General features: G+C 48.7%; 1 protein-coding gene across 1 annotated transcript; it reads right to left on the minus strand.

Moving 5' to 3' along the window:
- Positions 1–12,058: 12,058 nt before the first annotated feature.
- TMIE (transmembrane inner ear) lies at positions 12,059–58,609 on the minus strand. The gene is made up of 4 exons (XM_039527857.1): positions 58,517–58,609; positions 47,657–47,774; positions 19,221–19,370; positions 12,059–12,415 (listed from the first exon to the last, which is right to left on the minus strand). The coding sequence occupies exons 1-4, from the start codon at positions 58,607–58,609 to the stop codon at positions 12,096–12,098; spliced, it is 681 nt and encodes a 226-aa protein (XP_039383791.1). The 3' UTR covers positions 12,059–12,095.
- Between the last annotated feature and the right edge of the window lie 2,339 nt (positions 58,610–60,948).

Below are 60,948 nucleotides of genomic sequence, written 5' to 3' on the forward strand. Positions count from 1 at the left end.
GATGGGCCTTTCTTGTCAGGCAGGAGGTAACACCTTCTGCTGGAGGCCAGCATTTCGCACTAGTCAATGTCTCTTTCCTGGCTGGTGATTTACACCATTGACAGAAGCTTACAATGGAAAGGCTCAAATATGACCGGCGATATAAGCGAGATTAACGTAGGCAGCAGCGCACAAGCATTCCAGGAAGGCTAAACTCTTTCTTCTAATCCAAATATTGATTTTAACAATGCTCTGTGTTTGTCAGTGTCCAGTTGGGGCACCTTGTCTGCCGGCCTCATGGCGCTGCTCTACAAACCACGCGCGGCCAGCGTGGTGAGCTGTCACCTGAAGGTGAGCGTGGGGCCGGTGCTGCTGCTGGTTCCCCACTGAGCTGTGCTAGACGTGAAGTCTGTTATCTGATCACTGGTCCACGCGACGGCGTCCGGAGCACCCCTCACCTTTGCGGTCAGCCAGGGAATGCTGCGCTGCAATTCTCACAGCAGCACACTGATCTGACACAACCTTTTGTTGTTGTTGTTGTTTTGCAAGGAATGGCTGGGAACCTGCCACCTGGGCGCAGCCGCCGCCAGGAGGTGTCTGGAGCCCTCAGCCTCCATCAAGGAGCAAAGGCACGTGTCCCTGGCACATACAGGGGTCAGTGACACAGCCCGAGGAGGGCTGTGGTTATATATTTGCTCCCTCTCCAAACACTCTGCTATGGCCTGCATGAGGCCGGTGGGCTTATTGGACAAAATCATGCAACCTCTGCTCCCTAGTAGACCCAGTGCCCGTTTGCTTTTCTTCGGAGCTCACCCGTCGCTGCAGGTGTGCCGTGATGATGTCCCCAGCCTCCTGAGGGCATGGCCAAGATGGATCCTGCATCTGTACGCTTGGCAAACCCTGGAGCTGAGCGTTCAATGCATGTGGCAGGAGGAGGCCGGGGGATTATGGCTGGCCACGGTTGCTGCTAGAGCAATGCAATGCGGAGCACTGCCTTCCCCTGCGAGCGTCCCCACCGAAACCAGAGGGAAGCCGTGACCCCAACTCGGCAGTCGGAACAACCCACATCCATTGCACAACTGAAGGAACGGGGCAAAGTTCCAGCAACACAAGGCTGCAGCTTGTGGTTTGCTAACCCCACTCAGGGGGTCGCGCAAGAGGGGGCAGAGCGAAGATGCAGGAATACTTTGCACCAAGTACAGCTGGGGTGTACTTCCATGGCTCATCAATGCCAGGAATGTAGGATTCCAAACGAGATATGGGAAGGTACAGGGTGGAACCCAGGCACAAACTGGCGGGTTAAACTTAAACTTTAAGTGACAAACAGGAGGCTTTTAGCATGTAAAAAAACCAAAATGTAACTAGAAGTGTGTTTGAGGGTTTACCTTTGAAGCAGACCTTTTGCACAAGGTGAACATGCTGCAAGATCAGAATGGTTTCTTGGAAGGAGGGCCTGGATGCTGCCTTGAATTTATTATGATTTTGTGGGGAAAAAAAACCAGCACCACAGTCAGAAGAATTCATTGCACCAAGCCGCCAAAAGCATCAAAGCTGTCTCTACAGAGCTGCTAAAAGTGTGAAGTAATTTATTCCGGTGTCGTGGGAAATCAATGTGCATTTAGTACTACAAGTGGGACTTGTCTGGTTAGCTACAGTAACCCCAGCGAGGCAGGTGAAATGGTTTGTAAATCAGTTTTAAAGGGGGGAAGAATCATTCTGCATGTACTGTTATGTCTTTAGGCCATACATTTGGCTAAGCATGGTTAGCTGGTCTCTCGGATATTCTTAACCACGAGCCACAAGTGTAGTCAAACAACTGGCTATGCTTTTGCGTCAATATATGGGGACCTCCTTCCCAAACCAGAAAATAACCAACCGAGACCGGAAACCAAGCCCCACTACCCCAGCCCACCAGCTGTCAGCAAGCCCTAAAGGTCACCCCACTAGCACTACTTTAGCCTGATCCAACACCCATTAAAGTCAATGGGAGCCTTGAGTCTGTCCCTCTAACATCCCTTTGAATGCTAAAGCTGAGGATCCCTCTTGTGAAAATTGTCCTGCCAGCAGCCCCCAGGTTCCGGCTCACGGATCTGCATTGATCCCAGCTGGCGGCATTGCACTGGGAGAAAGAAACAGTCTCTCAGGCAGGCCCCAGGCCTCTAGAGCCATGTTTAAAAACTAGGCCTCCACAACAGGTGCAGCTAAGCCGGCGCTGGGCATTGTTTCACTTCACCTGTAAGGCAAACTGTTCAGCAGAAACCAGGGCTAAACCTTGCTCAGAGCAGATAGGACTGAGGAAGAACAAGAAACCCTCTAGTGGGCAATTATGGAATAACACGCTGATGGGAGAAGGTTCTTCCAAATTCCCATCAATTAAGGGAGGCTAGTGCTCTGAAGCATTGGAGTTTATATTCCTTCCAGGGTTGTTGTTGTTTTTCAACCCCGTCTAATGTAGCTATAGATTTTTCCACTAGCCACACAGGTGTCTGATCCTTTTTGGATTAAATCCCACTAAACTCTTATTGGGACAATTAAAGCTTTAATTTTCATCGAATTAAACCGGTCTGTGATTTTTTTAAAATTAATGATCAATTTTACAAAGCTTTGTTTGTGCATTTTTGCACAATCTCGTGTAGATGCTCAGGGGCAGATCCTAAGCTATTGTAAATGAGCAGTGCCATAGAGTATAACTAAATGCCTGTGATGTCAGGAAGATAGCTAGATGGGCCGCTCCTTTGATTTCATGTCCCTTTCCAATCTTTTAAGACGAGAGTTTTTAAAGTGAATGAAAAGTTTCATTAAGAGCAATGTTCTTTCTGATTTGAGAACTGTGCGGCTACATATACATCAACCCGCCCACATGCTCTCGCTCCCACTAACAAGACGCAAGCTGATTGATAGAATGAAGCATTCTGGGATTTATCCCCAGGTGGTCCATGTTTGGTTCGTCTCAAAGGAGAGACATCACTTTGAAATTAACATCACAGCTTGTTTGTGTTGCACCAGACAGGAAACAAAATGAATATGCCTTAACAAGTTGTGTTCTGAAAGTGTGTTCCTGCTAAGCTTGGCCTAAATTAATGAATATTTATTTCAAAATCACAGGCGTATGCAAAAGCCCCGTAGTCCCAGATTTTGTTTTGGTTTTTTTGAAGGGAAGAAAATATATTCAGAGGGATGCTTTGTGACCCACATACTTAACACTTAGCTCACGGCCAGATCTTCAGTAGGTGTATATTGAACCTAGATTCATCGGTGGTGTTTTGCCAGTTTTCACCCAGTTCCCATGAATCTTTAGCCAACTAGGAGCACAGTTGAAGACTAGAATGAGCAGCCACATCCTGCAGCACTTATGCCCGTGGGGTGAAATTCACAGCACCGCTGCCCATCACTTAAACCCTCAAAAGGCACCCTGGGCTGGATACTCATTGGTGTAAATTGGTGAAGAGCCAATGGAGCTACACCTATTCACACCAGCTGAGGATCTGGCTCTGGGTGAGTAAGGTCTGCAGAATCAGGCTTTAATAATAATAGGAGATACACCAATCTCCTAGAACTGGAAGGGACCTTGAAAGGTCATTGAGTCCAGCCCCCTGTCTTCACTAGCAGGACCAATTTTTGCCCCAGACCCCTAAGTGGCCCCCTCAAGGATTGAGCTCACAAGCCTGGGTTTAGCAGGCCAACGCTCAAACCACTGAGCTATCCCTCCCCCTTTAAAACTTTTGCTCACCTTTGTAATTGTATTTTTCCCGCTCCTTGAAAATGAAGTCAGTTAAATGAAAGTCTTTGGGGTAGAATATAGCTACTGCTACTTCATATTCACAATCAGGGCATCCCTGGGCAGTAACATCAATCACCGCTGACTGCTACAGGAGCTAGGAATTTGGGTAAGCTTGGCGGAATTTGATGTTAATTTGATTATAATTTCAACAGATAAAATGTTTATTTTTAAGCCTTTTTTCTGGATGTATCTATTTAATTGTGCACAGTAGTGCAAAAGCATGGCATTTAAGCTGCTTTTAAAATTATTTTCATAGATCAACATTTTCACCGTTGGGGGAAATTAAAAGGGGGGGGGTCAGGCAACAATTATTGAACAACAGGAGATGTTGAGATTCAAAAAGTTAAAGCTTTATCATTGTTAAAACACAAATTGTCAACACCACTTGTCAAAATATACAAAGCAAAGATCCTCGAATCGAATGCCAGTAAGTTCTCAAGCAGCGTGTTTCTGACTTTGCCTGTCTGTAAAATTCTTTTATTATCGAGGGAAATATTTTTTCCATGTGCATACAGTGAAATCGATGTTTACTGACATTTACTGATTAAAAATGTCATCCTTCCAAATATAGGTTGCTTCCCAAACCGAGCTGCTGTCCCTGCCGATGGAACATGAGATTAGCACTGAGTGCTTTATGTTATTTCCTCTGGGTGTGATCCTCTTCCCAGGGGCACTGGAATAGTAGTATGGATTGTGATATGAAGGTAGAAATCTACATTCAGTTCCAGGCTTTGCTCTCAGACTTCCTGTGTGATGTAAACAAGCCACTTAATCTCTCTGTGCCTCAGTTGGTCAGCTGTAAAACAGAGATAATAGGCCAGAACCCCAGCTGGTGTGGGTCAGCGTAACCCAGGCCTGCTTGGTGTGGCATTTATCCCCCTCTAGTAGTATCTAGACCATCTGGAGATTAATGAGTCTGCTACAGCCTTGGCTAAGAGCCATGTGGCTTTTAGCTCCTGCATTTGTTCCAGAGACCCCAGATTCAATCCTGCCTGCTGACAACTGGTGTCTCTCAGCATAGCTCAAATGACTCACAGCGATTTGCACTACAATGAGGATCTGGCCCGTCAGTACTTACTGGCCTCACAAGGTGTAAGGCCCCACGGATCTAGAACCCAAGCCTATAGAGCTAGTGAACAGCTCCCATCTATCACTCTGCAGCACATATAGTCTCCCTCCGCTCCGTTTCCCATGAGCTCCCGTGGACACAGACCCTGGGAAGTTCCACCTCAAGAGTTGGACAAGCAGCAGCCCCGTGGCTTCTGATTGGCTCCCTGTCCTATATAAACCCAACAGGTGTTCCAGGAAGTGTCTAGGCAATAGTGTAGCCTGGCAGCTGTGGCACAACGCCGTCCGGGACCGCCTAGCGAAGGCCATCGCCCCGCAACTGGGAGAGTTCGCCATCAATTACGCCATCCCCAACACCGACAGCCCGCTGCACCCGGACATCGTTGTCACGGATGAGGATCGGAAAAAAGATCATCCTCGTCAACGTGACGATCTCGTTCGAGAATAGGACCCCGGCCTTCCGCGAAGCCCGAGCCCACAAACTCAAAAAGTACGCCCCCTTGGCTGACACTCTGCGGACAAAGGGCTACGAGGTCTACACCGACACTCTGATCGTTGGGGCCCTGGGCGCCTGGGACCCCTGTAATGAACGCGTACTGCGGACCTGTGGGGTGGGCCGTCGCTACGCGCGGCTCATGAGACGCCTAATGGTCTCGGACACTAATCGATGGTCTAGAGACATTTACACAGAGCTCATCACCGGCCACCACCAATACCAAGAGTGAGCCGGCGTGACTTCGTGCACCCACAAAGGGGAAGAGACCTGTAAACCTCCCCTGTTGGACTTTATCCCCTGAGCCCTGAACCCATTGAACCGAACTGAACTCCACCATGTGAGGGTCATCCTATCCCCATTACCCGGCCCGCTTATTTATACCCTTGACTGTCTGTAACTGCTTGCTGACTGTATCTTGATCTCACCCACCGTATACACCCCCATCGGGGACATTGCAGACTGTATATGTTATGTGCTGTCCAATACCAAAATCCTAGCATCCCCCTATACTCTGTATGTTACCCCCGATGACCAATAACTGACGTTTCAAACTCTCTGTATCATCTATTTTTAAACATTTTCTAATAAACTTTTAAATCTTCTGTAGCTGTCATGACTGGCCCTGTTCTGTGCTCCTGAACTCCTGGCTTGACCTCGGCTTGTTTTGGACTGTGCCTCTTGACTAAGATCCTGAAACCTCACTTGGACTCTCACTCTCGGGATTGACCTTGGCCTGGAACTGACTATGAACTCCTTGGCTACTCCTAGCCTCAGGTTTTCCCCTGCTTTGACCCTTGGCTCTGACTGCCCTTGTTGTGATCCTGACACAGGGTGGTGGTGAGACTTTATACACTGATGTTTGTGAGGCATTCAGTTGTGGTCGTGAGGGAGAGGGGGGATCTAGGTAGCCAGCGAGAGACGTGGGGTGTTTTATACAAGCCGGCAGAAAGCCCAGTGCTGAAGCTCTAATTGCAGAGCGAAAGCCAAATCTTTTTTCCAGCCGATATCTTGCACAAGATGCAGATTGACAAGAAGGCTGAATGGGAATGGTACCTACTTGTGAGTTCCTGGGACATCTCCCTAACAATGCTACTTTCAGGCCCTACACAAGCTTAATCAGAGGGCAGTCAAGCAGTGACAACTGGGAAATACGCTGGCTGCATATTTTGAAGCGGTGGTTGGATTTCCAGCATGATTTCTCTCTGACAGAGAGAGAGAGAAAGAGAGAGAGAGAGAGAGTGTGTGTGTGTGTGTTTCCTAGAGAGGGTGTTAGCTTTAGGCCCTTTTTATCTCATGTTAACTACGTGCCAATTGACTCCAATTAGCTCATGTGTTTGTAAATGCCAGTCCAGATGCTCCGCAAACACCTGTTTCGGGACACAAACGTTTGCGGAGCGTCTAGCCTGGTGTTTACAAATGTGTCTGCTAACAGGCGGAAATTGGTAATCAGCCAAGTTAAAACTGGCGCAAAAAGACTAGCCGAGCCCCAGAGAGAGCGAGCGAGCAAGTGTACGCTTTGTCCACACATAGCACGCTACCCTGAAAGGCTGATCGACCACAACCACCTCTGACTTCAGTGGGAATTGGGAGCACTTGTCACCGGCAGGCCTCACAGGACTGGGCCCGCTTGTCTCACGACTGTGAGCGCCGGCCTCAGGGCAGACTGTCAGAATACAGGCAGCGACCCCAAACCGGAGGTGTGTTCTATCATTCGATTTCAAGAAGCCCGTGACAAAAGTGAACGCCTGCCTCACTACACCTGTCTTACTGGGAAGTCTCCTTAGACGCTCCAGTTTTGTCACCCAGACAATCTGGGCTTTGGGATTAAAGGGCACCAATACCAATAATCGCATCATATTTAGGTTGCTTCCAGTCCCAAGAGACCAGTCCCTTGCCCCCAGATCAAGTGGTACTATACATCTTATGTAACCCATGGACCTAATAGGGAGATATCTCTTTAAGAGACCCATGGGGAGGAGGCAGGAGTGAGTTGTGTCTGGGTCATTGTTGCTAGGCAGATTTAGCACTCCACGTCTTCTCGAATTGGGGGTGGTGGTTTTGGGGCTGCTCCAACAGGTTTCCTGTTGCTGGGGTCAGACTCCCTGGGGGCGAGGAGTCAGGCCATGTGCCCTGTGTGAGTTGGGAGAAGCTGAGCCCAGGAGCAGGAAGCAGGCTGGCATCCCTAACGCGGCAGCATTTTGCAGCAGGGTTTTCTTTAAATCTAGACACGTAACCAGAGGTGAAAGTAAGCTGGTATGGTATGGTGCAGCGTACTGGCAAGAGCTGGTATGTCGTGCCCGACCGGACCAGCTTCCCCAGACTGGGGATTTAAAGGGCCTGGGGCTCCCTGCAGTGGTCAGAGCCTCAGGCCCTTTAATTCGCCTCCCGAGCCCCGCTGCCAGAGCCCCGGGGTAGCGACTACAGGGCTCTGGCCACTGCAAGGAGCCCGGGCCCTTTAAAGTGACACCCTAGCCCGGCTACTGGAGCAGCAGCAGGGATCTGTTGGTGATTTAAAGGGCCCAGAGTTCTGCTGTGGTAGCGACGGCTGGAACCCCAGACCCTTTAAATCACCCCGGAGCTCCAGAGCTCCCAGCCGCCTCTGCGGCTGATAGCTGCAGGGGTAATTTAAAGGCCCCCCTCTTCCAGTTGAGGCCAAGCCTCTTCCGGTTGAGGACAAGCCCCTGCTCAGGACTAGGGTGACCAGACAGCAAGTGTGAAAAATCAGGACAGGGGGTGGGGGGTAATAGGAACCTATCTAAGAAAAGGACCCAAAAATCGGGACTGTCCCTATAAAATCGGGACATCTGGTCACCCTACTCAGGACTCCGGCGTACCGGTAAGTCCTTTAAGTTACTTTCACCCCTGCACGTAACTGAGTGGTTGGTTAATCAGTCTGCTGACTGGCTAGCAGTGATTTCCACAGAGGAAGAGCCTGCATGGATTCCAACTGAAGATTCCTGCAAGCAAGTGGAGGGAAGGTGTTGTTTTAGACTCAGCAGACTGTTTAGATTTGGTGATCAAAGTCTCTGAGACTAAGGTGAACAAAACCTAAGCTTTGGGGAACTTTCAATTTGTTCTCACTGAATTTCTGTGGGGACTGAACTGTTCAGATTTTAATTTGTTTTCTTTCTTTACATTTATGTGTAAGCAGAGTTAGGATGAGCTCTACCCTGACATCTGGTGGTGAAGTATGGAGAGTGTGGAAAGGAATTTCAGGTATTTGCATGGACACACCCACTCCACCTAGCATAGTAGACGGCAGCCTGGGATGGTCATTTTGACAGCTCTGGGATCCCCAATTTCTTTGATTATTGGGGCAAGAGGAATAAAGTATTGTCACCCTGATTATGTGAATGAGGAACTATGAGACTGCATTATGACAGAGATGGCTCACTATCCATTAAGTAGCACTTGCTAGACAAGGGACATGGGTGCCAAAACCCAGTGAATTGAGAGAGGTTGGGGGCTGATGTGTACACTTGTATGGGTGCTTTTTGAGGGCCTGGAACACCAATTGCACATTGGTCTCTCTCCACTGTTGAAGAGCAGAGCTAATTTTGAATCCTTTAGGAGTCCATCTAGAGACTGCTGAGCTGAATTCACATTGGGCCACTGGGGCTCCCCTACTACAAGCTGAACTCACTAAAAGAGCTAAGCTTACTGAGCTGAGATCACTGAGTGCTGTGTTAACTAGTGGGGGAGCCTGAAGATCTATTGCCAAGCAGCTGGCAGAGCGGAGCAGTCTGCAGCACGTTGGAGCAGCCCATGGAACAGTGAGCAGAGTGGAGCGGTTTGCGAGGACGGCTGGAGCGGCTCACGGGTCGGCTGGAGGAGCGGCACAGCTGGTGGAGTGGAGCTGGTCGTGGAGAAAGCTGCAGCAGAACTCCACGGAGAGGCGGAGCAGTTGGCCCTGGCTCACGTAAGGTGCCCCTTAACACCCTGTGTGCGCCCCCCCGCCCATTTCCACCCAGGCTGGGGGCGGGGAAACTCTGCAGATAAACTTTTGAACTCTGGGGTGGCACTGACCAGAGACAGAGACTTTTGGGTTGTTGGACTTTGGGGTGATTGGACTTAAGATCCTAAGGGGGAAAGGACATTGCCAAACGTACTTGGAGGTGGGTTTTTTGCTTATGGTTTGTGTTATAATTCTGTTTGTGGTGTCTCTCCAACGTGATGCCGCATTGTTTCCCTCCTTTATTAAAAGGATTTTGCTACACTCGGACTCTGTGCTTGCGAGTGGGGAAGTATTGCCTCCTAGAGGCGCCCGGGGGAGTGGTATGTAATTGTCCCAGGTCACTGGGTGGGGGCTCAAGCCGGTTTTGCATTGTGTTATTGAAACAGAACCCCTGGATACTGAACTCGGCCCTTGTTGCTGCCAACTCAGAGGGGCAGAAGGGTTACATATGTATAACTGTGACGGTAATGTCTGTGGATTATAAAATAGCCACATGCTGTAAAAATTAGCTTATTATTTGTTTCTTTATCATAAGATTTTATAAAGTTATTTAATTAAATTCATTTCTTTAGTTCCTTCTGGGACTTGAATGTGGGGAGGTTGACTCTGTGCAATCCTTGCTGAAAATCCTTAAGAAACTAATCTCTGGGTCTCCAGCTACTTTCTATGGGAGTTGGGGTTTTTTTAAGGCACTGGAGATGGGAAATGAAGTGAACTCTAGCCCACACAAAGGTTACACTTACACCAAAGACAATGCTGGCAGCCAATTCTATAGTAAACTAACTAAAGATTTGTTAGCTAAGAAAAGGAAGTGAGAGTTACTGAGAGGTTAAAGCAGGTAAAATATATGCACGGGTGAGTCACAGTTTGTAATTCCAAATGGTGGCAGTGATATAATAAACTTCCAGTTTCCCAAAAGCCTTTTCAGGGTACGCAGATTGTCTCTGGGGATCTCCGCTTTGCATCTGATACGCTTTCCTTGTAAGAGTCCAAACAGCCCAGAGATGCATGCGCCTTCCTGGAATCCATATTTATAACTTCTTCTGAGGGTGCCACTACGATGGCAGAGAGTGAGGAATGCATTTGGAGTCTCTGACCTCCAGTCGTCACCCACAATGACCGCTTGCTCTGAAATGAGCACTTTTCCGTCAGAGTTCCTCATTTGCATTCCACAAGGCTTTTTTCTCGTTCGGTGGGTTATTTAGTTACAGGGGTAGACACAATGTAAATGTTTGCTAGTACGTTAGCACAGGATCCAGATAAGTGAAAACATTGCAAATAAGATCCCACTAGTTTTCAGGAAGTTCAAACACCAAATATACTCTTATACATTTAACAATCACTTTGATCTATACTAATACACCAGCGAATTGGCCTGGGGCTCTGGAATGGCTGGCTGGTCTGCCAGTATCACACCCAGGATGAGTACGACTTGAAGAACTGAAGACAGCATCATCTGCATCCAAAGGATATCTGGTTCTTTATTCTATATTTGGCATACAGCTTCATTTATATGACACTTTTTGTAAAAAACTGAGGATAAGGCTTTTGGAAAGTGTGTTTAGTTCATGTCAGGAAAGTGCTTCTGTCAGCATCTCTGAGACAGAGCAAAACACCAAACAGTTAAGAAGAGATTCACAGGGAAGAAAAGCCTTCTCCCAAGGTATCTCTAATATAACCATAGATTAGAGAGCTCCAGCCTATGGGTTGTGCCTTCCAGCAATTATTTGATGGGGCCTGAGTTTAGCCCTCTACCCTGGGCAGCGTGTGAACCGCCCACTCGGGGAGGCTAACCTGAAGCCCAGCCCCTTCTGTCTGAGGCCCCTCCTCCCCCCCGTACCGGAGCCCAAAGCTGCCCAAATGCCCCCAGTCCTGGAGCATTGGGTGGCACAGCCCCCAGCCCCGCGTGGCGCCAGCACTGACCCCAGCTGCCATGAGTCCCGGGCACAGCCTGGGCCACGGGGGAAGAGCCGGAAGCAGGAGGAGGCTTAGGGGCGGAGCGTGGGTGGGGCCACGCCTGGCTGTTTGGGGAGGCTTAGCCTCCCCTGGCCTGTGATACCCGCTGCCCAAGCCCTCTCTGGAATGCCACATACCCCAAAAGACTGGTGTGAGGCCTAGCTAATGCTTGTCGAGTATTTTGATCTCAGCTGGAATGGGCCAAGTGCTCTCCAGGGCACATCTATGCTGCAGTCAGAGATGTACTGCAGCACATGGAGCCACACCAGAGCCCGCTTTGATCCAGTTCGGACACCAAAAGCAGTGAAGCCGCAGCAGCGTGGGCAGCAGCGTGGGCTTGCCGCTCGAGTATATACCCAGGCTCCCAGGCAGGGTTGTACAGCCGCATGCTGCTGCAGTTTTGCTGCGACTGGTTCTCGAGCCAGCTGAATAGAAGCTAACTCGGGTGTGTCTATACGTGCTGCAGTCACACCTCTGATTGCAATATAGACACACGCCGGATATTCTGGCTCTTGGCAGCTCTGTGCTGCTATGAGCCCATCTCTGCTCCTATTTCTCACTCCACCCTGCACGCTGGAACACAATCAGCACCGTACAGGGCGTTCTGTTCACAGGCAACTTTCTAGCCAACGAGGCGGGTTTTCCTTTGGCGGAAACATCACCTCTGTAGAAATGGCGATTTTCCTTTTAAAGAAATCGATCAAGTAGCTCCAGATAACCTCAGATTCAGGAGGTTCTTCATCTCCTCCCTGTTCCCACCACGCCAGTTCCAAGGCATTAGCACTGCTCTCCCCACGGCAGGCCTGCAGCATTGCACGTGCTTGGGGGAGGGGGTGTCAGCAGCTCCGCTGTTGGTCTGGTCACTTCTTTTGCTGGGGTTTCCTTGCTGAGGACTTGGCGTTGCCCCCAGCTTTGCTGCCAGCCTTGGTGCTGCCTCCTGCCTTTGCTCGGTCCGTCTCCTTCTCACCTTTCCTTCCACCTCCTTGCTTCTTTTCACCTGCACCCTTGCCTCCTTCCTTCTTTCTGCTCTCATCTTTCCCTTCTTTCTTGGACCCGTCTTTCTGCTCCCTTTTGCCCTCTTTCTTCTTGGATCCCTTGGAACCTTCTTTCTTGCCTTGGGCCCTGTCCACTTTCCCTGAGACGGTGGGCACCTCCTCTTTCTTCTCTTCTGCCACGTGAGCTGTAGGGATTGAGGGGGGAAGAAAACAAAGTAAGTTACTTTGGGGCAGCTTTCACCGTAAGAGATACAATTCCTGCAGCCCACATGCAAATCAGAGAGATCAGAAATCACCTTAATCTAACAATCCAACACCTTCCATATTTCTCATTGGCTCCCTGGTTTGCTGCATTTCAACATCAGTTTGTTAATCTACGGGTATATTAGGAAGAATGGGATAAAGCTAATCATAATCCTGGCTTCATTGAAATTAGTGGCAAAAAAATCCCCTTGGCTTGAACGGGACCGGGATTGGACCCAAGAAGACAATCAAGGAGCATTCCCTAACCGCAAGGCCTAATGTGGAGGAGTGTCCCAAGGGAAGCAGCAGGACCCCCATTGTTTGGTTTGTTTGAAAACCAGACTGGGTTTTTTCTTGTGGGGCGGCAGGTCCCTTGCAGAAGAGAAGAGACTGGCGTTGGTTGTTGTGAATATAGGAAGAATCTTTACTATGCTGAGCAGGTAGACAGACAGCCTCAATGGTGCATTGCAGAGTGAGGAATAAGACTTGCCCTGCATGGTGTTACTGGCCCAGAGCAAACAACCCTGGAACGGATTGCTTGAGCTGGTCCAGTTACAGCTGACTGTGGATTTTTTTTCATCAAAACCATTTTTCAGTGAAAATTGCTGTTTAGAAAAACATTTCCGTTGGGATGACATTTCATTCCAAACCCCCAAAATGAAGGATTCCAAGGACACTGACATTTTTGGAACAGAATGTTTTGAATTTTTGTTTGTTTGTTTCAAAACAGGTTTTGAAATCAAACTCGCTATTTTTATATGAAACATTTGCTTAAAAGCTAAAAATCAGAACAAAATGTTTCCATTTTATGAAAAGAAAATGTTTTGAGTGACATGCAATGAAAATTTCAGAAACTTGTTTCGCAGGAAATGTCACTTGTTTTCGTTCCCTTTTGGGATAGAATTATTATTTAGTAGTGGGAATAGGAATAGTTAAATCACAGAATCTCCCTTGTCGTGATCATCTGGTTCCTGCCCAGCTGTGTTGCCGACTACCCTGTATCACTTCTGCCATTTAAACTCATCGTAACAATGAAACATTTGTATCTTTTCCCTGTCTCCTTAGTAGTTCTAACTAGGAATCTAGACAAAGAGGTGAGTTAACTATAGCTACACATACTTCATTTGTGCCGGGGTTTGTCCGGGCCGAGCCCCAGCACCTCTAGGTTTGGCAGTTCATACCCCGACACCTCGAGGTTTGCTGCATCCGTTATGAATGTAAACAAACCAGCACCTCTTTCATTACAAATTAAGCACTGCATAAAAAGTTACCTTGGGCCGAATCCTCAGCTGGTTTAAATCAGCAGAGCGCCACTGATTTCATTGGGATTAACGCAATTGACACCAGCTGAAGGTTTGGCTTTGTTTTGTTCAGTGTCTTAACAGTAAGATAAAGCAGAAGGTCTCGGTGGACCCAGGGTGGTCTTTGGTTAACACATTATGGGTACTGCTTCTCTGGAGTCCTCATTGCCGACTATAGTCCAGGGAAAGAGCAGGAACTGCAAATCTCTGCCTTATGTCTCTTATTTATTTAGGCTCAGACTCGGAGACCCTTATTCATCTCAAGTGGCACCTCGTGCCACAAACAGTGTGGTTTATTGGAAAGGGCACTGGACTGGGAGTGAGGAGACCTGGCTAATACTTGTGACTCTGGTACTGGCCTACTGTGTGGCCTTGGGCAAATCACTTCACTTCTCTGAGCCTGTTTATATGGTAAGAGCTCCGAGGCAGGAACTGTTTCTTACTATGTGTTTGTACAGCACCTAGCACAATGAGGTCCTGATCTTGGCTGAAGAATCTAGGTGTTACTATAATAAAGTAGGCTACTTTTCAGCAGGAGTAAGAGGGTCACAATTTGGCCCTTAAGTATTAGATGTGTCACCCTTCATTAATTCTGCCAAAGGGTTTAATAATGAACAATTTTCTTTAAAAGAAAATGGGATTGTTTTTCTCCCCTGGGTTTTTGAGCACAAAGTTTGACATTTTGAATTTCTATTTCAAATTATGAAATAACATTCAATCGAAGATCAAATTTCACATGTCTGTGGGTGGCAGGGCGGGGGGAGAAAACAACACTTAGCCAAACTACATCATTGTGCAAAATGATGACAAAGAGCTGCTGGAAACGACCTTTTTGTCACAACCCCTCGTCTGACAATCCCAAATGTTAGCTAGAGGCATGTGTCCCAAAAACATTTCTTGTGAGGCTACATTGCTGCCCAAGAGCTTCCTAATAACGAATCTGCAGAATCAGATCCCCAGCAGGTTTAAATATCCATAACATCTCCACTGACTTATGGAGTGACACCAACATGTATCGGCTAAGTATCTGGCCTGTCTTTATTGTGTCCATTTCACCCCAAAGTAGTCACCACAAGCGCACACAATGTGTTAACACCCTTTGGCCATGGAAGATTGTGATCAATACACAGCAGTTATAATGTATCTACAAATAATGTATATTCAAAGGGACCTGCAGAGTAAAGTGAAAATAATGCAGCCTCTTTCTTTTAATCGGAGGGAAATTTGGACACCTTGGAGGAAAGTTTGGGAGAGACGGGTCGCCAATCCTATTCAATTTATTCAATTTATTCATAAATGATCTGGAGAAAGGGGTAAACAGTGAGGTGGCAAAGTTTGCAGATGATACTAAACTACTCAAGATAGTTAAGACCAAAGCAGATTGTGAAGAACTTCAAAAAGATCGCACAAAACTAAGTGATTGGGCAACAAAATGGCAAATGAAATTTAATGTGGATAAATGTAAAGTAATGCACATTGGAAAAAATAACCCCAACTATACATACAACATGATGGGGGCTAATTTAGCTACAACGAGTCAGGAAAAAGATCTTGGCATCATCGTGGATAGTTCTCTGAAGATGTCTACGCAGTGTGCAGAGGCGGTCAAAAAAGCAAACAGGATGTTAGGAATCATTTAAAAAGGGGATAGAGAATAAGACTGAGAATATATTATTGCCCTTATATAAATCCATGGTACGCCCACATCTCGAATACTGTGTACAGATGTGGTCTCCTCACCTCAAAAAAGATATTCTAGCACTAGAAAAGGTTCAGAAAAGGGCAACTAAAATGATTAGGGGTTTAGAGAGGGTCCCATACGAGGAAAGATTAAAGAGGCTAGGACTCTTCAGCTTGGAAAAGAGAAGACTAAGGGGGGACATGATAGAGGTATATAAAATCATGAGTGATGTTGAGAAAGTGGATAAGGAAAAGTTATTTACTTATTCCCATAATACAAGAACTAGGGGTCACCAAATGAAATTAATAGGCAGCAGGTTTAAAACAAATAAAAGGAAGTTCTTCTTCACGCAGCGCACAGTCAACTTGTGGAACTCCTTACCTGAGGAGGTTGTGAAGGCTAGGACTATAACAATGTTTAAAAGGGGACTGGATAAATTCATGGTGGCTAAGTCCATAAATGGCTATTAGCCAGGATGGGTAAGAATGGTGTCCCTAGCCTCTGTTCGTCAGAGGATGGAGATGGATGGCAGGAGAGTGATCACTTGATCATTGCCTGTTAGGTTCACTCCCTCAGGGGCACCTGGCATTGGCCACTGTCGGTAGACAGATACTGGGCTAGATGGACCTTTGGTCTGACCCGGTACGGCCTTTCTTATGTTCTTATGCCTCCTTGTTTATGACCATTACAGGAACCAATCCAGCTCCCAACCAAGCCACTGGAAACTGGATCCGGCTCTTAAAACACACAGTCCCATCACCAGTCAGAGCAAGGGCCAAACCCTGCTTGCATTGCTCGCATGACGTGAGCAAGATGACCCATGTCAATGAGGCAAGCAAGTCTGAAGACAGTCTGATGTCATCCCTTGTTTTTGTCCAGAAGAGATGTCACCCCATGGTGTCCAATCAAGAAGTCCTCAGAGAACCAGCCATCAGTTGGAACATTCCATGATAGCAGTAACGGTGGGATGGAGAGGTTCAAATAACAACAAGTAATAATGGTTAATAGTATTTAATAATCATAATGAGATTGGCACTTAGTACTTAAGTAGCGATTTCCAACTTCACAGCACTTAATGACCATTCATTCATTAAAATAACTACTTCTTTCTATTGCCTGTTCACAAGAATAAATGCACCACCAAACTACATGGCAGAAGGTCATCTGGTGCAATCTGACATGGGTCTTTTGACTTCAGTGAGGCTATACTAATATATACCCCTTGAGGATTTGTTCCTACATATATTGGGGCTAAATTTTGCTCTGTTAAGTCAGCATGAAACCAGATTAACTCCATAAAACTTAAGTGGTGCATAAACCTCGTTCAGGACCTTTGCACACAGAGGTAAAGTTCACCCATTCAGGGCCAGGTCCCCAGCTGGTATAAATCAGCATTGTTCCATGGCAGTGAGTAGAGCAAATCTCCCGTCTTACCATTTGGTAGATTAAAAGGGCCCAATCTTGAAGTCAATGGAGCTACATCAGTTTACACAGCCAAGGATGTGGTTCAGAAAGTGCACCTGACCAGACCACTTATTCTGGTAACTTGAGTGAAATGCAAAGAAGAAGAAGAGAATACGCACAGCCTAAAAAGTGGAAAGACAAACAGGAGGGCCTGATTCCTCCCTGCCCTGCAGCTTGTGACACCGATTGTATGTACAAAACGGGAACTTGTATTTTTGTTTGCACTCCGCCTAGCACAATGGGGTCCTGATCTATGTTTAGGTGCTACAGCGAAGCAAATGAATAAGCAATGATACTGAACGAATGAAGAAATCACATCTACATGGGCAGGTTAGGTGTAAAACACTGCGAAGGTGGCATGGTAGGATTTTACACTCTCTTCACCTAGCTATAAATGCTGACACCAGCCGCAAATAGCAGATAACTGAGTCCTGGACATTTCCCATCTTCCCATTGTAATGATCTCAGGTGTAATTAATAATGCAGCCAGAGCCAGCTTTCAGTATGATTTCCTACTTCCATGACTAGCCCAGTTCTGCTTTCACTTAGACCCATCCAACCCCACTGGGCCAAATGCATCCCTTGATTTCACTGGCCTTGCTCTGAGGTTGGATTCAGCCCATTGACTTCCAGGAGGTAACGAGGAATGGGGCGTGACCCAGCGTCTGTTGAATTCATGCTGACCCATTAAGGCCACAGCCCAGCAAAGCGCTCGAGCACGTGAGCAATCCCATGAAGCCAGGTTCACAGGCATAGGGCTATACCAGCTGAGGATCTGACCCATTGATTGAAATGGGGAGACTCATGGAATTTAGCCTACAATCATTCCATTGGCCTCGGTGGGCTTTGGAGCAGACCTTCTGTGCTTAAAGTTGGACATGTTCGTAGTGGTTTTTCTGGATCAGGGCCTGAATTCCTTCCATTTCCTTATCTGCCTCACCATGCCCCTCCATATCCTGGATTGTGATACTATGAGACCTAGATCCTCAGACATATTTAGGCACCTAACTCTCATTGAAGTCAATGGAAGTTAGGCAATTTAAATACCTTTGAAGATCTAGGCTTGAGGCAATAAGGCTCCTCTAAAGCCTAGTGACCACTGGTTGGGCTTACAGAGCAATGTTAAAAAGAAAACCCTTCAGAAGAAGATAGAGTGAAGGTGAAACATAGGAAAGGAAAGGAGAACAGTGAGTTCCAAAGTCCACATCTCCTCTGCGAAGCCATGGAAAGGAGACGCCAAAGAGACAGACAGACAGACATCCCCCCTAATTTCCTTGTAGGGCCATTTCATCTTCTTCCTTCACCACAGGCAGAGAGTTGAGAGGTCTGGACTGGACATGACCAGAGAGAGTTGGGAGGCTTTCAGTAGAGCCTAGAGTATAGAATTACGAGAGGTGAATGACAGGAGAGGAAACCATAACAAGATCACAGTGACAGAGAGGCACTTGGCAGTACGGACTGGCAGGCCATTGAAGGGGCAGCGGAAATGTTAATAGAGCTGAGTGAATAATTGATTTTTCAATTCGGTGGCTGAACCTCACCCCCCAGAATAATCATTTTGGGTCAAACAAAATGCTTTGTTCAACCCCAAATGAACATTTTTCCAGTCTTTCTTTTTGTTTTGAGTCTCTCAGGTATTTTACCCACCCCTTTTGGGAAAAAAAGCAACATTTCTAGATGAAGTGCCACTTCAAAACAAAAAGCTGAAATGAAAGTGGCAGAAATGAACCGTTTTGACTTTTTCAACATTTTTCTTCTGCCTTTTTTTTTTGGCTGACTGTTTGCCAAATTCAACCCGAATTCTCAAATTGTTTCCACGACCTGAAAAAATGCATTTTTTTCAGCGACGTTGATATTCATCAAGACAATTTTTGCCCAACTCTAGTTAACAACTCATTGGCTACCCCTTGGGCATCACCTCAGAATCTGGCCTTCAGCATGGAAAAGTAGTGGGGCCAGATCCTCAGTTAGTTTAAATTGTTGGTTTCTGTAGAGCTGCGATCATTGACACCAGCTGAGGATCTGGGCCAACTGCCTTCAATGGAGCTATGCGGATTGACACCAGCTGTGGATCTGGCCCTTTGATCTTAACGATAGTGCTTTCTGCCACGAAAGTTAAACGATATAAAGAGTCATGCAAAGCAGAGGCGCTTTGCACAGTAAATTACAGGGCCAGATCTTCCATGGGTGCAAATTGCCACTGAACTGCCTGGAGCAACACAGATTTGTGCCTGCGGACAATCTGGCGCTTTGGGCATGCAGGAAGAAACCCAGGGAGAAGAGACGGGGGTGTGGCTGTACCTCCAGGGATCTCCGTCAGCTCGTTGAGTGGTGGTACAGTCTCCAGTTTGTCTGCGTAGGTCTTGGCTGCCTGCCGCTGGGCATACCGGGCCTCGATCTCTTTCTTTGTCCGCGGAATCCGGCACTTGAAGATACAGCACAGGGTTATAACTGGGAGAGAGGAGAGAGCTGGTCTCAGTTAACTTTGCTAGCCCAAGTAAAAGGTTCACCAGATCACAGCCAGCAGATATTAGTGGGAGAACGCAGATCTCAGTGCAGCTACGCTAGTTGGGAATCCAGCCCCAGTGACTTCACTAGAACTGTCTGTCTAGGTTGTTATCTCCCCTTCATCATCACAGAATCTGAGCTCCTCACAACGCTCAGCTGATTTTACCCTCACAAGCTCCCCGTGAGCTAGGTTAGTAGCATCCCCATTTCACAGCTGAGGAACAAGGCAGATTAAGTGACTTGCCCAAAAACCACACAGGGAGTTTGTAGCGGAGCCTAGAAGTGAACTCAAATCTCCTGACTCCCAGCCCGTTGCTCTAACCCCTCTCTCTCAGCGTATGCGCAGTGTGCCCAGCCGGGTGGAGAGCCAGTAGCCCACCATCAACGTAAGTCAGTGGGCGCTCGTCAAGGAGACACGACAGAGTCTGAAGTCGACTGCAGCTGCAGCGCGTGTCGTTAGAAAAAACCTCTTTGAAGAGATTGGCCGCACAATTGCTCTGTCCTGTTCGAAACTGGTTCAGGAACGGCCACGGGTGTCTTGGCAGGTCAAAACCTAGTGGGCAGATGGTTGGGTCGGTGATGAGAGAGTGATTAACGACTGTAATCACTGTCCACTCATTATGCCAAGCAGATTCCATCGTCCTCTCCTGTGCTGGCAAAAGTGACCAAAGGGCATCTAGAAGACAGGAGAACTGGCGGGTGGTTGAAGAGGACCGCACCTTGACACCAGCTGACGATCTGGCCCCGGGTCTTTACAGCTGATGAGAATTTTCCTCTCATCTCTAGGACTCCAGAGTTTCTCGCTAGTGTATAATTGCCTAGAATAAGGGAATTGCCATACCTGATCAGACCCATGGTCTACCTTGCCCTGTGCCTTGTCTGACAGTGGCCAGCATCAGCTGCGTCAGAGGAAAGCAAAAAGCACCAAAGCAGGCAATTATAAAATACCATGCCCACAGGGATAGTTCCCTCCTACCCTCCAATTACTTTATACCCAGAAGCACGAGGGTTTGTATCCCTTTGAAATTTCTGAGGTTCTTTTCCCCAACCCTTTCTAAGGTAACTCTGACCATTCACTGCACCCAAACATCCAGTCCTTTTTTGACTCCTGCTATGCTCTTGGCTTCAATGACATCTTGTGGCAATGAGTTCCATGGGCTGGGTATAAAAGGATTCCCTTTGCTCCATTTTAAATTTGCAGCCTTTCGTTTTAATCGGCTGCCCCCCTATATTATGAGAGTCAGTAGGAGCATCTGATCTACCTTCCTCAGCACTGGAGGATCAGGATCAATGGATTATGCTGCTGTGAGTTCACAATCAGGGTCTGCATGCTAACCTGGGGAGATGGGGGAAGAGCGAGGAGTCAGACTCCACTCCCCTCTCCATAGGCTGCCTGGCGCTTCTCATTCACTATGGGTAGAATTTATCCCTGCGCAGAGAGCCAGGAAAGTACCTCAGCCTCACATATGTCCCCCTTAAACCTTCAAAACAGGACTCCGGTAGTTCACAGGCTTTTTGCAAAGGTGAATTTCACCCCAGGGAAGGAGTTTGTGCTACATCAGTCTGGCCTCCCCTGAGCCGGGAGGTCGCTTTGACAAAAAGTAAAGGGTTCCAGAGGGACACTCCTTCATTTCACCGAGCAGAGCAGGGGGATGTGATTATTTCCAGTGCCTTCATCCTCATCCGTGTTGGGCTGTCAGTGAAACCGGAGCCACTGCTCTCGCTTCTGGGGTGTGTTGCAGAAACTATCCATCCCTTTAAACAATTAACGGCAGAGAAATCTTAATCGAATCTCACTAGCATCCAGGGTCACTGGAAAGTCAAAGGGAAGGAGAAATCTGAAGCAAAGGTTAATTGCAGGTAAGCATTAGGGACTGTAAAGCGTTTTGTAAGCGGGGCAGTTATCTAGATGCTTTTATCCTTTGTCCTTTTGTGCTGTCAGCATAGACCGCAGGTAACTGAGCTTTGCTCATTTTAGGATGAGAGACTGGAATGTGTCCTTATGATGTTGCTGACTGGTGGGTAGGTGATTGACCACACCTACGAAGCACATGGGTGATGGTAACACACTGTTCAGTGTAGGATGTGCAGTTCACTTGGTGCCTGACCCTGCTTCCCAGGCAGAGGGCTTAGGGCCCTTTGTAATCAATGAAAAGCCTCTCCTTAACATAGTGGTGTTTGGCCCAGGACCATGGGACTAGGGAAATCAGTGAGAGTTACCAACACCTTTAAGGATCTGGACCCTAGTTCTTTAGTTCATGGTTGGTTGCTATAAAGGATTCGGTCCCAGGAGATGGTTTATAAGGATACCTAGTAATTATCTCGCACTTTTCATTCATAGCACTTTATCAAGAAGGGCAGTATCATTACCCCCATTTTACAGGTGGGGAAACTGAGGCACAGAGACTTGGCTCAGGTCACAGAGTCAGATATAGTACCCAGGTCTTCTGCACCCCACCCCAGTTCACGAGCAACTAGACCACACTGCAGCCTGGCTACGGATGGCTGTCAGGGGAAGGTGTGTGCAAACTTCACACAACACTCCATGCACAATGCTGTATCACAGTTCCAATCCTGCCTCTCAGCTCACATATGACATTGCAAAATGTTTTAGGACCCATTTTGTTAACCAGAGCAGGAGGAATAGCCACTTGGAGACTGCTGCAGCAAGGCATGAGTATATAGTCCTGGGAGCTGAACTGAACTGACTCCAGCCAAGACCCAGAGATGGGTAACAAAATGTCCCCCAAACCCAAGCTCTGCTAGCACCAGTCAGAACTGAAGATTGAGTCCTGTGATGTTGTCACATGCTGGGAGTGGTTATTAAATATTACCATTATTATTAGCTGCAAAATGAGGAATAGGCAGATGAATAAAATCTGGGATCAGGTACATCAGAGTACTGCAGCAAGATGATTCTGTATTTCTTCCTTGCTCATGGGAAGTAATTACACATGCTGTACTCCGCCTCCTTTCACTCTGGACTCTGTGTGATCCGTTTTCTCTTTTAATAAGAGTGAGAGCCTGGGCTGCTTATTAGGATGGGGATGGTGCATTTCAGCACAATTTCTGCTATAACTAGTATGTATTTTATGGCTGGCCCCCTTCAAACCCACCTGATGTAATTGCATTTCCTGCATATCTTGCTGTTCCACCATCACACAAGAAATCAAAGCAAAGCATTCTGGGACTCTCTAAATGCCTAAGTTAACGTCAGCTTGGAATGGAAAGTTTCCAACCTTTTTCATTGTGAAGATCACCTGGAAATGTAAGCTATTAGTTAATGCACAGTCCTCTGTCTGTGTAGGAGATTGTATCTTTTCCCCATAGACCTGAGAGATCTTACAAAGCAAGGTTTTATACTCATCCTTTATGTCAGCTTTTTAACCTTTTCTTGTATCTATTCCCACAACTGGGCAGGATTAGTGCTGGGCCACGTGACAGGGCTTTAGGGCACAGGTATGAACCCCAGTGCACCGGTTGTAGCTATTGGGCCCTTTAACAGTAGGCATTCTGGGAAATGTAGTTGTTTGGGAGGACCTAAAAATCCCCCCCCCCCAAGGTCATATGACCATTCATATTATTAATAGCTTCAGCTTATTGTGGGGGAAGATGATGGCTGAGTAAAATCTTGACTGGGTGGTTGAGAGTAGTTTGAGTCATTGTGCATTTAGCTGGATCCTTTTGGGTTAATAAAGCAAGGCTGGTAATTCCTCACTGACTTACAGAGCAGTAGGATGTACCGTTACCTCTTTCAAGCTCCCATCTTATTCTCCAGAATTTCAGCTTTCTTTCTTTTTTTTTTAAGTAAGTCTCTGACCCTTATGATTGGGCAGGAAACCTTCAAAATAGGAACTCTTGCAGGAACGCCTGCCTGAGTTTTCAGAGTGCCTGAGGCAAGAGCTCCGACAGGTGTCAGCTCCCCCGTTCATTTCCCCGGTGTGTGGACATGGATGTTGAATGGTGACAATTTAAACATCAGCATTGCTCACTCTTTCTGTGGGGATCAAAGCCGGTGAGAAAGGGGAGGCTCAGGTTCTGGAGAGCTGCACCAAGTAATGTGAGTGACAGCTCATTTTCATATCCTGAGCAGGGGCTACTTAGAAGAAAGCTACCATCTGGTTTCTTTTTAACCAGCCCTGAAGAAGCTAATTCCAAGGAGCCTGGCAGAACAGCCACGCCCCAATGAGGGCAGAGGAGCTGAGCCCAGAAGATCAACAGAACCCCACTAAGGAGAAGCCACATCTGGAGGGAACCACATGGATGTAGAAAAATCCCACTGAAGGGGAGTGAAGCCCAGCACAATCCATGTGATCATAGTTTGAACATTTGCAGGCAACTGAGAGGGCTCTGTCTCAAGTAGGTGGCGCTTATGCAGTGGGTGGAGACAGAAATAACATGTCTGTCTCCCCTCCCCACCCAAAAATTTAACTCTGTAATAGCGCATCATATAGACTTTTATAGCTTCATGAAACTGATCTGCTATAGCATCAGGAAAAGGAAGGAGACAACACAGAGCCCTGGAGTGACAAAGCGACTGTCACAGTGGAAGAAGGAAAAAGATACCCTTTGAGAAGCCAAACTTAGCAGAAAGGAGCCTTGTGTCTACCTGGCTCTGGCCCAATCCAGCTGGTTTCATCCTCTGATAGAGCTGGGGGGAAGGGAGCCCTGGCTACTAATATGCTTTCAGCAAAGCATGCTGGGAGGGGGAGGAGCCTCTGGCTCTATAAAATACAGGCTCCTCAGACTTGGAGGGCTGGTGGCATTGGGGAAATGTGTGCCAGTAAAGCAGTGTGAGGGAGAGGAGAGAGCAATGGCCCCCCGGATCTCAAGGCAGCACCAGGTCAGACTGTGGTGGCACAGTGAAGCATGGCAGAGCCTGGAAAGAAGGGACTGGATCTGGACTATGGGCCCACACAGGCTGTGGCTTGTCTACGTAGCGACAAGGGGCTCCTCTGATGGGAACAGACTGTGAGTACACTGAAAACTTATGGGGCTGTGGGAGTGAATGCAAGTGCTAGTGAAATAAATACCCATGGGACCTTAAGAACTGGTCCATCCTCCTTTTCCCTGCCTCCTGTGCCATGGGCAGATCCCAGCCTGCCAGTGACTAACTGGTGACACCTGGCAAATCAGGGGTTCTCAACCTTTTTCTTCTGAGCCCCACCACCCACATGCTATAAAAACTCAATGGACCACCTGTGCCACAATAATTTGTTTTCTGCATATAAAAGCCAGGGCCGGCATTAGGGGGTAGCAAGCAGGGCAACTGCCTGCGGCCCCTTGCCATTAGGGACTGCTACATTGCTCTGGCTTTGGCCCCATGTGGTGGGATTTTGGCTTTCTGCCCTGTGCCCCAGCAAGACTAACGTTGGCCCTGCTTGGCGCCCTCCCCGAAATCTGCTCTTGGCCCGGACCCCTGGTTGAGAATCACTCTTGTAAATAACAAATATTCCCCTCCTCAGTGCGCTATTTAAATCTCTGCCTTATCTTTGCATTAACATGCTGCTGGCTTCTTTGCTATTTGGCTTCTGAAAACCATCTTTTCCAGTTCCCCGACACACACCGTTGAATGCAGCCACCTCCTCTGAAAAAACATCTCCCTTTTAAATTAAAAATCAGCTCTGATCCCGCTTTTGATGTTTTCGTTCTACGTTCAGCTCTCAAACCATCAAAGTGCTAAATCACTTTTTGCTGCTGGGAGGCTGGGAAAGGGAAGTGTAATTTTGACAACAAGCTACTTTTTGTTCCTTTATTAAATACGGATTCAGACACAGGCCCAAAGAAGCGTGTATTACAGCAAAGGAGCTAAAACGATTGGCACGCTTTCCTTTCCTTATCGCAATCCTGGAGGATCTGAGCATGGGAATTGATGGGATTCGTGAACGCATTTGCTCCTTCCTGAATCTTAACTTGTTTCGTTATTTCTAAAGAGACACAGACTTCAAAGGGGAAAGATTACTCATAGGGCAGAGCGACAAATCGTGGGAGGGCCTGAGATATGACTCCACCAAAAATGATCGGCTGCAATGGTGGACACTCCATGGAAACTAATTTTTAAATTAAGATTGGAATTTTTTTCCCTGAAAGCTATGCTGTAGTTCAAACAGGAATTAATTCGGGGGATGTTACACAGGAGGTCAGATGAGATGAGGTGGCCCTTCAGCCAAGGGTGGCACATGAACCCTCCCATCAGGGAGGCGAGCCTCCCGGCCCTGATTCTTCGGCCTGAAGCCCGGCCCTATCCTGCCCCTTCCACCCCCCTCTCTCTCCAGAGACCTGAGCCCCCCCGCCATGGCCAGGGGAGCCCCAGATGAACCACCCTGGGCACTGGGCCGCCCGCCCCAGCCACCCCACACCCCAGGCTGCCGGTTGGCCCGTCCCAGCCGTACCGGCCTCCTCAAGTCCCAGGCCATCAGCCCCAGCCATCCCAAGCACCGGCCTGCCTGTCCCAGCTGCTCTGAGCCCTGGGCCTCCCGCCAGCCCCAGCCGCCCTGGCTGCCCTCGTCCCCAGCTGGCCAAGCCCCAAGCTAAGCCCCTGCTGGCTTTGGCGGAGAGGGGGAGTGAAGGTGGGGACATGACCTGGGTTTGGAGAGGCTTAGCCTCCCCAGGCCTCTTACACCCGCTGCCCATGCCTTCTGCCTTTATAATCTATGAAATACTCTCCCTCTGGCCCCTGCATGGGGAAAACTCCCAATCAAAATCTCCAAAGCCACCGCCTCATCCTTCTTCAAGTCCCTCTTCAAACTCACCTCTTCTGGAATGCAGCCGGCAAACTACAACCTGATCATGGGGAGGCAAATGCAGGATGCGATGGCTGCCGCTGATTGGCTAAGAATTGCACACACATCCTATTTTTGTTATCCTTCTCCCCCCACACACACACATCCTGCACCCTTGTGTCTCTCATCCACCTGTTACATCATGTCTCTTAGCCTGTAACCACTTCTCGGTCATTTACTCTGTACAGCATCCAGTGGAGAGACCTCTAGCTGCTCCCATGGTACAAATGCAGAATGGTGAGAAATAATATAATGGCCACTGAAGGTTTAACAGGAGAATATCTTTATTGCAGTTACTGCTGATGCTTGGACAGAATGTGTCTGAGCAGCGAGCTTTACCTGGGAAGGGTTAAAAAGGTATAGGGGGCTGATTAACTGGACAATTTGCCCCACAGCGGCTTCCCCATGAATCCAATGTGCTTTCTTACCATGGGCATGAAGCTCTTCTTAGCTCCACTGTTCTTGGTCTCTTGGGGTCGACAACCCACCACGTGGTAGAAATGACATCATTTCATGACCCCAATCCCACAATCCATTGCAAGCACAAAGGATGATGGGATTTGGTTCATCATGGGATAATTTATTTTCAGCCTTGTTTTGGGTCAAAAAAAGGTGGGGGGGGGCAGATTCTGCTGGGTCGGTGACTTATAGGATAGGGGAGGTTTGAGCTCCTGGGGTGGAGAGCTGCTGAAGTACAGGGGTTAGTGCAGCCGGGTTGCAGGGCTGGAGGAGCCAGGTGCTGTTGAGTGTGGTTTCTCCCAGACTTCTCTTTTGCCCCATGTCTGCACATTGTGGAGCTCGGTGGGTTGGAAAGTGCTGTTGGGTAGGCGGGGGCATGACCAAGTTGCTGCTCTGGGATAGGTGAGGGATAAAGGCAGTAGCAGGGGGAAGGAGCAAACTGGTCGTGCCTGGATCCCCATAGTGTTTCCATTGCTCTCCACAGGAAGTGCCATCAACCCGGCAACCGTTCGTATTATGGGGATTCTAAGTTCTCTCTATTGTTCATGCTTTTTTAGCCAAGCAAAAAGATCAGAAGATGCTAGGCGCTTGAAAAGAACATTTGAGAGCATGTTTATGAGTCATGGGAGAGCCTCAAAACATTTTGGGGCTCAGGGGGGTTTTGGTACCCTGAAGCTAAGTTGTTTGTTATTATGACTTACGAGGAGAGGCTGAAGGAACTGGGGTTATTTAGTCTGCAGAAGAGAAGGGGGGGGGATTTGATAGCAGTCTTCAACTACCTGAAGGAGAGTTCCAAAGAGGATGGAGCTCAGCTGTTCTCAGTGGTGGCAGATGACAGAACAAGGAGCAATGGTCTCAAATTGCAGTGGGGGTGGTCTAGGTTGGATATTAGGAAACACTATTTCACTAGGAGGGTGGTGAAGCACTGAAATGGGTTACCTAGGGAGCAGTGATGAGCTGCCAAAATATTAACAACCGGTTCCCTCCTCCCCCCCGGGGGGGGTCGTGCCCGCCCCCCCCTCAGGGGGGGTCGTGCCCCATCCAACCCCTCATGTTCCTTGACACACCCCCGGGGACCCCTGACCCATCCCCCCCTTCCCTGTCCCCTGACTGCGCCTTGCCGCCCCACCCAACCCCTCCTCTCATTCTCGATGGCCCCCCAGGACCCCTACCCCATCCAACCACCCCTTCTCTCTGTCCCTGAGTGCCCCCACCACTCTCGGGTCTCATTTAAAAAGAAGTATATAGGCCTCATAGCTGCGGAGCAAAAGCTTGAAAACTGCTGGAAATCTCAATAAGCAGAAGGCAGACGAAAAGAACCCAACATTCATTTAACTTATTTTAAATCTCATGGTTTTCTGGGGGCCAGTCTCATGGTTATTTTTTTAACACTGAGGATTAGCAAAACTGCCATTGCCAAACTATCTGAGCTCCTGGCATTGGGGCAGAGGGCATCGAATTGTTTTGAACCTGTTGGCTTACCCTTAATTTCTGTTAAAGGCAATTCCTAGGGATATGCAAACACTAAGGGATTCAGACATTTCAGAGAGCTGATCTGATTAGCAGCTAATGTTCTAAAATAGCAGAGGCTAAAAGTGCCTCTGTGAAATCTTCCTGTGCATTTATGACATCAATTACTTTTGTAGATTCCAAGTCCAGAAGGGACCACGATGATTCTTTTTAAATGAGACCTGAGACTCTCATGTATTCACGTGACTCCAAGAGCTGGAACTTTAAGAAAAAACTTCAGCTATCAACTCCTGTATAACACAGGCTATAGACCGTTCCCTTCTCCACACCCCCCCCCAATAATTCCTTTTTGAATAAGAACAGATCTTTTTATAAAAATCCAACTGATTTAAAAATTGCCCATGATGGAGACTCCACCACACTTGGTAAATTGTTCCAGTGGTTAATCACCCTCATTGTTAAAAATTTACACTTTATTTCCTGTCCAAATTTGTCTGGCTTCAAATTCCAGCCATTGGATTGTGTTAGATCTTTGTCCGCTAGACTGAAGAGCCCATTATCAAGCATTTGTTCCCCACGTAAGTACTTACAGACTGTGATAAAGTCACCCCTGAATTTATTGGGCTCTATTCAATTCTCACACCAGTTTAACCCCTCAATTGCAATGGAGTTACTCATGATTCACCAGTAAGATACAAGAGAATCAGATTTATTAGGGTGTAGCGAAGCGGTGGGATACCCCATGGCCCCGCTGAGAGACAAGCCTCCCCTAACACCAACGTGGGCGGAGCCACTGGGTCCTGCGCCCGCCCCTCAGAGGTCACGGCGCAGACCCGGAAGTATAAAAGCTCACCTGCAGAGCTCAGTTGAGACCCAGCCGCCGCAGAGACCAGACGTCTGCGGCCGAGCTCTCTCGGGGGAGACAGCAGAAGGCCACTGCCGGCCGAGCCTACCCCTTGCTCATTACCAGAGGAGGACTGGCCGAGCCTGCCTCTTGCCAGCTACCCCGAGGAGGAGCCGAGCCTACCATCCGCTACTTACCCGGAGGAACCGATGGTGTTTGAGACCGCCTGCGACACTACGACGACTCAGGTACCTTACGAGGGGGAGTGTGGAAGTGGCCCGGGGGCAGCCAACCCCAGTCTGGCTGCAGCACTGCCTGAACCTATGTCAGTGTTTTTGCGGCCAGGATCCCCACTGACAGCAGCGAGTCTTTGCCGCTGCTAGGGCCCCGGGCTGGGACGCAGTGGAGTGGGAGGGCCTGCGTCCCCGCTGCCACCCACTCCTTGGGTGGCAGACTCCCCCACCCCCTTTTCCCTGGCCTGGAGAGGCTAGGGCCTCCTGATATAGAACTACTGACTCAGCCCTGCCTGAAGGTCTGAGTCTCTGACTCTTGGTTTGCTGCCCCGCCCTGATCCAGGGCCTGGGCTGATATTGACTAGTGACTCAGCCCCTGCTTCAAGGTCTGAGCCCCTGACCGTGTGCGGGCCGTCCCACACTGCCGCAGAGCCGACAGCCGGTGGACTAGAGCGAGGCAGTGGGATACCCCACGGCCCTGCTGAGAGACGAACCGTGGCAGAGCCGCACCACATAGGGGTAAGGAAGCATGTAAACGAAGACTCCCGGCTAGACAGCATTTGTTATAATTTAGTAACTAGCTTATGAATGAAAACCAAGCAGTTCCACTAATTAACTGAATTAAGTGACTGAAATATACCTTAGGGTTTCTCCCCCCTCCAAGCCGTAGACAATCAATGGAGCATTTAATTAATGTTTAATGAAGTAGCCTGTGCTGCATTGAATCAATTAAGAAGCCATTCCGTTGCTAATAACGTTTGCAATTAATGCAGATTTATTCAAGCAAGTTAACGGCAGCAACCTTATTTAAAGATGTTGTTGAAAGACCCAGGTTCCTCGTTCATTACATTCACACGAAGATGGGTACGTACCCCTGGGCTGCCTGGTTAATTACATCTGTTTAAGGCACTTTAAGGTAATTTGTCATTTGAAATTTGCATCGGAGCATCTCACAATAGTTAATGAGGGAGAGAAGTGGTTTCCCCATTTTACAGATGGGAACTGAGATACAGACAGGGCCTTCTGAAAATCCCATGTGGCTCTTCTCTAAACCTTTAAAAATCTGGCCCTTCTTAGAAATCACACACTAAGAATGACAGAGTGGAGAACTGATCACAGGTTTTCTACAGCCCAGCGTAGCTATGGATAGTAGCTGTTTCTCACTTAAAGGCCAGGATATGCCAGACAGGCAAAAGCCCACACAGAGAAGAGACAGTCCTCTGAGAGTGCAGGGTACACATCCCCTACAGTTGTTATCCCTTAGGGTACATCTGTGCTGCAGTCCAGAGGTGCATTTGCAGCAAGTCTATTCGCAAACCAGTGTAGCTGTAGCTAGCTGGAATAATCGGATCAGGGAAGCCACAGCAGCGTGGCCTAGCTGCCTGAGCACGTACCCAAGATCTTGGGTGGCTAACCTCTGATGCAGCAGCTTCCCTGCTATTTTTAGAGGGCCCAGCTTGAAAGCTAAGTCAGGTGTGTCCGCTCCTGCTGCACTCACGTCTCTTGATTGCAGTGTAGAGCAGTGGTTTTCAAACTGCGGATTGCGACCCTGGGTCGCGGAATGTCAGGCACTGGGTGGCGGCGGCTCTGGTCAGCACCACCAACCGGGCCATTAAAAGTCCTGTTGGCAGTGCTGCCGGCTAAGGCAGGCTAGTCCCTACCTGTTCTGACACCGCGCTGTGCCCCGGGGGTGCCAGGACAGGCAGGAAGCCTGTCTTAGCACCCCCGCTGCACTACTGACCGGGAGACACCGGAAGTAAGCCCGCACCCCAACCCCATGCCCCAATCCCCAGCCCTGAGACCCGCCCCCAAACCCGGAGCCCCTTCCTGCACACCGAACTCCTCAGCCCCGGCCCCACCCCAGAGTCTGCACCCCCAGCCCAGAGCTCTGACACGCTGCTCTGAGCAATGTGTTAAGGGTGCCAGCCAGGCCGGGGCAGAGGGGTTGGATAAGGGGCAGAGGGTCTCGGGGGCCGTCAGGGGCTTCCCCCCCCCCCGAGGGCCAGGGAGGCAGGAGCTGTGGGGGGGCACTTTTGGGGGCCTCGCAGTCCCAGAGTGGCCTGGGGGATTAGCGGGGGGCTGGGAGCAGCCTGCTCCACTTTCCTCACCCCGGTCCCAGCTGTGTCGCTTGGGGGAGGGAGCTTGGGGGAAGAGATCCTCCCCCCAACCCCGCGCACACTCCCCTGGCAGCGGCGGAAGTGGAGCAGCCCAGCCCCAGCCCGCTCCGCCAGCTCCAAGCCGCAGCGCTCCGCTTCCCGCCGCAGGTGAGCACGGGGCGGGGGGGTTCCTTTCCCCAACCTCCCCGCACGCACCGGCGGTGGGAAGTGGAGCACAGCGGCTGGGAGGTGGTGGAGTGGGGCAGGCTGGGGCCGCATTGCTCCGCTTCCTGACACTGCCGGTGAGTGCTTGTCGGGGGGAGGGGAGCGTGGATAGGGGTCGGAGCAGTCAGGGAACAGGGAGCAGGGGGGTTGCGTAAGGAGTGGGATCCTGGGGGTGATTAGGGACAGGGGTCTCTGGAGGGGGCGGTCAGGGAACAAGGAACAGGGAGGCCAAAGCAAGTTTGATATAACGCAGTCTCACCTATAACATGGTGAGATTTTTTGTCTCCCGAGGACCGCGTTATATCAGGGTAGAGGTGTATTTGATCCCAATCTGCTATCTCTCTGTATCTGGGTTTAGATAAAAAAAACACCCTTTCTTTTGCCCTTGGTCCAGCTTATCTGTTTAGATGGTAAACTCTTCCAGGTGGGTGAGACTGCCTCTGACAGTCTGTTCAGCAACCAGCATGATGGGGCCCAGATCTCAATTGAGGCCAGAACAGATCAGAACACCAAAACATTTCTGGCGAGAAATTTGTAATGATAAATCTTTGCTCAAAATTTCAGCTGAAAAATGTTGTTTTTCCCATGGGAAGTTTCAAACTGATTTGACAGGATAATTTTCATTTGGAATCAGTGTTTTGGAGACAAAATTAATTTGAATTGGTCCTGCTTTGAGCAGGGGGTTGGACTAGATACCTCCTGAGGTCCCTTCCAACCCTGATATTCTGTGATTCTGTGATTTAGGTTTGATTTAGAATGGTGTTTTGGTATTTTTCACACCACAGAAGAAACAAAAATCACTTTAAATTGAAATGAAATGAGAATTTTCACTTCCATGTTTCTCACTGGGGAATATTTGTTTTTATCAGACTGGACATTTTCCTGGGAAGATTTCAGCTTTGGGACAAAACTGTATTTTCTCGTCAGGAAAACTTTCCACGGGAAATATGTCAACTATCTCTAGTTACAATTTGCAAGGGCAACTATAATAATAAATAGGTGACAGCATTCAAATGTATTGGCTGTGTTATTTATCATATGCTTTTAACTGGGAAAAGAACCATCATGATGTTAAATTCTAGTTTCAAAATCTACAACAAAGTTGCAAAATAAAAAACTGATCTCAGCTTATTAAAGAAGAAAGTTTGCTCTAGAATCCAGTTCACTGAGCAGTTGTAGGCAGACAGACTTGAAATATGCTTTAAATACGCAATAGGAATTATTTTAGGGAACTTCTATGTCATGTGTTATACAGAAGGTCAAACTATATGATCACAATTGTCCCTTCTGGCCTTGGAATCTATGGATTTATGAAAAACAGAATACTGCAAAACAAGACATTGTTTCATGCTGAGGATGACTTAGCTGCCCTGGGCAGCTGAAGCAAACTGGAAACAAGCAGTTACTTTATTTGCAAGGCACTTTGTTTTACGTCTCCTAACTCACATGCATTATTTTGGCAGGAAGTTTACTACTTTTCCTGAATTTTCATCAGTTTGTCCTGCATCCCCAAGAGGATCAGAGTCCTCTGAGGGCGAGTGCTGTGATTTTGCATCGCTACTCGATGACAGTGCATCAAGGCACAAACATTGTAACATTATGATGCAGGATCTATGATCCTTTGGCTATCAGGAAAAATGCACATACGTGACAGAGCTAGCAACCAGGAACTTATCAAGCAAAGCAGTCAGCATGTTTGAGACTTAGCTGAATTATTTTTTAAAAGTTGCTAATAACTGACACCATAACCTCCAGAGGGGGCAAAAATCCTGAGTCCAAACGCTCACCAACCTGGGGAAGATCGGAATCTGACCTAGTTGCACCCACGTCTATCCCAACCAAACTGACGTCTTGTAAGTGAGTGTGGTCCCATACTCCCCTAGAACAAGATCTGGCCCACAAAGTGAAATTCACCCATCGGGAGGCCAGCACAATGCCAACACCCGTGTTAATGGCTCTTAAGTGGTATATAGACCTTGTGCTGCTGCTATGCACAGATTACAGTTCATCCATAGGTTGTGTCCATCTGCTCTACTGCCTGCGTGGGTCAAGCAGAACAGAACCCTGCTCCAATCAAATAAAAACCCACAGCCCTTGATGACTTGAGCAAATGGAGAATGAAAGCAAACCGGGGCCAGCACACAGGTCACATTTCCTGGGCACTTCTGCAAATCTGTCTTGAGCGTCACCCTTAGCATCAGTGGTATTTGAGGTTATAGCCCCGCTGCAGGCCTCCAGCCTATACATAGTCACCCACACCCATGTGAGCATGTCTAACATTCCAGCCAGTGGAAGGCGAGAGTGCGCACACAACTGCAAATGCGCACGAGCAATGCCATCAGTGCACTCTGTACTGTAGTACTTTCAACTGAGTGTTTCCACGGTTACAGTGTACTTTAACTTAGCAAGACTTGTTCTGCTGCTGCTGCGTCAGCACTTGAATATATAAAATCTCCATTCCCAAGCACCACGTAAAACATCCTTAAGCCATCCTTCGTTCTTCATGGCTCAATGGAATTCTGCACATTGGCAGAAACATCTGGCCTAGCCATTTTTACCTTCCACAAAGTAATGCTTATTTAATGGTGTAAATCTCTTGCCTGGCGTTTATACTTCAATGCCAGCGGCAAGGAGGTAAATTAAAGCCATAATGCTGCAGATGAAGCATCCTAGAACTGAATTAACTGTGCGTGCAATTTAACTGTAATAGCTTTGTTAATGCCTGTTAAATAATAGCTGATTCCTGTGAACATGTGTGTTCAGTTATAATAAACATGAGTCCCAATTTGATCTCTCACTACTTTTACACCAGTGCAACCGCAGAGACTTCAATGTAATGTCTCCCAGTGTAGACAGGCCAGAAGATAGATCAAAATAGCACTGTATCTTATTACTGTGGTTCCCAACCACTGCTACATGTGCTGATATTCTGATACTAAAGGCTTTTGTGGCTAGTACGGCACTGTGGAGCTGAAATTCACTCCTGCACAGAGGGGCCAGAGCAGGGGTAAATTTCACCCTCTGTTTCTCATACTGGAGCGGCCCTTTCACAAGGTTTCATTGCTCATTTTTGCCTCAGTAGCACAGACACTCTTGGCCGTTTTGATGCTAAAGCCAATGGGACAGCTTCTTTGGCCTGGGCTCAATTCTCATCTGATGCTGAGGTAAATCAGAAATAGCTCCACTGACGTGGTGGGTGAGACCAGGGCAAAGAAGGTCAAAATCAGGCCTCATCCTCCTATAATGAGCTTCTCCATTGAGCCCCAGCATCCTGCCATGATCCACTTCCGAGTCAGCCATGTGAGCTCCACCCTGCAGCAGAGCAGGTGCTAACACTGTTCCCATAGCAGCAGGGTTTGGATCGGGCCTAGTTCCATAGTGAGTTAGGCTCTCCCGGTTCCAATGGCTGCCATTAACGGCTCAGCATTTGCCAATATGGATAGCAGAGAAATCAAAGCTCCCCCCAGTACTTAGCCCAATAAATCACCATGGAGACAGGCAGGGTTTGGCGACATGTTGCCTCTTCACTGCCTGACCCATCCCACCCCATTCAGCCAAAATCCTGACACTCGACTTTGCCTGGGTAAGCTTTCAAAAACTGGTAGTTAGGAGATGGAGCTTCTCCCTGCTGCATAGCTCTCTTAACCCCATCTTCCTTCTACATGGTGAGTTGTGATGGTAGCTCAGCACAGGTCAGGATTGGTTATGAGGAGGCACTGCGGCTTCTTCACAACATGGGCTTCTTCTTATGCCCTCCTCCTCATGCTAGCTCATCTCAAGCCCTCTCCCAGATGTTGCTCTCCCATCTCCCACCAGGATCACTCCCTCTTCTCACTCCAGAGTGAACTAAGTGATGCAGAAGCATAAGAAAGGTCACACTGGGTCAGACTAATGGTCCACCTAGCCCAGTATCCTGTCTTCTGACAGTGGCCTCTGCCAGATGCTTCAGAGGGAATGAACAGAACAGGGCAATTATTGAGTGATCCCTCCCCTGTCATCCACTTTCAGCATCTGGCAGTCAGAGGCTTAGGGACACCTGGAGCTATTAGCATCTTGGCTAATGGCCACTGATGGACTTAGCCTCCATGAACTTATCCAATTCTTCTTTGAAACCAGTATACTTTTGGCCTTCACAACACCCCATGGTAACGGTTCCACAGGTTGACTATGTGTTGTGTGAAGTAGTGTCTTATGGCTATTTAAAAGCTGCTGCCTATTCATTCCATTAGGTGACCCCTAGTTCTTGTGTTACGTGAAGGGGGTAAATAACACTCCCCTATTCATTTTCTCCAAACCAGTCATGATTTTATAGACTTTTATCATATCTCCCCCTTAGTCATCTCTCTTCTAATGTGAACAGTTCCAGTCTCTTTAATTTTCCGTCATGAGGAAGCTGTTCCATACCCCTAATCATTTTTGTTGTCCTTCTCTGTGTCTTTTCCAATTCTAAAATATCTTTTTTGAAATGGGGCAACCAGAACTGCATGCAGAATTCATGGTGTGGGCATACCATGGATTTATATAGCGGCATTATAATATTTTCTGTTTTATCTACTCCTTTGCTTGTAGTTCCTAACGTTCTGTCAGGATTCTCACTGCTGCTGCACACTGAGTGGATGTTTTTAGAGAACTATCCACAATGACTTCAAGATCTCTCTCTTGAGTAGTAACAGCTACTTTAGGCCCCATCATTCTGAATATATAGTGGGGAATATATTTTCCACTGGGCATTACTTTGTGTTTATCTACATTGGATTTCATCAGCCGTTTTGTTTTTTTGCCCAGTCACTCAATTTTTTGAAACCTCTTTGTAACTCTTCACAGTCAGCTTTGAACTTAATAACCTTGAGCAATTTTGTATCATCTGCAAATTTTATCATTTCGCTGTTTACCCTCTTTTCTAGATCATACATAGACCAGTACAGATCCTTGAGGGGACTCTTCTATATACCTCTTTCAATTGTGAAAACTGACTATTTATTCCTACTGTTTCATATCTGTTTACCGGTTAGGGGGCCATGGAAGGACCTTCCCTCTCATTCCATGACTACTTAGTTTGCTCAAGAGCTTTTGGTGGGGTACCTTGTCAAAACTTCCTGAAAGTCCAAATACACTATCTTGATTGGACCACCCTACTCCATATGCTTGATGACCCCCTCAAAGAATTCTAGTAGATTGGTGAGGCATGATTTCCTGTTACAAAAACCAGGCTGATTCTTCCCTAACAAATTATGTTAATCTATGTATCTGACAATTCTGTTCTTTACTATAATTTCAACCAATTTCCCCAGTACTGAAGTCAGGCTTGCTGGCTTGTAATTGCCATGATCACCTCTGGAGCCCTTTTTAGAAATTGACCTCACATTAGCTATCCTCCAGTCATTTGGTACAGAAGCTGGTTTAAATGATAGGTGACAAAACATAGTTAATAGCTCTGCAATTTCACATTTGAGTTCCTTTATAACTCTTGGATGAATACCATCGAGTCCTGATGACTTATTGCTATTTAATTTATCAATTTGTTCCAAAATCTCCTCTAATGACACCTCAAGATGGGACGGTTGCTCAGATTTGTCACCTAAAAAGAATGGCTCAGGTTTGGGAATCTCCCTCAAATCCTCAACCATAAAGACCAAAGCAAAGAATTCATTTAGTTTCTTTACAATGGCCTTATCATCCTTGAGTGCTCCTTTAGCATCTTGATTGTCCAGTGTCCCTACTGGTTGTTTAGCTGGCTTCCAGCTTCTGATGTACTTAAAAAAAATTTGCTATTACTTTTTGAGTCTTTGGCTAACTGTTCTTCAAATTCTTTTTTGGCCTTCCTAATTATATTTTTACACTTCACTTGCCACAATTTATGCTCCTTTCTATTTTCCTCACTAGGATTTAACTTCCACTTTTTAACAGGATGCCTTTTTGCCTCTCTCTGCTTCTTTTACTTTGTTGTTTATCCACAGTATGCAATTTTTTGGTTCTTTTACTATCTTTTTTAATTTAGGGTATACATTTAAGCTTAGCCTCTATTATGGTGTCTTTAAAAAGTTTCCATGCAGCTTGCAGCGATTTCACTTTTGGCGCTGTACCTTTTAATTTCTGTTTAACTAACTTCCTCATTTTTTGTACTGACCTCTTCTTTGAAAGCTGGTCTCTCTCCTCAACAGAAGTTGGTCCAATAAGATATGACCTCACCCACGTGTGTCTCTAATATCCTGAGACCAACACGGCTATACCAACACTGCATCTCACATGAGTTCTCATCCTGCTGTCCATTAGTTGTTAGAGTCTGTCTAAAAAAAAAGCAAGAGGCTGAAGAGAGAGCCAAAAATTTTTTTATTGAATTATATTATATCTCTGGGATAGCCTTGATGTCCATATCAATTGATGGATAGGGTATGCCTGAGAGAGAAAGAAGTGAAATGTTCTTTTTCATTAATCTTTGCAATTTAACCAGGCTGGATTGTTGGACTCTGTCACCTTGCTGTCATCCACTGAAACAAGAACTGAAACACATTTGTAATACAAGGCTGCCACCTCCTGGTTACTGTGAGGAACACATATCAGAAACCAGTACGCTAAAAGCTATCACCTGCTAAACAGGTCTGACTGTCAAACCCACAGGAGCTGGGCCAGGCCCTACCCAGACACCCCTCCAAAACCCTGAAGAAACCCACCCTATGAAAGATGCTCCTCCGCTGAGTAAGATTAGAGACTTTTGCTACAATCCTCCTCTGGCCAGTGAGTTGGTGCTTCTGGAAACAGACTAGGACCCAAGAAGTTTAAAGCTAAACAAAAACCCCAAGCTGCCCGTGACCCTGAATTCCAGCTAAAGAATGGGAAACACAGTGTGCTCTGGAACAAAACCAAGACCCCAAAGGGCAGGTCTCGGAGCTCAATTAAGAAATAGCTGCACAGACCCACTCAAAGCTGTGACTTCTCCTTCTCCTAACCTGGGGAACTGGCAGCCTGTTCTGAACCCAGAACCCAAAGAAGAGGGAAACTTCCCTGGACAAAGAGACATGAAGTTGGCATGGACTCGTGACAAAATCCCAGATTTAAGCTAATTTTACTAAGCTTTAAACAGTCTCTCTCTGGTTATGAGCTTAGACATTGTTAATTTTACATAGCTTTTTTTTTCTAATTACAACCTTTTTAAAATATTTAGATTACATAATTACATCGCTAATCATTTGCAAATTGTATGTTGCTTAGGGTACGTCCATACTTACGGCCGGGTCGACGGGTAGTGTTCAACTTCTCGGAGTTCGAACTATCGCGTCTAATCTAGACGCGATATATCGAATTCCGAATGCGCTCCCGTCGACTCCGGAACTCCACCACCGCAAACGGCAGTGGCGGAGTCGACGGGGGAGCCGCGGGCTTCGATCCCGCGGCGTCTGGACAGGTAAGAAGTTCGAACTAAGGTAGTTCGAACTAAGCTATTCGCGTAGCTGAAGTCGCGTACCTTAGTTCGACCCCCCACCCTAGTGTAGACCAGACCTTAGACATAAGCTAGTTTTACTAAAATCTGAAATCTCTCTGGTTCTGATCTTAAACTGTGCTAGTTGAGGAGAGTCATAGAATCCCAGAAATGTGGGGATGGAAGGGACCGCCAGAGGTCATTTAGTCCAGCCTCCTGTGCTGAGGCAGGACCAGGTTATATCTAGACCATCCGTGATGGGTGTTTTTCTAACCTGTTCTTAAAAACCTCCAATGACCAGGATTCTACAGCCTTTCTTGGAGGCCTATTCCAGTGCTTAACTATCCTTAGTTAGAAAGTTTTTTCCTAATATCTAATCTAACAGCTGCTTTTCTGGTATTGTCTCTCACTGTCATAAGATCAATTAAATTACCTAGGTTAACTGGAAAAACTATAAATGCCTTCAAACCATCCTGTTTATTTCTGAAAGAAAAATCTTTCCCAGACAAAAGAGATGGTTTTCTGCAGAATCAGAGAAGTGGACCCCTAAACTGGATCCCCACCTACCCCTCTTTGGCTTAAACCAATTACGTATCAATTTGCCACTGATGGGAGCAAGGTGTAATCTAGTTGAAAACCAGTGAATTCCTGTTAAATAACTTCCTTTACCTGTAAATATATGTCCTGTATTAGACTGACACGAGAGTCCGCTTCAGTTAGAATATAAGCGTGTGTGTGTGTGTGTGTGTGTGTGTGTGTGTGTGTGTGTGTGTGTGTGAATTGAGAGCACCTGTGTGAATCTTACAAGGCCAACATGTTCAATATCTTAGTTCTCTTTGTGTGCTAATTCTTGTGAGAAGTTCCATTACTTGACTGTAGATTAATGATAACCACTCGATAGCATTCATCACTGTTAAGCTTGGGATAGTAGAAAAGTGACCGTTCTAGATAGGGTGACCAGACAGCAAGTGTGAAAAATCGGGACAGAGGGTGGGGGGCAATAGGAACCTATATAAGAAAAAGACCCAAAAATTGGGACTGTCCCTATAAAATGGGGACATCTGGTCACTCTAGTTCTAAAACACAGGAAAGACTGAATCAAGCAGGGCCAAACTCTGCTCTTAAGTAAATCCAGAGTGACTCCATTGAAGTCAGTGAGGCTACTCCTGTGTTCAGATCAGAATCACGCCTGTAGCCTCTATAAAGATAGAATCATAGGGCTGGAAGTCTGGAAAGGACCTCGAGAAGTCATCTAGTACAGTCTCCTGCATTCAAGGCAGGAGTAAGTATTATCTAGACCATCCTTGACAGGTGTTTGTCTAACCTGCTCTTAAAAATCCCCGAAGATGGAGATTGCACATCCTCCCTAGGTAATTTATTCTAGTGCTTAACCACCCTGACAATTAGAAAGATTTTCCTAGTGTCCAACCTAAACTGCCCTTGATGCAATTTAAGCCCATTGCTTCTTGTCCTGTCCTCAGAGGTTAAGGAGAATAATTTTTCTCCCTCCTCATTGTAACAACCTTTTATGGACTTGCTTGAAGAATTGTCCCTCCCCTCAGTCTTCTCTTCTCCAGACTAAACAAACCTAATTTTTTCAATCTTCCCTCATAGGTCATTTTTCTAGACCTCTAAACATTTTTGTTGCTCTTCTCTGAGCTTCCTCCACTTTGTCCACATCTTTCCTGACATGTGGTGCCCAGAACTGGACACAATACTTGACTTGAGGCCTAATCAGTGTGGAGTAGAATGGAAGAATTGTGTCTTGCTTACAACACTCCTGCTAATACAGGAACGCCTCCTTTAACGTTGTAGTTATGTTCCTGAAAAATGTGACTTTAAGTGAAACGATGTTAAGCAAATCCAAATTCCCGATAAGAATTAATGTAAATGGCGGGGGGTTAGGTTCCAGGGCAGCTTCCCCTACTCTGCAAGCACCAGAGGCAGGAAGCTCAACCCTCAGCCCGCCCACTCCACCCATTCCCCCAAGTCCCCACTCTTGACCCGCTCTTCTCCCCCTCCACCTCCTCCCCCTTTACTTCACATGCTGCATCCTGGCTCCTCCCTTCCCTCCCTTCTAAATGCCACAAGCCAGCTGATTGCCTCGTTCGGGAGGCAGGGGGGAGGTGCGCAGAGTCCTCGCTCCTCCCCCCTCCCTCCTGCCTCCAAAACGCCGCAAGCCACGTGACTGCCGCAGGCGGGAGGCGGGCGAAGGCGCTGATCCGCGGGGTCTGCCAGCGGCCGGGAGCCACTGTAGGGAGGGGAGAGGCGTTGGGAGGCTGCCAGCTGTGGAGAAAGCAGGCAGCTGCCAAACAACGTAAGAGTGGAGCATTGCACAACTTTAAATGAGCATGTTCCCTAACTGATCAGCAACGTAACAACGAAACAACATTAAGCAGGACGACTTTAAGTGAGGAGTTACTGTACAGCCCAGAATGATGTTTGCTTTTTTTTGCAACAGTGTTACACTACTGGCTCATATTTAGCTTGTGAACCACTGTGACCCCAGATCCCTTTCTGCCAAACTTCTTCCCATTTTGTATGTGTGCAACTGATTGTTCCTTCCTAAGTCGAGTACTTTGCATAGAATTTCATCCTATTTACTTCCGGCCATTTCTCCAGTTTGTCCAGATCATTTTGAATTTTAATCCTATCTGCCAAAGCAGTTGCAACCCCTCCCTGCTTGGTATCGTCGCAATCTTTATAAAAGTGTACTCTCTATGCCATGATCTAAATCATTGATGAAGATATTGAAAAGAACCGGACCCAGAACTGATCCCTGCAGGACCCCACTCGTTATGCCCTTCCAGCTTGACTGTGAACCACTGATAAGTACTGTCTGGGAATGGTTTTCCAGCCAGTTACGCACATCTTATAGTAGCTTAATTTGGGTTGTATTTCCTTCATTATTTTATCAGAAGGTCATGCAAGACATTATGAAAAGCCTTATGAAAGCCAAGATATACCATAGATATCAATTCCCCCCTAGCCACAAGGCTTGTTACCCTGTCAAAGTAGGGTGACCAGATGTCCCAATTTTATAGGGACAGTGCCAATATTTGGGGCTTTTTTTATATGGGCTTCTATTACCCCCCACCCCGTCCCGATTTTTCACACTTGCTGTCTGGTCACCCTACCTCAAAGAAAGCTGTTAGGGTGGTGTGACATGATTCGTTCTTGACAAATTCATGCTGTTGCTTATCACCTTATTATCTTCTAGGCAGAGATGACCAGTGCATGCTCATAATGAGGGAGCACAACCCCAGAACACTTTGAGTCACTACCCCCACACAGGCAGCCTCTCCCCCGCATCCCCCTCCCCCGGATAGCAGCACACACACACCCCTTGAAAGACGTGACCACTCCATGCAGCTCCCAACTGTTCCTCCTGCCTCTGCCTCTCCCTGCCCAGCCCAGCTGCATTCAGCTGCCCCACAGGGAGGGGGCCAGCCGCACCACGTGATGATCAACCTGGGGGTGGGCATGTAACCCTGCATGCCCCCCCCCATGTCACCTCTGCTTCTAGGTGTTTGTAAATTGATTGTCTTTCAAGTTTTGCCTAATGGAAAATTGTTGTAGCAGATTCCTTACTAGGCACATGAGCACATCTCTATGGCTCCACGCAGCAGGGTGGCAATACTAATATTTCCAGTGTATGTCAAGCACGGAAGACTCTAAGGGTACGTCTACACTACACAGCAAAGAAAAACCCAGCCGGCTTGGGCTCGTGAGGCTCATGCTGCGGGGTTATTTCATTGCTGTGCAGACTTCCGGGGCTTGGACTAGAGACGGAGCTCTGGGACCCTCACACCCTGAAGGATCCTGGAGTCCGGGCTCCAGCCCCCGTCCGGAAGCCCACGCAGGAATGAAACAGCCCCGCAGCACCAGCCCCGTGAGCCTGAGTTGGCTGGCGTGGGCCGGCCGCGGGTTTTTCTTTGCTGTGTGGATATACTCAAAGGGCAGCACATCCTTAGGAGTGAAGATGGGTCATGATCTGGCCCAGCACTTACATATGTGCTGTGACAGGGTCCGGCCAGATGGATACAGGAGAGTGTTAGAAGGCAGATACATTAGTCCCAGATTAAGTAGATCCCTTTTCCCTGAGTAAGGTAACAGGGGCACTTCCAGAACAAGCAGGAACTTGCTGGAACCAATTCAAGCAGGCTAATTAGGACACCTGGAGCCAATTAAGAAGAAGCTGCTAGAATCAATTAGGACAGGCTGGCTAATCAGGGCACCTGAGTTTTAAAAGGACCTCACTTCAGTTTGCAGTGTGCATGCGAGGAGCTGGGAGCAAGAGGCACTAGGAGCTGAGAGTGGGGAGGCGTATTGCTGGAGGACTGAGGAGTATAAGCATTATCAGACACCAGGAGGAAGGTCCTGTGGTGAGGAGAAAGAAGGTGTTTGGAGGAGGCCATGGGGAAGTAGCCCAGGGAGTTGTAGCTGTCGCGCAGCTGTTCCAGGAGGCACTCTAGACACCTGCAGTCCACAGGGCCCTGGGCTGGAACCCGGGGTAGAGGGTGAGCCCGGGTTCCCTCCAAGCCTCTCAACTCCTGATCCAACACCGGAGGAATTGACCTGGACTGTGGGTTCTACCAGAGGGGAAGGTCTCTGGGCTGTTTCCTGACCCACATGGTGAATCTCTGAGGTGAAGAAATCCGCCAATAAGCGCAGGACCCACCAAGATAAAGGAGAAACTTTGTCACAGTGCATAAGGTAAAGCCCCCGAGTATCCCCATTGAAACCAACGCTCTGCCAGATTGGGTCATTAGAGGATGGCATGGCGGATTAGCCCTCAGCAGGTCACCGCACAGTCACTGGACTAGAATGGAAATCGTTGCTGACGATACATTAGAAAGGCAATGGGAGTGGAGGATCCAGCACAGCGGGTCACTGGCTGCAGAGAGGCGGGGGATTGCCCAAGGGACACGGACTCTGAACCCAACCCTGCCACAGCACAAGGGTCAGGCCTGCCCTAGAAACACCCTGGGGCCCTGCCACTCCCGGTCGGGCGTGCCGCAATAGCAAGCGAGAGTCTCACACCCAGGCCCAGCCCTGTCCCGCAGTCCAGGTGTGGGGCAGGCAGGCTCAGAACAGCAGGATCCAAGTGTGGAGGGGTTTAGTATGGGAGGGTCCAGGTGTGGGGTGAGAGGGTTCTGTGAGGGGCAATCTGGGTGCAGGCAGCTTGGTGGGGACTCTGGGAGAAGGGGAGATCTGGATGCACAAGAGCTCGTTGGGGGGGTTCTGGGTGCAGGAGGAATGGACTGCAGGGGGGCAGGGGATTGGGCGGATGGGAGGGGCAGCTCCCTGTACAGTGGTCACTGATGATGGAGCCAGTCCTTGCCACTAGACACTGATGCGTTCGTCTACTGGTAACCATGTGTAACCCCGTTGGAGTTTAGTGAGCATGGCCCCTTTAAATCTTTGTGCTGAGGGCAGGGAGGGCTGATTGTTCCAGGAAGAGGAAGTGCTGTTTTGGGGGAGAGGGAGCAGGGAGGGCGACAGGGTGTACGTGTCTGGAGCTCCAGACAGCAGAGCTGCAGCACGCAGGCCCTCACAGGGTACCCAAGTCGATCTACATTAGGTTGACTTACAGCCGCTGCAGCATTTGGTGCAGTCGGGCATGTCCACACTTTTCTGTCGGTGTGAGCAGCCTCACCAGGAGTGCTTCCCCTGACCTAAGAGGGGCAGTGGCAGCTGGGATCAGGGTCCGAAGCCCCCTGCTTCCTCCCTATCCACAAGGCTTGTTACCCTGTCAAAGAAAGCTGTTAGGTTGGTTTGACGTGATTCGTTCTTTTCAAATCCATGCTGACTGTCACTTTTCACCATATGTGGTGATAGGGACACCATCATAGGACCTAACCACATCAGCCACACATCTTCAGGGGCTCATCCACCTGCACATCCACCAATGTGATATATGCCATCATGTGCCAGCAATGCCCCTCTGCCATGTACATTGGACAAACCGGACAGTCTCTATGTAAAAGAATAAATGGACACAAATCTGACATCAGGAATTACAACATTCAAAAACAAGTAGGAGAACACTCCAGTCTCCCTGGTCACTCAATAACAGACTTAAAAGTGGCAATTCTTCAACAAAAAAACTTCAAGAACAGACTCCAATGAGAAACTTCAGAACTGGAATTAATTTGCAAACTGGACCCCATCAAATTAGGCCTGAATAAAGACTGAGAGGGGATTCGTCATTACAAAAACTAATTTCCCCCTACTGTTACTCACACCTTCTTGTCAACTATTTGAAATGGGCCACCCATATTACCACTACAAAAGTAATTTTTCCTCCCTTGATATTCCACTGTTAATTGAATTGTCTAGTTAGCATTGACTCCACACTTGGTAAGGCAACTCATCTTTCTGTGTACTGTGTATTTATACCTGCTCCTGTATTTTCCACTCCATGCATCTGATGAAGTGGGTTTTAGCCCATGAAAGCTTGTGCCCAAATAAATTTGTTAGTCTCTAAGGTGCCATAAGGACTCCTCATTGTTATCTTCTAAGCACAGATGACCTGTATCTGCTGATCGGGAGGGGATACAACCCCAGAACAGCTGGAGTCACGACCCCCACAGGCAGTCCCCCCTCCTGGAAAGCAGCGACCCTTTCCTGCAGCTTCCAGCTGTTCCTCCTGCCTCTGCCACTCCCTCTCTGGCCACACAGAATCATAGAATATTAGGGTTTGAAGGGACCTCTGGAGGTCATCTAGTCCAGCCCCCTGCTCAAAGCAGGACCAACACCAACTAAATCATCCCAGTCAGGGCTTTGTCAAGCTGGGCCTTAAAAACCTCTAAGATTCCACCATCTCCCTAAGTAACCCATTCCAGTGCTTCACCACCCTCCTAGTGAAATAGTGTTTCCTAATATCCAACCTAGATCTCCCCCACTGCAACTTGAGACCATTCCACCTTATTCTGTCATCTGCCACCACTGAGAACAGCCAAGTTCCATCCTCTTTGGACGCCCCCTTCAAGTAGTTGAAGGCTTTTATCAAATCCCCCTCACTCTTTTCTTCTGCAGACTAAACAAGCCCAGTTCCCTCAGCCTCTCCTCATAAGTCATGTGCCCCAGCCCCCAATCATCTTTGTTGCCCTCCGCTGGACTCTCCTGAATTTGTCCACATCCTTTCTGTAGTTAGGGGCCCAAAACTGGACCCAATAGTCCAGGTGTGGCCTCACCAATGTTGAATAGAGGGGAATGATCACGTCCCTCGATCTGCTGGCAACGCTCCTACTAATGCAGCCCAATATGCCATTAGCCTTCTTGGCACACACCATGTGAGACTCTTCCCCCCCCCCCCCCCATGTGTTGCCTCTACTTCTAGGCATTTGCAAATTGATTGTCTTTAAATTTTGCCTAATGGAAAAGTATCGTAAAGAAGACTTTAGACGTATACAAAACACACACAGACTAGCCTATGTAAAAGAGTTAACACTTTATACCAGAGATAAGGGGGCTATTTTTTCCCCACCACAGACACTTTTTTTTCTTTCCTAATATTTTTTCAATCTAAACATTGTTAAACCAAGGAATTTTTCAACAAATAAACCTTTAAAACATCAGTCAAAGGGAACATGCCTGTAGATTTCTTTATTTACAGCATTTATGTAAATCTAGTTTTGTATGAGGAGTTAAATTACTTTTAGCCTTGTTTAAAAATGGTAAAAAGATGACCTCATAAAAGCTTTGGCTAACCTTTATATTAGGGCTGTCAAGTGATTAAAAAAATTAATTGCGATTAATCACGCAATTAATCACACTGTTAAACAATAACACAATGCCATGTACTTACATATTTTTGGATGTTTTCTACATTTTCAAATATACTGATTTCAATTACAACACATCAAAGAGTCCTGTGGCACCCTATAGGCTAACAGATGTATTGGAGCATGAGCTTTCGTGGGGGAATACCCACTTTGTCAGACGCATGCCCACAAAAGCTTATGCTCCAATACATCTGTTAGTCTATAAGGTGCCACAGGACTCTTTGCTGCTTTTACAGACCCAAACTAACACGGCTACCCCTCCGATACCAATTACAACACAGAGTACAAAGGGTACAGTGCTCACTTTATATTTATTTTTATTACAAATATTTGCACTGTAAAAACCAAAAGAAATAGTATATTTCAATTCACCTAAGACAAGTACTGCAGTGCAATCTCTTTATCATGAAAGTTGAACTTAAATGTAGAATTATGTACCAAAAAAAACCTGCATTCAATAAAAAAGCTGCCCCCCCAAGCACCAGCGGGTGCCCAAGAGCCCCCGCTTCAGAGCAGCAGCTGCTCCCCCAGAGCCCCCAGAACACCAGCGATTTAGTCAGGGGTATATAGTACAAGTCATGGACAGGTCACAGGGCCATGAATTTTTGTTTATTGCCCATGACCTGTCCATGACTTTTACTAAAAATCCGTGACTCAATCTTAGCCTCAATTATGATCAGCTAGGCTGACCGCTGGCATAACCTGGGCACATCCAGGGGCTCCTAATTCCCTGTGAAATGGGTGTCTGTGAAAAACCGGCCCAGGCTCGTGTTGCAGGCAGACGCTGTAAAGTATCAGGAAGAAGGGCCCAATCCTATATTTATTGACACCCATGGGAGTGTTGCCCTTGGCTCTGAAGGGAGCAGGATGGGGTCCTAAGTGCGGAGGTGGAGGGCAGAGAATTGTGACTTACTGACTGCCAGGACAAAGATGGCAAAGATTCCAATCACCTGCCAGAGGCGTAGCCCCCAGAAAACCACGGTCTCAGAAGTGACAGGGTCCGGTTTCTTTTTGGGGGGTTCAGTGGTGGCCTGGAGGAGGGAGAAGAGCGGTTAATGAATTGCAAAAGTCACCGTAACGCAGCAGAAACCCTTCCGTGACTGAGGAAGACAGGTCCCCCACCCGCAGCACTGAAACCAATGGGCCTCACCCATGGAGCTGCGTCGCTCAATGATCAAGAACTCCTTAAATCAACACACTGAGGCTAGCTTGCAAGGCACAGCACTGTGGGCTTCATTGAGCGTGCCGGCAGTGTTGCCAACTCACGATTTTACAGCAAGTCTCATGATGTTTTGTGGAGGGGAGTTTCTGAAAGTCCCAGCTCCCAGAGTCATGGGATGACGCAATAAACTCAGCTTTACTTTAAAGAGAAAATGAGAACTCCTTCTGTCAAAGCACTGACGCTTGGAGGCATGACTATGATAATGGCATGCACAAGGAGGAGAGCAAGCAAGGGCACAGGCACCCCCCATCAGTGGGGACACAGAGCTTCTCCAGGGCCATGGAGGGGAGAGTGAGCTCCTGGGCCAGGGGCAAGAGATGGCAGCTCCTCCAGCCCTGGGGCTTCAGGGGAGAGAAGGAGAGACAGCTCCACCGACCTTGACCTTGGGGATGCAGCAGGGAGAGGCAGCTTCTCCAGCCGCAGCGGGAAGAGGATAGGCAGCTCCTCCAGCCACGGTGGGCACAAAAAGCGCTCCTCCAATAGCGGCCAATTTTTTGTTCCTCTGCACGCCCCCTAGTATGACTGTAAGGTACATAACTATCCAGACTGTTCTGCATGGGATTGGCTCAGCACACGCTGAATTCCCCCGGTTCTGTCAAAGAGGGAACTGAGCTCAGTGTAAAACATGGTCTGAGTTATCTGGCGGCGGCGAAGGGAAGTCTGTTAGTTGGTTATTCCATTGTGTTGGTCTGGAATCTAGAGGGGACGGCCACATGGCATCCCACTCACCTGCCCAAACGCCCATGGAAATTCGGGACGAGGACTGCAAGATCACTCAGATAGGATTTAGATGGCCGTGCACCAAATAAGAATTGAGGCAGGACCAAAAAATTAGGTAGAACATTTTAATCAATGGCATCAAGTGTGGCCACTAATTTTCTTTCATGTTTCTTAGTGTGCTCTAATAATCGCTGGTCTTGGTGTGAAGTCTGGATAGAGAGACCGGCCTGTCCTACAGCTAGGGCAGGGGTGGCCAAGCTGAGCCTGAGAAGGAGCCAGAATTTGCCAATGTACATTGCCAAAGAGCCACAGTAATACGTCAGCAGCCCCCACCCCATCCACTCCCCCACCCTGCTCCCAGTGCCTCCCGCCCACTGAAAGCCCCTCCGATCAGTGCCTCCCCCTCCCTCCCCGCACCTTCCAATCAGCTGTTTCGCAGCATGCAGGAGGCTCTGGGGGGAGGGGGGAGGAGCGAGGGCACGGCAGGCTCCTGGGAGGGGGGCAGGAAGGGGTGGAGTGGGGGCAGGGCCTATGGCAGAGCCACGGGCTGAGCAGTGAGCACCCCCCGGCACATTGGAAAGTTGGCGCCTGTAGCTCCAGTCCCAGAGTCGGTGCCTATACAAGGAGCCGCATATTAACTTCTGAAGAGCCGCATGTGGCTCCAGAGCCACAGGTTGGCCACCCCTGGACTAGGGTATGAAATCTGAGTTTAAGGTTAAAGGAGGGTCTTGTGGCTAAAGCACTGATCCAGGACTTCTGAGTGCTGGCTTTGCTTCCTGCCTTTGCCGAAAGTCACTTCATCTCTATTTCTCCATCTCTAAAGTGGGGTAATACCACTTCACGGGGTATTTGTATTAATGTTTAATCAGATGTTATGGTGATGGGGGAGGGGCAGATAAGCAGACAGAGTGTCCCAATGGGCACCACTTGAAACTTACAGTCAGGAGATCTTGTTTCTATATCCAGCTTTGTCTGTGTCATCTTGGACAAGTCACTGCAATGCCCTGTGCCTCAGTTTCCCCCACTTGTAAAAGAGGAGGGATAATGATACTTTCCTATCCCTGTAAGCTGCTTTGAGATCTATGGATGGAAAGCATTATTATATGGGCTAAAATATCTGGGTTCAAAGAATAAATGCTCTGCGCCAGATCATCAACCGGTGTAAGCTGACTATCCTGATTTACACCACCTAAAGATCTGGCCCTGTTCTAGTAACCGTCAGAGAATCAAGATTTGATGTACTGAGGATGAGTTTCATGCACCGGGCAGCACCTGCTGATAGTAACACTCCAGCAGACATACTTTGTAGCTAACCCTTGTCACTGTTTTGGGCTCACTAGTTATTTATTTGTTTGGCTTGTAAGTGTCTGAAAGCCAAGTACATTGCCAGGATAGTGCCCTAGAGTGTAGCCCCCGCTTCTCCACCCCGTACAGAGGTCATACAGCTTCCACTCAGTGCAAAGGTAAAAGGTTCAAAATGCGTGCCACCGCTCCAGCATTGAGGGGAGCAGTCGGAGTTCTCGATGAGGCCTCATACGTAGAGTTGGGTGAATAATGGATTGTTAGGTCTGCTGTCAATTCCAGGAGGGGGCGGAGTTTCTGGCTGAACCAAAACTGAAATTTTTGGTGAATTGAAAAGTTTTGGAAAATATATTTCCATGAAACATTTTGTTTTGACAACATCGTCGCATTTCGTTTCAGTTTTGCTTGTTTTTCAATGGTTTTGCTTGTTGCTTAATACAGTTAAAGGCCAGCTTGAAACCCCCCAAAGTTATGTTGCATAAAAAATTCAAGTGTTTCATTTCCAAAATGTCCAAAGGAAACGTTCCACATTTTTCAGAATTCTTGGTGTTTTTTCTCAACCGAAACAATCTGGCGCAACTGGCATGAAGCTGGGACACTTTTTGGTGTTCCCGAAGCTGGATTTTTTTTGCCAGCAAAAAAAGTTGGGGCCAAAAATGTTCACCCGGGAGTGAGGATGGGTCACAAAACATCCCTGATTTCTACCCATAGGGAAAGTAGGTGCTATGTACAGAGCTGGATGAAGGCACAGACACTAACGTCCTGTAGCCAGGGCTCTGTCTCCTGCACTCACACGATGACATCAGCTTCTCGACCCTTGTTTTTAAATAAATTATCTTTCTAGCCCTCGCTGTTGTGAAGAAAACATGATTGCGCTGTACGATGCACCCAGCCCCTTGCTCTGCTGTTGCTGCTCTAAAGGGAACATCCTCCCCTCCACAGGTGCCACTCTGTCATTGCCAGGTGGGCACGGACCACCCTCTTCTTGGTGAGGTTTCATTGAGGCAGAGCCATAACAAGGAATTTTTGCGCCAGAGGAAAGGGCCGGCTCCAGGCTCTTTAGCAGCGGGTCCCTGAGTCCCTGTCGGAGGGAAGGACCTGCTGCCGAATTGCCATCGCTCCTTCATTCATTCTTCAGCGGCAATTCAGTGGCGGGTCCCTGAGTCCCTCTTGGAGAGAAGGACCCGCTGCCGAATTGCCGCCGAAGAATGAATGAAGTGGCGGTGGCAATTCGGCGGCAGGTCCTTCCCTCCGAGAGGGACTCAGGAACCCGCCACTGAATTGCTGCCGAAGAAGCGGCAGCGGTAGAGCTGCCGCCGATCGCGGTAGAGCTGCGCCCCTCTGCTTTGCGCGCCCGAGGCAAGTGCCTCACTCGCCTCGCCCTTGTTCTGGCACTGCCCTGAGGTGCTGCCTAGTGGGATCGTGCATATACTTCCCCGGAGTGCTTTGCCCAGCCTTAGTTTGGTGCAATTAGAGGGACTCAGGGGAAGCAATGAAGAGGAGAGATGGTCCCCTGGTTAGGGCACTAACCTGGGAGACCAGGGTTGAGTTCCCTACTCTGCCTCAGACTCTCTATGACTGTGGGCCAGTGGCTCAGTCTCTCTGGCCCAGATCCTTAAAGTACTTAGGCTCCTAATTTTCATTGTAATCAATGGGAGTTGAGACCCTAAGTGCCTTGGAGGGTCTTTGTGCCTCTGTTCAATGGGGGAAACAGTACTGACCTACCTCACTGGGCGGTTGGCAGGGTCCGTAGGGTGAAGGTTGTGAGGTGCTCAGAGTACAGTAACTCCTCACTTAACGTTGTCCCAGTTAACATTGTTATGTTGCTGATCAATTAGGGAACATGCTCGTTAAAAGTTGTGCAATGCTCCCTTATACGGTCATTTGGCAGCTGCCTGCTTTGTCCACCGCTTGCAGGAAGAGCAGCCCGTTGGAGCTAGCTGTTGGGGCTTGGAACCAGGGTGGACCAGCAGCCCCCCTATCAGCTCCCCCCTCCCGTAAGTTCCCTGTGCAGCAGCCGCCCAGCAGGCTACCAATTGCCAGCAGTTCAGCTGCCCCCCCGCCCACTGCCCTGTGCTGCTCCCGCCCTCCTGCTTGCTGCGCGGGATGGGGGGGAAGGGGGAAGATCGGTGCTACTGTCAGAGTGTCCCCCTCCCCCTTCCCCCCGATCCTTTATTCCATCTCCACAGAGCGGGGGGGGGGGACAGACACGACAGGACTCAGGATGGAGGGAGCTTGTTGGCAGCAGCTGCTGTCTCAACTTGCTGATCTACTTAAAAAGGCAATGTACTTAGAGTGGGGTCAGCATACTTAAAGGGGCAATGCGTGTCCCTCTCTCTCCCACACACAGGGTGTGTGTCTCTGTCTCTGTCTGCCATGCTGTCTCCCCTCCCTCCATTTGTGCTGCCTTGTAGAGTGTGAGGCTACATTAACAACAATGAGTTAACCCTTGAGGGCTCAGCCGAGTGCTAGTTCATCATTTAGCAGCAAGGCATTCCCTGGGAAATATCCCACCCTTTGACTTCACCACCTTAACCAAGCTTCGCAATCATCATTGCTGTGCACAGTATTAAATTACCAGTATTTGTTTAAAACTTGTGTGTGTGTGTGTGTGTGTGTGTGTGTGTGTGTGTGTGTGTGTTGAAAAAAATGTCCCTGGAACCTAACCCCCCATTTACATTAATTTTTATGGGGAAATTGGATTCACTTAACACTGTTTCACTTAAAGTCGCATTTTTCAGGAATAGAACTACAACGTTAAGCGAGGAGTTAGCGTACAGGAGTGTGTGTGTGCAGGGGGGATATAAATACTCTACATTGCCTAGGAAGTAGCACAGGCAATAAAAAATTCTGGTTCCCCACACCCCACACCCTCCGGGAACCCAGATGGTCCAAGACTAAACGAGCACGGTGCTGCAGATCAGGTTCTAAACCTGTCGGGGGGGGGGGCAGCTACGCTCACAGCAGAGGGTGCTGTAGCTCAGGACTGAAGTACACTGGCAGAGCTGTAGAAGGGACTCTTGCGCTGTGGATCTTCTCAGCTGTGAGATTGGCAATTCCTGGGAGCAGCTGATGCGGCACCCCCTGTGGTCGAAATCTATGTGGCAAGCAATCACAGCTGCCTTAATTAATTCAGACAAAAGCTGGGGTGCCCTGGAGTGCTGGCGAAAGGCACCAGCCCTGGAGACCGTAAGATCCCTGCTCCACAGTGCAACTAGAGACGATTTCATGCTGGCTGATTGGTATATCTCCAATTATCACCTTATTACCTAACCAAAAGCTGATGCCCCCCCAGTCTGCCATAACTTATGCTACTTTGGCCCATGGGGCCCTTGTTCCCACTACTACCTCTGTCACCCTCAGGGACAATTTTCTCTTGTAGCTCTCAAAAGTCCTGTAGAAAGGAGGGTCAGGATCATTATCCCCATGTTACAGGTGGGGAAACTGAGGCACGGAGCAGGAACGTGACTTGCCCAAGGTCACCCCGCAGGGAAGTGGCACAGCCAAGAATGGAAGCAAGTCTTCTGACATGCAGGGCTGTGTCTTTGACACTGGCCAATGTTGCTTCCAACAGGTAACCATCCCTCCCCTCCCCCTAGACCTGGTGCAGCTATCACCCCCGTGTCCAAATGGGGTCAGACATGTGGATGTGGGTGGGAAGGAGGGGCTTAGGGATGGATGCATCCTCCCCTTCACCAGTCCTGTCTAGCTCCTCTGCGCACAGATATCTACCCCTCAGGGGGAGCACAAGGCGAGACCCTATAGTGAGCACTGAGGCACAGGCCTGTAGGCCGAGCCCTGCAGAGCTACGTGGGGAGGGAATGGCCTGGCCTGCTAAACCCAGGGTTGGGAGTTCAATCCTTGAGGGGGCCATTTAGGGATCTGGGGCATAAATCTGTCTGGGGGATTGGTCCTGCTTTGAGCAGGGGGTTGGACTGGATACCTCCTGAGGTCCCTTCCAACCCTGAGATTCTATGATTCTAAGGAGCCAGCACCCCCTCCTCTGCTCATGTGACTGCAGGTTTGTGTCCACACTCACAACAAGGAGGAGACTGGACAGCAACTGATGTTGGGCCAGCTGCAGAACAGATTATCAGTCACTCAGTCCACTGCCTGGCCTCCCACTGGCTTCTTAAACTGTCCAGGAGAGGAGGGCCCCCCTCACAGCCACTGTAAGGAGCTCAGGGGATGTGCATTTCAGAGGCATAGACTGTGCTCTTCACATATCACGTCCAATGTCAGCTGAGGTGGATCATTTACTCCTAAATAAATACAGATGAGGGATTTCATGGGTTTACACTGCACAATTTTAAGATTCAGACAAGTTGATAAGACTGCCCCAGCCCTAGCAATAACTGTGGGGCCCTCAGGTAGCATGTGGTCATGGATGGAGCAATGGGTTCCTGCTTCACCTGGGTCACTCCTTTTCATTAACCACCCCCACTCGTCTCAGGTCAGGCAAAACTACCATAATGGTCCCTTCTGCCCATGAATTGAATTAATCGAACATTCCACTTTTGAGGCTCTCTCCTTTGGTTTGTAGACTTGAAAGAGCAAAGTGGCAAATCTGGCTGTATCGTGAACAAAACCCATGTTGCAAACTTAATGATGGAGCAACTGCCGGCTCTGTGTTTTGAATCTGTTTCTCTGGTGGATCACTGATGATAAGTCTGATGGAAGAAACTGCTTTAAGGCGTATCCATGTCTTGATTACTTCGGCTCAAGACTGGATTCCTTTCTTTGGAAGATATTCTTTAGTCAAACCCAAGTTATTGGGATTAAAACAGGCATAACCAGATGAAATTCTCTGGCCTCTCTTGCTAGGAGGTCAGACTTGAGTAGAAGTCCCCAAACTGCAGGGTGTGCCCCCCTAGAGGAACATGGAGAAATATTCGGGGGGTGCAAATGGGGCCAAGGTCAGCCCCTAAAGGTCTGGAGGGGGGCACCACCCAGCCCCACTCCATTCCCAGCTCTGCTCTGGCCTCACCCCTAGCCTCAGCCCCTTTACCCCTGTCCATGTCCCACCCCCACCCCACACCGGGAGCTGTGACCCGGCCCTGACTCTGGGGGTGGGGGCATGGACAGGACTAAGGGGGGGCGTAACCTGAAAAGTTTGGGGACCACTGGCCTAGAGGATCATAATGGTCCCTTCTGGCTTTAAATTCTCTGAATAGAAATAATTTAGCTAAAGCAAGGGGGTTGGTTTGCCACCCAGGAAGTAGGAGTTTTTTCCCAAGCTTATGGAACGGCAGCACGGAGCCAAGTGTGAGGGGCTGTGGCAGGATGCTGCAGGGGAAGCCCTAATCAGCTCCTGCCACTCCAGCCCCAATCAGGGGAAACGGGCTGGAGCTGGGCCTAGGGTTGCCAACTTTCTAATTCCAGAAAACCGAACACCCTTGCCCCGCCCCTTCCTCGAGGCCCCGCCCCTGCATGAGGTCCCGCCCTCCGCTCGCTCCATCCCCATCCCACCCCCTCCGTTGCTTGCTCTCCCCTGACCCTCTCTCACATGATCATTTTCACTCCAAGGCCCAAACTGGGAAATTTTACAATGTCAGGGGGATGGTGGTGTAGGGGTTGGGACGTGGAGGGATACAGTGAGGGGGATGGTGGGGATGGGGGGGTTGGGACATGGAGGGATTCAGTGAAGGGGACAGATGCAGTGACAGGGGGTCGAGGTGCGGGGAGCTGGGACGGATGAAGTGAGGGGGGATAGGGGTGTGGAGGGTTGGGACATGGAGGGATGCAGTGAGGGGATGGGAGTTTGGGGGTTGGGATGAGGAGGGATGTAGTGAGGGAGATGAGGGTGCAGGGGTGTGGGACAGCGAGGGATGCCGTGAGGGGGAGGGGGTGCAGGTGGTTTGGGATGGGGAGGGATGCAGTGAAGGGTATGAGGTTTGGGGGGGGTTGGGACAGGGAGGGATGCAGTGAGGGGGTTGGGGTGCAAGAGGGTTGGGACCGTGAGGGATGCAGTGAGGGGGTGGGGTGTAAGGGGGTTGGGAAGGGGAGGGATGCAGTGAGGGGGATAGGGGTGCAGTGGGGTTGGGACGGGAGGGATGCAGTGAGGGGATGGGGATGCAGGGGTTGGGACGTGGAAGGATGCAATGATGGGGATGGAGGTGCGGGGTTGGGACGGGAGGGATGCAGTTACACGGGATGGGGTGCGGCAGGGTTGGGGTAGGGAGGGATGCAGTGAGGGGATTGTGGTGCAGGAGTTTGGGATGGGGTGGGATGCAGTGAGGGGGATGGAGATGTAGGGGTTGGGACAGGAGGGATGCAGTGAGGGGTGGGGTGTAAGGGGTTGGGAAGGAGGGATGCAGTGAGGGGATAGGGGTGCAGTGGGGTTGGGACGGGGAGGGATGCAGTGAGGGGATGGGGATGCAGGGGTTGGGACGTGGAAGGATGCAATGATGGGGATGGAGGTGCGGGGTTGGGACGGGAGGGATGCAGTTACACGGGATGGGGTGCGGCAGGGTTGGGGTAGGAGGGATGCAGTGAGGGGATCGTGGTGCAGGAGTTTGGGATGGGGTGGGATGCAGTGAGGGGATGGAGATGTAGGGGTTGGTATGGGGTGGGATGCTGTGTGGGGGAGGGGGATGTCGGGGGTTGGGACGTGGAAGGATGCAATGATAGGGATGGAGGTGCGGGGGGTTGGGACGGGGAGGGATGCAGTTACACGGGATGGGGTGCGGCAGGGTTGGGGTAGGGAGGGATGCAGTGAGGGGGATGGGGTGCGGCAGGGTTGGGGTAGGGAGGGATGCAGTGAGGGGGATCGTGGTGCAGGAGTTTGGGATGGGGTGGGATGCAGTGAGGGGGATGGAGATGTAGGGGGTTGGGACGGGGAGGGATGCAATGAGGGGGGATGGGGTGCAGCCCCATTCCCAGCACTCACAGACAGGGATACCCACACTCGAACTCCTGCTGCCGGCGATGGGCTGACAGGCAGACGGTGGTTGGCCGCAGGGCATGTGCCACAGCTCGAGCCCAGCCACACAAGGAGCGTGAGGAGAAGGGGCCACGCGACCCCTCAACAGCCGCCTCCTCTGCGCTCACTCGTGGTGCTAGTTCCTCCCCTGCCCTGAGCCAGCCAATGGGAGCTGCTCCTGAGGGCGGGGGGCGGGGCAGCACCCCGGACTCCCCCGTGGCAGCCCCTGAGGCTAGGAGCCGGGAGCAGCGTGGGCCATGGTGCAGCGCTGCGAACCAGACATTCAACGGCCCTGTCAGCTGTGCTGGCCGGAGCCGTCGGGATTCCTTTTTGACCGGGTGTTTCAGTCCAAAACTGGACAGCGGGGCCACAAGCTGGGACTGGCCTGGAAACTGGCCACACCTGCCAGCCTCGTTATCAGGGGCTAAAAGCTTGGGAGGAAGCGAGTCCAAGGTGGGGCTGGGGGGGCAGAGATCAGGGCGGGAGAGCAGGCTCAGAAGCAGCCAGGAGCCTGCTCCTCTATTGCCACTGAGGCCTGTGCTAGGCCAAACCTGTAAATAATCTGTACATGGTTAGAGCTTGGTGGTGGGGCCCGGACGCAGGAATAAAGAACATGGGTGTTGCACCAGCTTGTAGTGGCCCTGACTCATTGGGGAGCGGGGCCAGGAGGCTGAACCCAGGAGGGTGCAGTGACCACCCCGTTCCAGGGGCAGAGATGAAAAGATTAGTTAGGAGAAGGGGAGGTGAGAAAGTGAGACCAGAGACATCAGCAGAAGTGGAGGGTCGACAATTGCATCTGGTGCCGTTCTGCCTTGAGCTTTCCTGGCATGGTTTACTGGTGACCCTTCTGGGTGGAATTTTAGTCCTGTAAGTCACAGCCCCCTGGTACTGTTAGTCTAGATGTAATTCAGCCTCTAGCAGCGGTTCATGCCTGGACTGCCAAGCGGCTCAGTTACAGATCACTCTGCTACAGCCAGGGTCGGGTCAGAAGGCAGCCTCACTGCAAGCATCAGCTCATCAATAATTTGTGCTCTGAGATAACTGAGTTTGCTTTACAGCAAGAAATTTCAAGATCTGACAGTGACTTCACCAGGGAGTCAAGCTGTCTGTCAATTCTCTCTTCAGGGGGCTCCTTAACAGGCACTGGGGGAAGACTATCCTAATTCTGCCTTGTACACAGTGCCCTGCAGCTGACTGACTCGAAGCACTTACAGGGGCAGGCATTGTTACCCTATTCCACAGATGTGCGGCAGGTTGACAGATCCTCAGATGCCAGTGGAGCCATGCTGATTTACACCAGCTGAGGATTTGGGCCCATGAGTCAGTATCATAGCAGGAAATAGAAGCCAGGTCTCTTAGTCCTTGACCCAGCAAGATACTTAAGCTCGTGTCTGCTGTTATTCATGTGGTCCTATTGTGTTTAAGGGTAAACACAGCAGGTCTGCTAACGTGCTTGAGATCAGGCTTGTGCTCAAGAAGATCAAGGACCTGGAGACTAGATTAAACCATCTGTGCCCCTTAGTGTAGACTGCATGTGTTCATAATTCTGCAAAAGCTTCATTTAGAAAGATATCGGAAGTCATAGAAACTGTCATTAAACCACTCACCAGCTTCCTCCAGGACACAACCGACTTCCTCCAGATACTCCACAGCATTAACAACCTCTCTCCGAACACCATCCTTGCCACCACGGGTGTCATCTCCCTATACACCAACATCCCTCACGATTACATCATCGCTACCTGCATCAAATACCTACCATACAATAGGCAACACTCCGAGATCCATGCCAAACACATCACCACACTCATCCCGTTCATCCTCACCCATCACAATGTTACAACAAACACTTTGTCCAAACCATGGGAACAGCCGTGGGCACTAGGATGGCTCCCCAGAATGACAACACTGAAGAAGAATTTCTGGATAAATCACCACAAAATCAATAATATACCTGAGATACAGCGATTGTATTTTCATACTCTGGACAGATGACCTAAACTCCCTCACAGATTTCCACCCAACTTCAACAACCATCCGTTAAACTCACTCTAGATCGGCGGTTCTCAAACTGGGGTCGCTGCTTGTTCAGGGAAAGCCCTTGGCAGGCTGAGCCGGTTTGTTTACCTGCCCCGTCTGCAGGTCCAGCCGATCGTGGCTCCCACTGGCTGCAGTTCGCTGCTCCAGGCCATGGGGGCTGCAGGAAGGGCAGCCAGCACGTTCCTCAGCCCGCTTCCTGCAGCTCCCATTGGCCTGCAGCAGAGAACTGCGGACACTCTATATCTGGCCTCTCAGTCCCCATCCTCAAAGGAAACGAGCACAACACCTGTAAGCTTAAATTCATAACTGTACTAGATATTTTCTCTCTCACCAACAGAAGTTGGTCCAATAAAAGATATTACCTCACCCACATTGTCTTACTTAGGGCTGGTCTACACTAGGGAATTAGATTGGTATACCCTACGTCACTCAAGGGCATTAAAAATTCACACTCCTAACCTCCAGTGTAGGCAACATTAGGCTGAAGGAAGAATTCTTCCATTGACCTAGCTACCACCTCTCAGAGAGGTAGATTGCCTATCATAGAATCATAGAATATCAGGGTTGGAATGGACCTCAGGAGGTCATCTAGTCCAACCCCCTGCTCAAAGCAGGACCAACACCAACTAAATCATCCCAGTCAGGGCTTTGTCAAGCCTGACCTTAAAAACCTCTAAGGATGGAGATTCCACCACCTCCCTAGGTAACTCATTCCAGTGCTTCACCACCCTCCTAGTGAAAAAGTTTTTCCTAATATCCAACCTAAACCTCCCCCACTGCAACTTGAGACCATTACTCCTTGTTCTGTCATCTGCTACCACTGAGAATAGTCTAGATCCATCCTCTTTGGAACCCCCCTTTCAGGTAGTTGAAAGCAGCTATCAAATCCCTCCTCATTCTTTTCTTCTGCAGACTAAACAATCCCAGTTCCCTCAGCCTCTCCTCATAAGTCATGTGCTCCAGCCCCCTAATCATTTTTGTTGCTCTCCGCTGGACTCTTTCCAAATCCTTCTTGTAGTGTGGGGCCCAAAACTGGCCACAGTACTCCCATCAGCACAGGTAGTGTCTTCACTGAAGCGCTGCACCGGCACAGTGTTTTAAGTGTAGATAAGCCCTTATGAAATCAGTAGGGGAAGGGTTCAGAGTCATGAAATTATGAAAAAGGCCAGTAGACGTTAGTAGCAACAGAAACCATAGGCGTTTCTCAGCATAAAACAGAGCCCTATCAGTTACTCCCCCCACCAGAAAGCTGTAGGTTTAAGGCTCAGCTCTGCCATAGATTCCCTATGTAGCTTGGGGGATATCAGCTGGTATCTCTGTGCCTCAGTTCCCCAGTTGTGACATGAAGATAATAACACTGCCCTACCTCTCAGGTGTGCTGAGAGAGGAAAGGCTAGGCATGACTAGGAAATGGTTTTCTCATCCTGTGAAAATTTTGGGGATTTTGCAAAGTTTTCCTATCTTGAATCAGGACCAAAAGTAAAAAAAAATCTTGAAAATTTGTGTGAATCAAAAATCCAAAGGGGAAAATGGCTTGGGTCAATCAAAATGTTTTGTTTTGATCATTTCCAAGCATCGTGGCTTGTTTTTGACCATTTTTTAAAATCTAATCAGCTCAACTTTCTAAACAAAATGATTTTGTACCAGAAAACCAGATTTTTTTCAGTCTGAAAATGTCGAAAATATTCCATTTCGCCAAATTTGGAAACTTTTTTCAAAACATTTTTGAGCTGAGAAATGCTTGAAAACTGACCTTTTCCAGAGAAAAGTTTCCATTTCACCGAACCAGTATTTTTGGACAAAAAAAATCTTTTGTCAAAAATTCCCAACCAGCTCCATCCACATTAAAGACTGTTAGGCACTCAGTTACTATGGTAATGGAGGCTGTATAAGTACCTTACATAAATGCCGGAGTCTCGGTCCTCCTGAACTAGGGCCATGTCTTTATGTTTAGGGGAATATTCATTTAAAAACCAATGGCTTCCACTGAAAACTGATT

The sequence above is a fragment of the Mauremys reevesii genome, linkage group 2 (assembly GCF_016161935.1).
Source record: "Mauremys reevesii isolate NIE-2019 linkage group 2, ASM1616193v1, whole genome shotgun sequence".
In the NCBI taxonomy this organism is placed as follows: Eukaryota; Metazoa; Chordata; order Testudines; family Geoemydidae; genus Mauremys; species Mauremys reevesii.

Excerpts from the sequence above, each read along its gene's own strand:
- TMIE (XM_039527857.1), bottom strand. The coding sequence starts at position 58,609 with ATGACACCCGTGGTGGCAAGGATGGTGTTCGGAGAGAGGTTGTTAATG. Across the intron at positions 19,371-47,656 it reads CATCTTTGTCCTGGCAGTCA|TTATAACCCTGTGCTGTATC; the intron begins GTAAGTCACAAT and ends CCTCTCTCCCAG. Across the intron at positions 12,416-19,220 it reads GCTGACGGAGATCCCTGGAG|CTCACGTGGCAGAAGAGAAG; the intron begins GTACAGCCACAC and ends CAATCCCTACAG.